Source organism: Sparus aurata, chromosome 3, assembly GCF_900880675.1.
Source record: "Sparus aurata chromosome 3, fSpaAur1.1, whole genome shotgun sequence".
In the NCBI taxonomy this organism is placed as follows: Eukaryota; Metazoa; Chordata; class Actinopteri; order Spariformes; family Sparidae; genus Sparus; species Sparus aurata.
In genome coordinates this window covers 18,860,641-18,932,729 of record NC_044189.1, presented here as the reverse complement: position 1 = coordinate 18,932,729, position 72,089 = coordinate 18,860,641, and the positions used below count along the sequence as shown (strand labels likewise).

The 72,089-nt window shown below is 43.9% G+C and overlaps 1 long non-coding RNA gene and 1 pseudogene across 1 annotated transcript; one reads left to right on the top strand and one right to left on the bottom strand.

Moving 5' to 3' along the window:
- The first annotated feature begins 24,338 nt into the window (after nucleotides 1-24,338).
- LOC115579350 (G2/M phase-specific E3 ubiquitin-protein ligase-like) lies at nucleotides 24,339-34,207 on the top strand (annotated as a pseudogene).
- A 7,123-nt stretch (nucleotides 34,208-41,330) lies between these two features.
- On the bottom strand, nucleotides 41,331-42,819 carry LOC115579133 (uncharacterized). The gene is made up of 3 exons (XR_003983596.1): nucleotides 42,772-42,819; nucleotides 41,929-42,152; nucleotides 41,331-41,674 (listed from the first exon to the last, which is right to left on the bottom strand). It is a non-coding gene; the product is annotated as an uncharacterized LOC115579133 (long non-coding RNA).
- Nucleotides 42,820-72,089: the final 29,270 nt, after the last annotated feature.

Genomic DNA, 72,089 nt, shown 5'->3' with positions numbered 1-72,089 from the left:
ACAATACATTTCTAGCTGGGCTGGGTTCTATACTTTAGAATAAAAGAACACATGGTGCTCTTACAATTTAACAAGGTAGTAAGGTCATGTATTTGTCATTATACAATGCAGGGTTGCATAACAAAATGTCTGTAATTCCTTAATGCTACACAAACAGAGAACATAACATATGTATAGTTATAGGGGTAGCTGTGGCTCAGGGGTAGAGCCAGCGTCTTGTTAAAGGAAGGTTGCTGGTTCGATTCCCCTGTTCTCCAAATTAAAGTGTCCTTGGGCAAGATACTGAACCCCAAACTGCTCCTGATGTGCTGGTCGGCACCTTGCATGGCAGCATTGTATGAATGTATGAATTATTGTAAGTCACTTTGGATAAAAGTCTCTGATAAATGTAAAATGTATTTAAAGACATATATACATTAACAATTAACCACCCAGGAAATTATTCTGCAGTGTGCCCAGTTGTGTCTGTGAAAATAGCAGCAACAATATACTGATGATAATATGGTCAGCATCTTCACATTAAAAGTTTGACATTAGGCATGGTCCACCCACTGTGACTGCATGTAAGCGCCAAGCACCATTGATTTAAATACCAAAAGTCCAGAGTCAATGACCCCAAGATTCCACCAGATACATCTGCTGCGTTACAGCCCCGATCCAGGTTTGCTCCGCCGTCCACCATCCGGCAACCCCCACTGATTGCGTTTCGAGTCCACCAAGTTTTCCTGACCGAGGGATTAGCAGAAGAGCTTGTAATTATCTCTTTTTTGAGAATTGTGTGCTGGCATCAACACAGAGTGTTTTATTTTGAAAAGTAACCAGATGTTATATTGTTTCAGTGCGTGACTTCCTGTCTGCTGTCGTGCTCTTGTGTATCTGTTCCGGAGGACTGCTGGAGCTGGGACGGCGAACACATCCACTTTTCTTAACTCCTGCACCAGCCATATATTTAACAAAAAACACAGATTTCACAGTGCGCTCAGTAGACTCTCATAGTTTCTACCATATAATTAAAGTGACAGCAGTTACTGTTTTTGAAGGAGATTAATAATCAGCTAAAATCTCTATTAAATCAACTATCTCTGGCTGTTACCACAACTAACTTTGTCACCATCACCACTGCAATCTGTGTTTCATCTGGGGAGCTGAGACAGATTCATCATTGAGTGAGTTATTTCAGCAATATGACTACACTTTTGGCTGTGGCGGCTTTCAAGTTACAAGCACTCAAGCCAACTCCCTCATGAGCCCCGATTTAAATTTTGGGCCTACATTTCTGGAAGACAACAGACAGCACAAGGTTTCCAAATCACTGTGATTTGCTAATTTTTGACTCTACATCAATAAAATAGACATTTACATGTCAGGCTACTCGTCCTGTCACTCATGATGTGAAAATATATATGATAGCAGCAAAAATATGAGCCATTTGCCTACTTTCTTGAAGTGGACTTTTTTCAACTCTCTCCCCATTTCTTTCTCAATGACACAGCAATTTAATTACTGAGCTCTTAACAAATTCAGATCTTAATCTGAATCAGGTTTAAACTCGCTTGCCCTCTGTCTGTCTGTCTCTATATTTCTCTAACAAGCTCCTTCAACTTGTCTTCCTCCTCCTCCTTTAATTTATATTTTACTAAAACTACTACCACTTGTACTAATACTACTAGTACAAATTCACACACACACCTACCAACATTGTCAAATATGCACACACAAAACACTTTGAGTGATCATGTGAGAATGACCACAATTACAGCTAGATAATACAGCAAAGAAGAATGATCCACAGGCAGGTTTGAGGTGGGTCACAGAGGTTGTTCTTTATTCATCTATCCATCTCAGCAAAACAGAATGGAGACCTCAGCCCAACACATGGAGACATCAGCACAAAGACAGCATGGTTGTTAAATGGCGCCCATTTATAGGGTGTCACAGCTAATGACCCTGGAAGATTCCATTCGCTGGGATCCACTGCCTACCACATGTTTAACCCTCCATTTTTATTCCTATATTTACACAACATAATTGTTAACTTCTATACACATCCCCCATTTACATCCACCCCCCAAAGAAAATACACATATCCACTTAATTTACATTTGCTAAAATACAAGATGCACATATCTACCACCCCCACACCAATTTACACTTGGTTGGCCCCAGAACTATAAAAACAGTGTCCGTTGCCTGAGGAAGCCTTTTGTCTGCACACCCTGAAGACAGAGACTGCTGAGTATGCAACACCCTTATTGAGCAACACAATACACATTTTTAACTTAGCTCCTTGTTTGATCAATTAACAAACTTAATAGGCACATTTAACCCTATGTCCCTCTGCTCTAGGTAAAACTGTGTGGCCTACACAGCACCCATCAGCCTGATCAAGACCCGCCAAACATCAATCAACATGGCGACAAATACTCAATAAACACGCATCTATATATCCATACAAATGTGCCAAAACAGTGTTAAAATGTATTGTGCAAACCTCCAGTAAAGTTTGGTTGCTCCTCTTAAAGTGCATATGTAGTCACACTTAGTCCAAAGTCCGATGACACCATGTGTGTAAAGCCAGGTGACGATGTGCTCTTCGTCACAGATCAATAGACTGGAAAAGTGCAAGTCCATTTACCATTAAAATATGCATGCATAAGCAAACACACACACACACACACTATATATTGTATCTCTTACTTCTTTACCACTTTTCAAACATTTAATACTAAATTTAACTTTAATTATCTGCTCATTAACTCTTAAAGCCATAAACTGCATTTAAATATTAATGCTCCCCATCTGATACATTATAAAACGTATTCAACTTTTGTTGATAAAGGTTCTCAGTCATCCAAACATTTATTTGCAGACATTGCAAACATCCGTCAAACTAGTTGGTCTGGCAAGCGTGAAATATCTCCCAACAGCCGACTCTTTGGCTCGCTTCATGTTGCTTAACAGTTAACTCAACTCTTTCAGCATGTGACACACGTGCTGCTGACGAATGACGTAGGATGTGCTGCAACGGAGGAAAAAGGAAAAAAAAATGGAATTGCCCGTGGATCTGTTAATTTTTCTGATCCCCAATCCAGCTATTTTGTCAATATCGGGGCCGATATCCGATCTTAATATCGGAGCGATGCACCCCTACCAGAAACCCACTCCAACCCCTGAATGATTGGTGATCAAACCATTATCATGAAAAATACATTAATATCAAACACAAAAGAAAAAAAGAGCAAAAGGTTATGAGTACATTCATACATGCACATCAATGTATATTATAAAGAAAAGAGTTATGAGTACATTCATACATGCACATCAATGTATATTATAAAGAGCAAAACACAAATCTGATATTGTTAGTGTCAGCAGCACTGGCCATGAATTTTTTATGTGATAAATTCATTTACATGTCTTTAGTATTTTTGACTGAATCTAGATTCAAACTACAAAGACCAATTAATAATACACCATTGAATCTAATTATTATTATTTTTTTTTAACAAAAGACCATAACTAAACCAATTAGGTGCCAAAATTAACCCTACCTGTAGCATAGTGCAATCTCTGATTTAGCGTAAACTGTATTTCTGCAATGTGAATCCAATACACATTATTACAGACTTACTTGGAAGAGCTACAAGCCAAACATAGTGAGAGAGAGAGAGAGAGAGAGAGAGAGAGAGAGAGAGAGAGAGAGAGAGAGAGCACAAGAAAAAAGCAGGCAATTATCAATCAATGCAGCAGATTGGAGCATTTAAAAAGACTTCATACAATTCATTACAAAGATGTGTGGCAGCATTTCAGTGCCTCTGATTAGAATCCTAGAATTGTAAATTGTGCCTAATTAGGCTGTCATGGGTTCATTAAGGGCTTCAGCGACTCAGCTTTCCCTCACCTGCATGTATATTAAAACTCATTAGCCTCCTTGTCTGAGACACCACTTGCATTAATTGCCATTGATGCCCTGGCTCTCTGTGCCGGGTCCTTTTCATGCTCCCTTGCACAGTATAGTTAGCAACATTAAAGTTGTTTGAGAATAGGCGTTTTTCTCCCTCAGTTCCCTCAGTCCAACAAGAACATAAAAACAAGAAAACTAATAATTTACATTAAAATAAAGTAGTAATCTTAAGTCAGACCAGTAACTAAATGTGTAGCAGCCATCTTTTTTGTAGCGCTTATCCAGGAGAGGGTCACATTGGCAGCAGACAAGGTAGCACAAACATTTTTCTCCCAGGCCATAATCTCCAGCCACACCTGGATGTCCTAAAATGGTTCCTTGTGGAGGTATTCTTGATCTATCCAACTGGAAGGACAGCCATGTCAGACCCAAAATACAATGAAAGAGGAACATATTTACTACTTCTGGCCTAACGTCAATGTCAAGCAGAAGTCCTTAAAAGAAAAGGCAAACGCATCTATAAGGACGAAAGCGTCTTCGCCACATCCCATCCATTTCTTCTAAGACTTAAATCAAAGCTGTGTCTGTATTCTCAACAAGTAGTTTGACTCAATATCTGATGGGCTCTTCTACGGCTGAGCTTTGTCCCCTTTCCTGTTTGCGATTTTTATGGACAACTTCAGGGTAGTGCAGAGACATTGAGACTGTCTACGCTGGTGACCTTGGGATTGGATTTGGCCTAGTCAGATAATGAAGTTCTGCTAGATACATCTGATCCCATTTGCCTCAGCAAATAAAACTTTGCATTAATAATATAATTATTACATTAGCTGGCAAGGACTTTAAAATGATCACAAAACGGTTCCACCAAAACTATTTACTGTTTAAGGTTTACAGGTCAAAAGTTGGTGAGACCAAAGACAGGCTAAATTGTGTTATTTGGTTTTAAAATGCCAGATCAACCTGTCATGGGACAGTGCATAAATGAGATGTAAAGTGTATGTACCCCCTTTTAGCACTCATCAAGTACAATGTGCACAGCAGACTACACATGAGCTAAGATATAGTTTACATCTCGTTCTACAAACTATCCACTGCTCCTGTGCTGGAATGCTACCTGCTTTTAATATGTTTCAAGCAGTTTGTGTTAAAGGTATGGTCACTGATTCTGGGGAAAGACTGTTGATATTTGAATTTGCAGGAAATAAAAACACCCATCCCATCAGTGTTCATTCAGAAACCCCACCCCCCAGATACATGGAATATTCTGTGAAACACAGCAACACTAAACCTACCCACGGGCCCGGTTCTAGGCATGGGCACGGGGGGCAATGCCCCCCCCCCCCCAAATGCTTCGGCTGCCCCACCAAACTGACCCAGCTTCATTTCGAAAGAAAAAAAAAAGTATATTAAAATATATAATATTGTAACGTATTCCCATAAATGCTGCTCAGAGTAATCACAGTCCACGGCTCTTCTGCCAACAGAGCCGGTGTCTCTCTCTCTCTTGTAACATGCATATGTAAGGGGTTGGGAGTGTAAACAATAATGAAGGAAGATAGTTATGGAATAGGTGCAGGTTCTGAGTGATATCGGGGGAGAGCACGCTGTCGGTGACATTTATGAACAGAGGGCAAAGCGGCAGATGCCGGTGTACACAATCATTTATTCCAAGTTATTCTTCACAGGAATCAACAATACAATGATAAAACTCTCTAAATGCGGGTTAACAAGATAACTGCGTTAATGTCCATTAAAAGAGAAGTCTCTGTTTCTTAAAAGAGAAAGTCTTAACAGATCGTCAACCGGGACAGTTGCGTGACATGGGGTTCAGAGGAGGAGGTTCGCGGCGGCGTACGATTTCTCTGGTGCCTCGGCTATTCCAGCGTCCTGGAAGCCACCTGGAGAACACAAAATCACCGCCAGTATGGTCGTCCAGTAGCACAATGCCCTAACATAGGGATGCACACACACCAGAGTGTTACTAATGGCCCGAAGGGATACTCACACGCCAGGCAGATACTCTGCCGCTGCGATTGTGGCGCACCGTAACACTCTGGATTTTCCGTCGCCGTCTCGAACTAGGTGTCTTTCACCTTGCCTTCCTCTCTCTGCCATGTTTCCCGGTCTCCGCGTGTTCTGTGTGGACGCTGCCAGTGTTGCCAGATCGGATTGACAGTTTCCAGCCCAATCAGATCTTAGAACCCGCCCAATCCACTAAAAACCAGCCCAAATCACGAAGTTGCCAGACACCCGTGTGTGTGTGTGTGGGGGGGGGGGGGGGGGGGTCGCTTCTCGCTGTTAGCGGGGGCGGGGGGGGGAGAGAGAGAGAGAGAGAGAGTTATGCTTCTCGCCGTTAGCCGGGGGGTGGGGTTGGCGCTTTTCTGTTCTATTTAACTTGCTCCTCCTGCACTCCTGATGGGCTCCCGCAGTTCAGAGTGCTGTTTTCACAATATATTCCCGCCATGCGTCAACAAAAGTAGCCAGATTGGGTGGAAATCTGGCAACACTGGACGCTGCTCTCGCCACTCTTCTTCTACGCTCTTGTTTGTTCTCCTTCCGGTTCAAACCCCCCTGTTCCTCCGCCGTCGATTGGTTCCTGTTGAGGACAAGGGCAGAACCTCCAGGTGCAGTGCATTCATCATTCTGTGGTGCGTTCACAGGCAGTGGGACATTTCTAAAACCTGCAATAAAAACTTAAAACACTGATGAATAAAACCATGCAAAAACTCTTAAAATATACAATAATAATCAATAAACCCAGTCCCAACTGCCATGTGACACATACAGTCAGTAGCAGCTTCTCTCAGTCACATTAGATACTACGGGCACTCCAGGCTTGTCAGTTGTTAGCATGTCGGCTAGCAACTACTAGTAGTAGCCTAGTCCCGTTGGCGGCTGCTGCCGAGTTTGTCTCTGTCCTGCTCCGCGGCATGGGAAGCGTCACACGGGCAGGCTACGTACCGGTTGTGAAGCGGGTTTCAACTTTCAACTCTTGCCAGCCCCACTGTTAGTCCTGTTGGCCCACGAGCCTCACCCACCCCCGCCGACAGGATTAAACAACACACGTTAGTGAGAGGGGACTCCATAACCTGTAAATTCAGGTTAGCGCCGCCGGCCACTGCTTACTTCCTGGGGCCGGAGCCTCCGACAGCGGCTAATCTGAGGCTGATGGCATCTGGCAGGGAGAAACAGGGAACCCAGGTAGGCACACACGACTTTCCAAAGCTCGAGAAAGTGGTGCACAATAATATAGCATCAACCAATCAGACAAGATTTATTTATTTATTTTTATAGCGCTGTTTACAAAATTGCTGTGTCACAGATTATGAAGAAAGTTACATTTTGCCCCACCACCAAATTTCCCAACCTCCCTTCATATCTACCACGATGTATGTGACAGACTGACAATCATAAACATAGACAGATGTCAGAGGAACCACACGCCCTTATGGGCCGGCTGACTATTCACTCTGTTTCCTGTCTAGCGTTATTCAAAGGCTAAATGACAATTTAGTCTCTCCAATTCCTTCACATCTTCTACAATAACAATCTGATCACTATTTATATACCACATACAAGTCTCTATATCACAGTCATGGATACCGTCTACAGTCACAAACTTTTACATCAGTCTGCATTCTTTTGTAGCGAATTTCTTATTCAGATGTTCAAAAACGTGCATGGTTTGAAATAATACAAATGTACATCCATTTTTTTATTTGATTATTTGTTTGCAAAAGTTAAAAATGAAGCAGTGCCTTCTGGAAATTTCAAGACTTAATTGAGTGGACCGCGTCTGCGTGGTTGTTGGAAGTTGGCGATTGAAAATTTTAAACTGACTGAGATTAAGCTAGCAAAAAAATGAATCGAGGCATCAAGGGACACAAGGGGTGAGCAGAGAAAAGAGAGAGAGAGAAATCTGAGAGCACTGTAGGCTGACGGTGAAAAATGCTGCAAACCGACTGATTCGTTTTTAAAATCAAGTGCAGCTTCATCTAGAAGAGGTAAACATGGATAACGAATGATGGCAAGACATTTTTATTATGGAACGGCTGGCTCTGATGATTCAGTTTTTTTTTATGCATTGGGGTTGTGCATTGATATGTCCATGTTTTGGTGCAGTTGTTTATAGCATCACTGGGGCTCAAAAGTGTGTGCTCTTTCCGTGCATCAAAAGTTCTATCTGCCAGTTGCGCAATATTTAAGTTTAGATAACTAATTATAATTGGGCATTGATAAAGTTGTCCTACATCGGGGAGGTGGAGGTGGGCTTAAAATATAAAATGCCAATTACATTGTAGCTTCAAATTTAAATAGAAAATATGTTAGTAGACTGACATCAATAATTTCTTGGCCACAGAATTTGTTTTCTTCATCAATCCAGAAAAAGAATTCCCGTTTGAGCTTTGCCGATGGAACCACGGCGAATCTGCCATGCTTGCGTCTGGGTTGGCATCATAGACTGGTAGGCATACAAAAAAACGTCACCCTTATGGCACTCAAAACAGTAGCAGTTGGTGACCCATCAACATTTCTTACTGCCCCCCCAATCAAGGCAGTCTAGAACCGGGCTTGCCTACCCACCAGGAAAGGTGGAGGAGGTTCATCTGCCTTTGAAAAGCCCTGCCGATGTTGATATGGGTCTTTGCCCTTGCCTTATTAAAGTTCTTCTTTTTACAGCTTTTATCTTCAGACCTTGCCCTCATTGGCTGTTTTTCAGTCATCTCTCTGTCTTCATTACACACAGCAGAATTACCTTACATCAGTGCAATTGGTCACTTTATGACATTCTAAGGGTTAACTCTGACACTATCATATCAGCATTAATGACTATACCTTTAATTTGATCAAGCATGACTATCCACCATGTATGCACAGTGTGAATAAGAGGCATAATGTTTGGTAAACTACATGTTTAACATAGCACGCCTCTACAAAACAGGCCCCTAAATATAAGTAATAATTACCACCACCAAAGATGTTATGTTTTGACCCATGTCAGTTTGTTTTTTGGTTGGTTAGTTTACCAGCAGGACTACACAACAACTAAAGAACGTATTTCCAAAATATTTGGATGGAGGATATGTCTCTGCACAGAACTCACACCATTAAAGTGCCAAAAAGCAACCAAGGCTTTATTTGTGATTGAATATGAGTCAAACCTTCATGCAAATGCATAATTGCGACGAAAGAGGCACTTTTAAGATTTACCTTAGTTTCGCTTTCGGGCAAGCTAATTTTCAATGGAGTGCATGGGGCACTGGAGTTCGACCTAACAGGCAGGAGAGTAATGGTGGACCTCCTACCTGTTAGGTCGCACTCGGGGATCCACACTTTTTGTCTGCCATGACGGCGGCGCGCCAGAGATCCAGCTCCTATAGTGAGTAGTTCAAAAACCTTCTTTTTAGTAAACTCTGCGAACACAAACAATGTTCTCAATGCTCGTGTTCATGTGTAGAGATCCTGGTGATACTACGAGCAAAGTTTCATGTTGTGTCGAGCCTTCTTAGTGTTTTAAAAATAGCGATTTTGATGCTAGCGTGCCAGTGCCCCTGCACTAGGGCTGGGCGATTATGCTAAAAATAATAATCACGATTATTTTGATTGATATTGAAATCACGATTAATAAACACGATTATTCACTAATTTTAAAAAAAAGTATATATTGAGCCACCAAAACTCAACTTTAAATATAACGTTTAGAAAAACAACCAGATAGATTAGTAACAAGTAAAACAGTAAATGATAATAATATTTGTATGTTTGCGTGATGGCAACATGTACCACTTGTCCAAAGTGTTGACCAGTGTCTTGAAGCCTGAGTTGCTAACTGTACTGATAGGGCACATGTCCTTAGCTAGCATGAATGTCACAGCCTCCGTTATCTCTCGCTGTCGCCGGGAGCTGGTGGGATATGGAGCGGCATTGTAAAGAGTGTCGTCAATTGAGGTCTGTGTTGCGGTGGCTGTGGCTGAAGTTGACACTCTTGCATTTTTTGGGGTCTTTTGCCCCTTCAGTACTTTGTCACAGACCACTTCTGTCACACCGCGGTGAGGGATGTCCTGTTTTGGGGTTAGGGTTGCCCTTCCTCCTGTGTCACCGGTCTGATGTTTCCCCTGATTCCCTGATTGTGTCCACCTGTGTCACCCTCCCTCATGTGTATATAGTCCTCATCTTCCCCTGTCTTGTTGCCAGAGTATTTCGTCTCATCGTGTACCTCCAGCCGTTATCCACAGTCTTGTCAAGTCGTTAAGTATTGCCTTGCTGAATTTCTGTTTTCTTAGTTCTCCTCTGAAGAAGAGTGATTTTGTTTTGCTAAAGATTTTTGGTCAGCTTGTTCTTTTGAAAAGCTAGTTTAGTTTCATAGTGCCTTTTGTTTTTTCCTCCTCTTGGAGCGATTTGATTTGTAGATTTCTTAGCTCGTAGCGTATTTCTGTTTTATAGCCTTTTGTCTTCTCCTCCTTGTGAGCGATTTTCTTTTGTGTAACTTTTCATAGTTTTTCTGTGTTTTTTCAGATCAGTGTAGATTTAGCCTTTTGTTTTTTCCTCCCTCGGGAGCGATTTTCTGTTTATTATTTTGTGCTTTGTGCCATGTTTGTTTTCCCTGTTAGCTCCTCGTCTCTGTAGACTAGTTCAGAGTTTATAGTCCTTTGAGTTATCACTCTGTCTGAAGAGGGTTCAAAGAGTATCAGAATAAAAGCCTGCGTTAATCGTTCTCTGTCTGCACCTGAGTCCTCTTTTTGCCAAGCCCTGACAGTATACTCAGCAGAGGCAGAACGACTGACAGAGATCCTGCGCGCCCAGGAATCACGTCTTGCCCGACAGGAGGAGTTTCAGACGGCGATGGCGGCGAACATGGGCCACCTCTCCTCTCAGCTGCAAGACCTGCTCGGGCAGTTTGCTCGACCGGTCTCGGCGGCCCAGCCCCCCACGACAACCGCCGCTCCCGCTCTGTCTCCACCTCCCCCCGGAACTGGATGCAAGCTGGCTCCTCCGGCTCCATACGCTGGAGCTCCCGGTTTGTGCAAAACATTTTTAATAGACTGTTCTATTCACTATGAACTGATGCCCCATGCATTTCCCACTGACCGATCAAAGATTGCATTCATGATCTCACATCTTACTGATAGAGCCAAGGCGTGGGCTTCCGCTGAATGGGGGCGAGGCTCGCCACTCTGCAACTCATTCACAGACTTTCAAGCTGCCCTAACTAAGACTTTTGACCCGGTGTCCTCCAGCAGAGAAAAGGCACAAGAACTAAGCAGTTTGAAGCAGGGCAGCGGCTCTGTGTGCGACTACGCCATCCGCTTCCGCACTCTAGCAGCGGAAAGCGGGTGGGATGACACGGCGCTCTATGACGTTTTTCTGAAGGGGCTCGCAGCTCCCATACAGCACCTCCTCGCTCCCCTGTTCTTGGGATTTGCTAACTTTTACAGGCGGTTTGTCAGAGGCTTCAGCGCAATAGCTGCTCCTCTCCACGCTCTTACCTCCACCCAGGTGCGGTTCCACTGGTCCCCAGAGGCAGAGAAGGCCTTCCAGATGCTCAAGCACCGCTTCACCTCAGCTCCCATCCTCACCATTCCGGACCCACAGCGCCCGTTCGTGGTGGAGATGGACGCCTCTAATGAAGGAGTAGGAGCAGTCTTGTCTCAACGCTCTCAACAGGATGGGAAGATGCATCCCTGTGCCTTTCTGTTGCGGCGGCTGTCCAAAGCAGAAAGAAACTATGATGTCGGCAATCGGGAGTTGCTGGCGGTGAAGCTCGCCTTGGAGGAATGGAGGCATTGGCTCGAGGGGGCCGAACATCCATTCATTGTTTGGACTGACCATAAGAATTTAGAATATATTAAGAAGGCTAAGAGGCTCAACTCTCACCAGGCCAGGTGGGCGCTTTTCTTTAACCGCTTTTCCTTTTCTCTCTCCTACAGGCCGGGGTCCTGCAACGTCAAGCCAGACACCCTGTCACGACTATTCGACCCCGAGCCTGAGGCCAAGCAACCTGAGACCATCCTTCCACTGAACTGTGTGGTAGGAGCGGTAACTTGGCCAATAGAAACAGAGGTAAAGCAAGCAAACGGTGTGGCCCCGCCACCTAGGAGATGCCCCAATAATCGGTTGTTTGTCCCCATTGAGCTGCGTCCCCAGGTGATTCATTGGGCTCACACCTCGCTGCTTTCATGTCATCCGGGAGTTAAAAGAACGATGTTCGTGATCTCCCGGCGGTTCTGGTGGCCATCCATGGAGACGGAGGTCCGGGAGTACGTAGAGGCGTGTTCGGTCTGTGCCCGGAATAAGACATCTTCCAGGTCCCGCATGGGTCTTCTCCAGCCGCTTCCCATCCCCTCCAGACCATGGTCAGACATCTCTGTGGACTTCGTCACGGGGCTCCCGGTCTCACAAGGTAACACCACTGTCCTCACTGTTGTCGACAGATTCTCTAAGATGGTCAGGTTCATCGCTATGCCGAAACTACCATCCGCCAAGGAGACAGCGGAGATTATGATGACTAATGTGTTCCGAGTTCATGGGTTTCCCAAGGACATTGTTTCAGACCGGGGGCCTCAGTTTGTATCACGGTTCTGGAGGGAGTTCTGCCGACTCATTGGGGCCAAGGCCAGCCTGACATCAGGATATCACCCGGAAGCCAACAGCCAGACCGAACGCCTTAACCAGCAGCTGGAAACCGGCCTCCGGTGCGTGGTCTGCCAGAACCCCTCCACATGGAGCAAGCACCTGGTCTGGGTAGAGTATGCGCACAATTCACTGCCTACATCAGCCACCGGCCTCTCTCCCTTTCATTGTGCCTTAGGGTACCAGCCCCCACTCTTTCCGGAGAATGAGTTGGAAGTGTCGGTCCCCTCCGCCCATGCCACGGTCCAACGTTGTCGCCGTATTTGGGCAGCCGCCCGTCAGGTATTGAACAGACAGGGAGATCGTATGAAGAGAGCGGCAGACCGCAAGAGACGGCCCGCGCCCGCCTACCAGCCCAGCCAGAGAGTCTGGCTCTCAGCTAAGGACCTACATCTCAAGGTGCCCTCTAAGAAACTGGCACCACGGTTTGTAGGTCCGTTCCCAATCACCAGGCTCGTCGGACCTGCAGCGGTTCGACTTCGTCTGCCCCGGTCCCTCCGCGTTCACCCCACCTTCCATGTGAGTCAGGTAAAACCAGCCAAGGAAAGCACCATTTTCCTCCTCTTGGAGCGATTTGATTTGTAGTTTTCTTAGCTCGTAGCGTATTTCTGTTTTATAGCCTTTTGTCTTCTCCTCCTTGTGAGCGATTTTCTTTTGTGTAACTTTTCATAGTTTTTCTGTGTTTTTTCAGATCAGTGTAGATTTAGCCTTTTGTTTTTTCCTCCCTCGGGAGCGATTTTCTGTTTATTATTTTGTGCTTTGTGCCATGTTTGTTTTCCCCGTTAGATCCTCGTCTCTGTAGACTAGTTCAGAGTTTGTAGTCCTTTGAGTTATCACTCTGTCTGAAGAGGGTTCAAAGAGTATCAGAATAAAAGCCTGCGTTAATCGTTCTCTGTCTGCACCTGAGACCTCTTTTTGCCAAGCCCTAACAACTTCATGGTTAAATAAATTTGTCATGTTGCCCTGGGGTGCAGACACGACGGTGTGACAGACTTTGACTCCTTCTGCTCCACATCCGACGATTTGAAGCCAAAATGTCTCCAAATGACCAAAGTTGTCCTACCTTTCTTTTCAACTAAAGGCTCAGGCTGCTTTTCTGACATGTTGTTAATCGCTCGTTCCACAATTGATTCACACACTCACTGCTGCAGCTGCAGGCGACACAGGTGCGTTCACTGTGCTTTTACAGCGCAGTAATGTGCATACACGACGCGCGGCCGCACATTAATCGTTTTTCTTTGATTACAGTGTTTTCGTGATCGTGAGAAGCCAAAATCGAAATCAAAATTCGATTAATCACTCAGCCCTACCCTGCACTCCATTGAAAATTAGCTTGCCCTGAAAACGAAACTACGGTAAGTGCCTCTTTCATCATAATTATGCATTTACACGAACATTTGACTCATATTCAATCACAAATGAAGCCTTGGTTGCTTTTTGGTGAGAGTTTCACTTTATGTTTTTGTTCTAATCTAGCTAAAGACGTGGATCCACAAATTCTTTGTCACTTTATTCATTCTAAATTATGGTAAGGGATTTATGGGTGGTTTTAAGTTTATAATGATGCGGGGCTATGAAGCTTGACATTGGATTAGGCTAAGTTGAATTAAAGGGGAATGATGGCCTTTGGGGGAGGTATGCGCTCTACTGACTGCAATTCTAGTTTTAAAATATAACAAATCAAATCAACACAAACTATAAAGGCAGTTTTCTCATCGCTGGTGCCAAATGCTGGTTCATGGAAGGATGAGTCTCTATAAATTAATTAACTACACGTCATGAGTTAACTTTTGCTGTGTATTGGTGCTATAAAAATAAAATTGACTTGATAATTGACTTGACTACTAAAAAACCTGCAGCTTTTTGTGCCACTGGGGTGTGGGGGGTCAATTGTGCATTTTTGCTAAGTTGGTAAATCAACCTTTTTGAAAAGTTTAGCTTTGACTTTTAAATTAGGTAACTATTGTTTTTGAACGGCATTTCACTGACTATCTTGTGATGTTGAGCAAGTTATCCATGGTGAAACACAAACCCATTCAATGTTAGGACAGGAGCCATTGGCACCCTGGAATAGATGTAGCTGTCACAGTCAGGTGGTCCATTTATGCTTTTGTGAGGGGCTGCTGGATGCCCAATTTAGACTCGGTGATACAGTGAACGATATCCTCTGTCCTTAGATCCTTGATTCAAGTGAGGAAAAATTTGCCATGTTGAAATCTCTCTCTCAGGATGCTGAGAGAGGTGCTGCCTGAGAATTGGACTGCCCCCTCTCGTAGCCCAATTGTTAAAAAGTGCACGCTAAAGTGCCCTCTTGGAAGCCAAAACACGCACTAAAGTGCCCTCTTGGGAGCCAAAACGCATGCTAAAGTGCCCTATTGGGAGCCAAAACACGTACTAAAGTGCCCTCTTGGGAGCCAAAACGCGTGCTAAAGTGCCCTCTTGGTTTGAAAAACATACTAAACTGCTGCCATTGGATGGAGAATATTGATTCCAATGAAGGCATGCAAGCTTTCCCAGAGTCGTTTAAGGATGTCGACAAGTTAAACCCTGTTTATGTTCAAGACACTTTGTATGGCCATTAGCCCATATTTTCTCTTTTTTATTTTTTTTTGCAAACGGCCAATAAACTTTCTAGATTTTATTTACAATTTATACTTTAGGCTAGGTCAGTTAGATTCATTGTATTTAGTAAATTATGGAATACATTGATAGCAGCTAGATAGATGGTAACTTAAGTTTTAAGAACACATTCCCGTTGTTAAAATAAGTCCATTCCATCCATATAAGTTTTCAGTTTTAGACACATTCTCTCTCAATTGGTCACATGTCAGTCGGGCTTAATACTGACTGAGGTGCAACCCTGCATCCTACTGTTGTGTGAGGTAGGCAGCTAATATAGCAAGCTGTCTCTGAAGTTACCAATTATGCATTACTTAATACTAATGTATGTAGCCCGGAAGTGCTATTATTAGGTAGAGATGCCTACCACATGTTTAAGCCTAAGCTGAGGAGCTAACTCTTGCTGGAATGGCTTTTTAAAGCTAGCAAATAAAGTTAAACGTGGGGTTAGCATTGCATAGCAGGGTTTCCGCCAGGTTTAAGTTGACCACCCGCTCGGCTAAGCATCTGGGATTTTTTATTCCATTTTAATTTTTAAAAATCCTTTCTTTAAAATGCCTTTTAAACTACATTTAATGTGCACAGCTCAGTTGGAAACACAGATATGGCTCGAAAGCTACTCACTGATGCTTGCACATTCTGTTACAGTCCAGAGCAGTCTTGACAATTTGAGGCACCACTCCTTTTAGCGGCAGACAGTGTACAGGCTAACGGCTAATGCTAGCAGCTAGTTGAGAGGGAGAGAGAGAGAGAGAGCAGCATGGCAATCAGCTAATTGGAACAGAGCTGGGTGAGCATTATAAACTGTGAATGTAGTTGTAGTGTATATTATGATACACTTTGTGATAAAAAAAAAAAAAAAAAAGATTATGCAGTTCTCTGTGCAAAGCAGATTTCCTGATTTTCGTGAAGGCTTGATAAATTTAGCTAATTTTAGAGACATGAATGAGCAGCAATTTATTCCACGGAGCAGTAAATGTGTCTCAGAACTTTTCAACAGGTATGGCTTAAGCTTTGATAATATTTGTTCTATTTTCAGTCTGTCCACAGTCCAGTCCACAGGCCACCGTTAAAACGTACTTGCCTCTGAGCCTAACAATTTTTGGGGGGGAAACCCTGCATATTCTATGATTACAGAATGCCCAGGAAAGAAAGAAAACAGAAAGTTGTTAAAAAGCAGCTGGAAAGTGCTGCAAGAGGCAGCTTGCCTTTTAAAGATTGGGTGCAAGGAAACAAAGGAGGAGATCATGATAGAGGTATGTGTAGGCTTATAGGCTACCCCTCACTGCCCGCCATGTAGCTTACTATTAGTATCGTATCACACAGAACCAGTTTGGATTATCACAAAGAATCTGTTGCGAACATGATCAAGAATGCTTATTTTATGCAGAAAAATAGTTCTCAAGGTTTAAATTCACCAGCTTTTAAATTGACCAACCATAGACCTTTCTCTTCCAATCAAGCCAAGAATGCTAAGTAGTGCTATACGACATTTGCCTACAATCTAACCACCTGCGCCCAATGAACTTAACCTCCTCCACGCCTGATCTCATCATCCGTGAAGCCTACATTAGGTAAGCCAAACCATCTCTCTCCTGTTTGTCGCAAGTTCTGACACCGTCAAACTAGACAAACAAACCAAAAATTCTCAAAAAAAAAACGAAAACTACTCTAACTTAAAACATACTTCTTACCACCATCACGATGGAGCAAGAGCTATTCCTCAGCCCGTCGGACGACAACCTCTTCACTGGCAGATCCGTCATCACTCCCCCGTCCGTGGCCACCTCCACTCCGGTAAGACCAGCCGGGCAACCAGCACGACCAGCCAGGCAGCCGGCACGCCCGCGCTCTGCCATCCATCTCCCCTAGCAGCGAACGTCCACTATCCCGCGTCTAGCGGCTCCAGCCGGACGTCGCCAACGCCAACACATCCTCACAGGGGCCGCAACCATCCACGTCGCCATACAGGTAACAGCCGGTCTCCCAGGCATCATGCCTCCGATCATCCATCTTCACGGCGATCGACCCGCGGCCACAGAGCCGCCAGCCTGAGGCTCCCGGCCCCGTCTCACAACACCACCACTTCTATCAGCGACCAGACGGTCGCCCACCTCCAGCACGCCCTCAGAGAGATGCGCATCCCTTTCCACCGCACCGACAACAAAGCCCGCCTGTTTCTGCTGCTGACTACCGCAACTTCCGCTCCCACCGTCGCACACTCGTAGCGCACCGATGACGTCATGACGCAGCCCGCCGCAGCAGACCAGTCACCTCTTCCAGCCCCAGCAGAGGGCCAGGTTGTATCATCCCAGTGCCTCTTCCTTCAACATCTCATCTAACCCAACTCTTTTCCTTGTTTTTGTCTTCCATGCACCCACAGACCGCACAATTGGATCTGGCCCTGCGGTTTGGCAGCACAGGTTTCTACACTTACCATGTTCTGTTTGCCTCCCAAGCCGCAGGCCGCCTCCATCAGTTTAACCAGGGCACTAGGCCATCACCTAAAAACACCCATCAACATCACCGCCCTGAAGACCGCCTTGACTCACCACCCCGACCGTTCCTTTGTCCACTATCTCATCCACGGTTTCAATTTCGGCTTTCATCCAGGCTTCATCACTACCCCTGACTCCTCATTCACCTGCCACAACCTACAATCCGCACTCACCGAACCCGACACAGTGGACACACTACTCCGAAAAGACCTCAAGGACGGCTTCATGATTGGACCATTCTCCAGCCCCCCCTTCCCCATCTATCGAAGCAGCCCCATCGGCATCGCCACAAGAAAATATTCCAGCAAGAAGAGGCTAATCATTGACCTCTCTTCACCCCACGGCACCACCACCCCAAGCATCAACAGCCTCATCCCCAGCCCAGATTTCTCCATGAACTACACCACCATCACAGCGCCTTCAAAGTCCTTCCAATCTGTCCAGAATTCTGGAAATTCTTCGGTGTTTCTTTGAAAGGTCAGTTTTACTTTTCAGTTCGCCTAACCTTCGGATGCAGGAGCAGCCCTAAAATATTTTATCCACTCTCCAAAGCCCTCTGCTGGATACGTCTTAACAACCACAACCTGCCTTATGTCGTCCACCTCCTGGACGATTTCTTGACAGTCCCCCCCTCCATCCTCCCCCCCAGCACAGGGCCTCTCTACCCTCAAGTCAACCTTCCGCCAACTCGGCTTCCCCCTTTCCACTGAAAAGACCTCAGGACCCAGCACGTCCCTGGAGTTTTTTGGCATCACTCTCGACTCACTCACCTTTCAAGCCTCCCTGCCAACCGGCAATCTGCTACGCACATCATTATTCATCTCAAACTATCTCCTCGCCCAGTGACAGCTTCTTTCCCTGCTCGGACATCTCAACTTCGCCATCCGCATTATTCCCCAGGGCCGCTCCTTCATCTCCCACCTGTTATCTCTGTCATCCGCCATCCCATCCCTCCACGACCACATCACCCTGGATCACCAATGCAAAATGGAGTTGAGGATGTGGTGAGTTTCTTTCGTCCTGAAATGGCATTTCTTTCTTCTACGACAACCACATCACTCAACCGGAAGACATCAAGCTCGACGCCGCACCATCAGTTGGCCTTGGAGGCTATTACGGTGGCTTATGGTTCGCCTCCGCTTGGCCCCCAGAACTTTCTTCACTCTCCCCTTCCTCCGCCCTCTCCGAACTCTACCTGGTCATAATCGCTGCACTTCTTTGGGGGCACGAATGGTCAAGAAAAGTAATCCTCACACACTCATATCCATACGGTCCTCAAAATCAGAACATCCACCATACAAGTATACCTCAGCAGCATCAAGTTCTTCACCAAACTGCTCTCCGGGGCTCCAGCCCCCTCCATTTCTCACCCCCAGGTCACTATGCTGATCAAAGGCCTACGCAAAGCAGAACCCCAGCTCGCACCTAAACGCTTGGGCCTAACCGCAGACCTCCTCGCTCGCTGCATCTTTACCCTCCGCTTAGGATATTCATCTTCATTTGTCAACTCAACCCTTGAGTCTATGTTCCTCCTGGCATTCTTCGGCTTCCTAAGATGCTCAGAATTCACCTCTGCCACTTCCACCCACAACCCCTCTCAACACGCAACCCTCTCGGACATCTCCTTCCATTCCCACGACACCCTCCGGTTTAACCTCAAACAAAGCATGACCGACCAGTTCAGCATCTCCCATTCCATCTTCCTCTTCCGACTTAACTCTTACCTAAGCCTGTACAAACCCATCCTGGCATACCTACACCAGAGACGAGCGTGCCACTCTTCCCCGCAAGACCCACTCTTCACCACCGAAGCTGGCAGAGTCGCCACGCGCTTCTGGTTTCACCACCATCTTCGTCAGATACTCGCCAAATCAGGAATCTCTCCCGAACTCTACTCCGGTCACTCCTTCTGCATAGGAGCCACCACCACCACCTCGCAACAAGGAATTACCGAACACATCATCAAAGTCCTTGGCCGCTGGTCCTCCCAGGCCTACAACAACTACATTCACAGCCACCTCAACGATATCCATCAAACCCGCGTTCACATATCTCAGTAGCACCTTTTGGGGAAAGATGAAGCCACGCCCGTCAGGACGTGCGCTCATCGAGACGTACCCCCATACTGAGTCTCGACCGTCTCCCCCCACTGGTTACTAGATGGCTCTGCAAACCCGCACCACCCCCTTAAAGCCCCCCCTTTTCATCCACCGACCCCGACCCCATTTCCTCATCCAACCACCCCCGACCCCCCCTTATTCTGTCCTCTCCAAATCTTTCCAACACTTAAATAAACTATTTCAACAGTTAAACTTGGCGTGGTCTTTTTAGTGAAAATACATTTGGGCCACTTACCATACAATACGTATTGTACACAGTACAATTATGTTCAACTAGTATAATACTATTGTTATTTGCGCTATCTTAGATAAAGACAATACAGACAGTGATGATGGAGATACCAGAGAGCTGAGGGATACAAGGCAGATAAAGGATACAGAAGATGAAGAGTTTCAAGAGGAAAATGATGATGAAATCAGGGAAGAAGTTAAAGATGTAGAGAAGACAGATGATAATATGGGGGGAAATGGTGATGATAAAGAAAGAGATAAGGGAAATGAGGATGATATGGTTACACCCCGCCTTTCCGAAACCCCACTGTTCCGAACATAGACTTCAATTCATCGTATTGGCAGGGTTTCCCTTTTTCTCAAAGACCCCGCTATTCTGAAAAGGCTATTGGGGAAACCCCTCCATTCCAAAACCCCCCCACTCCGAACGGACACAATCAGAAAGGAAACGGAGGCTGCACATTTATCCTTTTTTCCTTTGTGGGTTCAAACGGATCATGTGGCTGATTAACCGCAAAACAAACCTACTTCATATTAATGACATAACGCTCATTATGCTTCAGCTGGACAAATGGCTATGTTGAATTGAAATTACTTTATCATGCTAAATATCCAAAATTGTATGAAAATTGCTCCAATGCGTTATACCGATCTTCGTGCATGTGGGGGGGTGGAGGGGGGGTCGGAATGTCGGGCTGTCCCCGGGTGATATGAAGAGAAATAGTGATGATGGAGACAAAGAGAAGACTGACAACAATGATATGGAGAGAAGTGATGATAAAGTGATGATTCTCTTGGGAAAAGAAAACAGATGATGATGATGATGAAACAACAAATAACAATTTTGCTCTCCTATCTTTATGAAAATATCCCATTGATCCAGCACATGTTCAAAAGCACAGCATAGATCACTCTGACAGATTTGTTAAGTTTTGTTGCTCCATTGGACCTTGTCAGCCAGTTGAAGGTTTCCCAAAAAATGAGGAGTGTTCATTCCACAGGGAGTGATATCAAGACAATCCCTGGCTAGAATATTCTGTGGAAAGTGATTCTATGTTTTGTTTTAGTTGCCGACTTTTCATGAAAGAGGAAAAGTATGAGAGTAAAGTAGCTTGGAGAATGGTGGGAGCTGACAATTGGAAAAAAGGCACAGAAAAAATTAAGGAGCATAAAAAAAACAGAAGCACATTTGGTGAACATGGTAAGATGACGCAACTTCAACCAGAGACCACTGGAAGAAGCTTTCAGGAGGGCAGACATGGAAGGCCAAGCCAGAAGAGAGGAAGGACGACAACAAAACAGGGAGATAACGTATCTTGCATGACAAAATGGAGCATTCAAGGGTCACAATGAAAGTAATACTTCTTTGAACAAAGGAAAGTTCCTTCAGCTTGTACAGCTTCTTTCAAAATATGACTCCGCCATCGAAATGCAGCTTGATCAAATAAAAAAACTAAAAAACATTCAAAACAGAAAACAGCACATGTATCACTGTTGTCCAACAGGACACAGAGTGACATAATCAGTGCCCTTGCTACCTATGTCAGAGGAGAAATTCTCAAAGAGATGGATGAGTCAAAAACATTCTCCATTCTCTTGGATGAGACAACATGTGTTTCTCATGTTCAGCAAATGTCCTTTGTTGTTCATTTGTCCATAAAATGGAAATCAAAGAGAGATTTTTACAACTGTGTGATGTCAATGGAACAACAGCAAAAGAATTGGAGGATGTTGTGATGACAGTCCTTTAGGAGAATGGATTAAAAGTGGAAGACATCAGGGGCCAAGGCTACGAGGGAGCCGCACACATGAGTGGAGGCTACAGTGGTCTGCAGTCACGAATTCAAAGCCACAATGACAAAGCTTTATGCGTTCACTGCCATGCCCACTGTCTCAACCTCGTCTTGGTGGAGAGTGCCAAATCAAGTCAGCCCTTTGTTTGTTTTTTCAATCTAGTTGAGAGTCTGTACACTTTCCAAGCCAGAACCCCAAAATGCTATGCTGCATTTGTGACACTCCAACAAAACATGTACCCTGGTCCAGGAGTCTGTGAATTGAAAAGGCTGTCTGACACGAGGTGGGCATGCAGAGAAGATGCTCTGAGATCCCTGAAGAACCCACTGCACAGAGAGACGTCCAAACGACGTCTTTTCTAAGTCATTTTTGCATGTCTAATTTTGGTCACCTCAAGGTGCAGACTGTTACTCCAGACGACGTCTTTTTTTCGACGTATATTTAATGTCCATTTATGACATCCACAGTACCTCCGTACAGGAGCTATTTCTAGTCCAAATATGGTCTTTGTGGACGTCATTTCAACATCAAATTAGAACTCATTTTGGACATTGTTTTTATACTGTTCTGCTTCTAGTTTCTATGCATAACTGTAGTCCCATTTCAGAAGGTGGCATGCTGTTAAAAATAATAAATCACAATCCAATCCCGAGGGTTTTTTTCCCCTTCTTTATTGCAGACATGTCATTTCAGTTGAGAAATACTAGTTACTAGGCTACTACTTCTTAACAGCAGGCAGCATAACCCTCAATTAAGTTTGAAAAAAACAAAGTGGTAAAATACAATAAATAAAATTACACCTCTTAGGTCTGTATTACAAAAATAGGGTTAGTCCTGAGTGACTATGTACAAACATAAGAACAATTAAACACATATACATATATGCACATATGTATGTATATATATATATATATATATATATATATATTTTTTTTTTTATTTTTTTTTTATTTTTTTTTTTTATTTTATTTTATTATTTTTTTTATTTATTTATTTATTTATTAAGTGTGAACACTGGGGTAAAAATCAAACTGAACACAGAACAATTAAAAGGGCTTACCAGATTCACCTTATGAAAATAAACAAAAATCTGGCTTTTTTTCACACATAAATGGTTAATTTTCAAACACACATTCCCTTTGTCTGTAGCCCCCACTGTCTCAGGTCATCTTCGAGGCTGCTGATCACTTCGGCTTCATCATCATTTGGTTCATATTCAGAGTCAGTGGACAAACAGTCCACATCAGTGTCAAAATCAAAACCATGTGATGTCTCAGGAACGCTGTCACTTGTTAAACTGCGTGGGGTCCCAGGCACACTGCTTCAACTACTCTGACTCCCAGCCACAACATCGATATTAATGTCAATGCTCTGATGTCCATCTTCGCTGTCATAACGTAGAAGTTCATCCATGTCTCTTTGGTGTTTTCGCCATTCTCTCATTTTCATAGCCATCTGTAGACACAGATGCAGTATAAGTCAGTTTAGTCTTACAATTTATTTGACTGGGTGTGTGCAAAGGAGCATGAGGTCACAATCTGTACCTTGTTTACGTGGCTTCCAAAGGGCAGGACACCCCACTCCACTTTCAAAAGAGGACCAAACACCACCTGACAAAAGGATAAGACTGATGAGCTCACCACAATGGCCCTCCTGCTTATTAACACTGGAGGCTCCTGTTGCCGACGATGGTCGGGTAACAGCCCACAGCTCAAGCGCTTCACTCTATGTATTGATTTTTGGCCGGCTTCGTTGTAAACAAAGTTGATTTTGTTCAAAAGCTAACGTTAGCAGATGTAATGCGACAACAGGTTTGAAGTAGATTAACACAACAAAGCTAAAACGGCAAACGCTATAAATGCATAAATGAACATAAAATTAACTTATGGGTCTATGGGCTGACCGAACTTACCTGCAATGTAGTGGACGCTGATTTTCAGACTGCTGTAAGTTGTTGTATAGGTCAACAGTGCACAGAGCCGAGCGGCCATTTGCTTTCACCTGGGCCAATGGGAGTGGCTCTTAGGATGTACGTTGTAATGATGCAATACCTCAGCCAATCACAATGGCGTTGACTGTATTTTTTTGTTTGTATTAAACAAAATTACACTGTTTTAGAAAAGAAAAACAGGAAAATGTAAACAAACAAAAACATTACTTTTATTCAAAAATAATGTTTAATCACAAAATAATCATGTCCATACTACTACTTATACTACTCCTATGATAATAATAATAATAATAATAATAATAACAACAATAATAATGAATAAATTACTTACATCATGTCAATTCCAAGCACCTGTCTTAGACATCCAAAAAAGTGACCTAGCCTGACGTTCAAATGTTCAACTGCATATTGACATCCAAGTGGGGTCATGATTAGGCGTCCAAATTGCGGACCTAGTTTGCACATCGTGAAAAGGTCCAGAATTGGTCTTGGTTTGACGGACGCAATATAGACATGATCTGCACGTCCATCAGACGTCTACTGTTTAGTGGGAAGGTCCTTTCTGTGTGGTGAAGCTTCTTTAGAACATGGCTGACAGTGATCCACCAGACTCTGCAGCAGGGGGTGCCCAGATGCTCCTGCGCAGCATAGATTTTTTTGAATTTATCCTATGCATGGAGATTACCACACCCATCTTCAATGAGACTGCCATTGCATCTGTTAAGCTTCAGAGAAAGAACTTTGACTTAACAGCATCATACACCATCGCTGTAGGGGTCATACAAAGAGTGAAGGCATTGAGGATGGAGGCAGCAGGCATTGAGGTGCCAAAAGAAATACCTGGACAAGCCAGACACAGGAACGTACCTCAAAAGTACAAGTATAGCTCTAAATCAGTTACAAAGGAATACCAAATCCAAGACTCTTTACCTTCCTTGACAAGCTGTCCCATGCTACATCGAAGATTCAAGGAGAAAAATGACACGCCTACTGGGTCAATCCTATCAGGTCTTCACTGCCTTACTGTCTCACGTCACTGGAAGGGTAAACTAGATGACAAAGCTGCTGCATCTATCAACAATATGTGCCAGTTCTATGATGTAGAAGAAGAAAACATTATCACTGAGCTCAAGGTATTCCACTCATCATATGCACTCCTCTCCAACAATATCACAGCTGCACTCAAGTGCCTTGGAGAAAATGATGTGGAATCAGTTTTTCCGAGTGTGACCATGCTCCTCAAAATGTATGCGACTATACCAATGACAACTGCTTCACTAGAGCAGTCCTTCTCAAAACTGAATCTCATTAAAACCGTACTGAGAAACCGGTGTGGAGAAAAGAGGCTCTCTGACCTAATGCTACTCTCCATTGAAAGAGACATCCCAATTGACCAGAACAAGGTCATTGACATATACAAACAGATGGCCAAACGAAGAATTTCACTATAGTGCAACCAGCCACATATGGGCACAAATACTTGAGACCCGTCACACTTCAGTCACTCAAACAGAGACTTGACTTGAAACTTGAGGTCAAAGACTTGAGACTTGACTTGGTTTATACCTCAAAGACTTGAGACTTGACATGATTTATCATAAATCAAGTCAAGTCTTTGCTGCGTGTCACTCCCCTTCTCTAATCCTGTTTCCTGTCTGAGTCTTCAGCTGTCCTATCAATAAAGCCAAAAAAATATATATATATAAAAAAAAAAACTGCCTAGACCTGCCCACCCCACTGCTACAGTGCCCACAAAGCCTCAGCCACACCTTCACTCTCTTACCACTTCCTGTGGCTTGCCACTTCCTTACAGTCTGTATGTGAATTCCGACCATAGCTACCTTGAAATCAGAAAAGTCCAAGTAAATCATGGCCTTCATGGCCTGTGTCACTGTGAACTTCGCTGTTAGGCCGCTAATGGGCTTGCAGCGTAATGGAATGCCCATACAGTGTGATGCTGCTTAAGGTCCGGGCATGCCCCGCCACCTAGCTACCGGAACACACGGATGTCAACAAACAGGTAAGTAGCTCCTTGCACAAACACACTATTTTAACTACTTTTTTATTCATTTTGAGTCATACACGCTACAGTGCTGTGTTGTAAGGTGTCTGCTGATGTTGCATAACTTTTGGTGTGAGATGTGGAGCATGTTAAGACGCTTAAAACACAGTGCAAAGTTCTGACCCCATGCTGTTAGCGTTCAATGCTAATTCTCCGTTCATAGAGCTCTGTAATGGTTGGACCAAATTTGTTCGCGTCTTCGGTACTGGCAAGTCAAGGGTAGCTTGAGCCAAGGAGCTGCATGTTTAAATCGACCAAAGTTCTCCTTTAAACTATCCTGGCAGTCCCGACTTGTCGATCACTGTTAGCCACTCTGTCAGGTCACTCCTAGTATTCTGGATTGTGGATTGTTTTCCCTCATTTTTTTTTTGCGGGATTAAGCCCAAATTTAATCATCAAGTCTAGATATTTTTTGACCTGCAAATTAACAAATTCATGTTAAACTGGGTAGAGTGGCATGTATTAAGTACTCTGAAAGAAAATGTATTTTAACATTGATGGAAGGCACAATAGGGTTCTCAGCAAGCAAGGGGAGTATGTTTCCTGAATAATAGTGAACAAAAACTTAGAAAGAGTGTCATGACTGTAGATCTGTCTGTTGTGTTCTTGTCTGGTTTTGTCTTGTGTTTTCTTGTATTTGATTTCCATGTCTCTGTATCTTGTCTTGTGTCTTGTTTTTCCCATGCCCTCATGTGTCCTTTAAGTTCTCCTGTGTTTTTCCTATGTTCCCTCTGGCTCCCTCTGTCCATTGCCCTGGTCCCTTCATGTTCTCATGTGCTCCTCCCCTTCGTTATCTCACCTGTTGGTCCACCTCACCTGTTCCTCGTCTTGTCATCAGTGTTTGTGTACTTAGTCTGTGTGTTTCCCTTCACTCCCTGTCTGGTCATTGTTCTTGTCAGCGTCTGTCTTGTCCATGCTCCCGTCCATGTTCCTGCTCCTGCTCCTGTCTGTCCCTTGTTCCCCCGTCTCTGGTATGTGTTTTCGGATTTTGGATTTTGCCATTTGCATTCTTGATTTGAACTTTGCCTTTGATTTGTACTTTGTCTTGCTGTTTTTGTTGCTACTTTGCCTTGCTTTCTTTTGTTACTTTGACTTTTGACTCCCTTGGTTTTTTTGAAATTCAGCTTTTGTTAATAAAGCTCGCCTTTTGTTCCCCATATCCTTGCCTCTCGTTTGTAACTGCATTTGGGTCCACCTTCCCCTTTCCATAGTCCCCCCTTTAACCCCCCAAGCCTGACAGAATGACCAGACCAAAAATAGACCCAGCAGTTGATGGCTTAGCCATAATTCGATGGTACCAAGACTTTATGACTAATCCAGCTAGCAGGGCTCGTCAGATTGCTGCTAGCAACCTTTTTTTTCAAGCCACAGCCAAGCTACCAGCTGAAACCCATGCCACAGTCACAGCCAAGCTACCAGCCCCAGCCCCAGCCCATGCCGTAGCCGCAGCTCGGCTACCAGCCCAGGCCTCAGTCTCAACCACAGTGTCTGCCAATCCTGAAATGTCCCCTTTCTGGGGAACCCGGCTGGCTTACAAGGCCCCACCGAGAAAGCGACGAGCCCGTCCACGTCCTGGCTCCCTGAAGTCAGGCCCTCAGTCGGCGGCCCGGTCGACACCTGCCAGTGGCCTTCAGTCGGCGGCCCGGTCGACACCTGCCAGTGGCCTTCAGTCGGCGGCCCGGTCGACACCTGCCAGTGGCCTTCAGTCGGCGGCCCGGTCGACACCTGCCAGTGGCCTTCAGTCGGCGGCCCGGTCGACACCTGCCAGTGGCCTTCAGTCGGCGGCCCGGTCGACACCTGCCAGTGGCCTTCAGTCGGCGGCCCGGTCGACACCTGCCAGTGGCCTTCAGTCGGCGGCCCGGTCGACACCTGCCAGTGGCCTTCAGTCGGCGGCCCGGTCGACACCTGCCAGTGGCCTTCAGTCGGCGGCCCGGTCGACACCTGCCAGTGGCCTTCAGTCGGCGGCCCGGTCGACGCCTGCCAGTGGCCTTCAGTCGGCGGCCCGGTCGACGCCTGCCAGTGGCCTTCAGTCGGCGGCCCGGTCGACGCCTGCCAGTGGTCTTCAGTCGGCGGCCCGGTCGACGCCTGCCAGTGGCCTTCAGTCGGCGGCCCGGTCGACACCTGCCAGTGGCCTCCAGTCGGCGGACCTGATGGCGCCTGTTCCTGCCTGTGGCCTTCAGTCGGCGGACCTGATGGCGCCTGTTCCTGCCTGTGGCCTTCAGTCGGCGGACCTGATGGCGCCTGTTCCTGCCTGTGGCCTTCAGTCGGCGGACCTGATGGCGCCTGTCCCTGCTCCTCAGTCGGAGGCCCGGCCGAGGCCCGTCCCGGCACCTCGGTCGGAGGCCCGGCCGAGGCCCGTCCCGGCACCTCGGTCGGAGGCCCGGCCGAGGCCCGTCCCTGCACCTCGGTTGGTGGACCGGCCGAGGCCCATGCCAAGTCCCGTCCCTGCTCCTCGGTCGGAGGACCGGCCGAGGCCCATGCCAAGTCCTGTCCCTGCACCTCGGTTGGTGGACCGGCCGAGGCCCATGCCAAGTCCCGTCCCTGCTCCTCGGTCGGAGGACCGGCCGAGGCCCATGTCAAGTCCTGTCCCAGCACCTCGGTCGGAGGACCGGCCGAGGCCCGTCCCAGCACCTCGGTCGGAGGTTCGGCCGAGGCCCGTCCCTGCACCTCGGTCGGAGGTCCGGCCGAGGCCCGTTCCTGCACCTCGGTCGGAGGTCCGGCCGAGGCCCGTTCCTGCACCTCGGTCGGAGGACCGGCCGAGGCCCATGCCAAGTTCAGACCCTGCACCTCGGTCGGAGGACCGGCCGAGGCCCGTTCCTGCACCTCGGTCGGAGGCCCGGCCGAGGCCCATGCCAAGTTCAGACCCTGCACCTCGGTCGGAGGCCCGGCCGAGGCCCGTTCCTGCACCTCGGTCGGAGGACCGGCCGAGGCCTGTCCCTGCTCCTCGGTCAGAGGCCCGGACGAGTCCCACGCCAAGTCCAGCGCCTGCACCTCGGTCGGAGGCCCGGCCGAGTCCCACGCCAAGTCCAGCGCCTGCTCCTCGGTCGGAGGCCCGGCCGAGTCCCACGCCAAGTCCAGCGCCTGCTCCTCGGTCGGAGGCCCGGCCGAGTCCCACGCCAAGTCCAGCGCCTGCTCCTCGGTCGGAGGCCCGGCCGAGTCCCACGCCAAGTCCAGCGCCTGCTCCTCGGTCGGAGGCCCGGCCAAGTCCCACGCCAAGTCCAGCGCCTGCTCCTCGGTCGGAGGCCCGGCCGAGTCCCACGCCAAGTCCAGCGCCTGCTCCTCGGTCGGAGGCCCGGCCGAGGCCAGTACCAAGTCCCGTGCCAAGTCCAGTGCCAGCTCCTTGGTCGGAGGCCAGGCCGAGGTCGTCTGCCGCCAGCGACCCTTTATTGGCTCACAGGCCACCAGCTCCCTGCGAACCTCTGTTGGTGGTCCGGCCAAAGCCCAGGAGGGTTTCCCAGTCAGCGATCCGGCCTCAAGAGGGCTTCAGCCTTCGCCTCCGCCGCCGGCCTCCAGTGGGTCCCAGCCCACGTCTTCGCCGCCGGCCTCCAGTGGGTCCCAGCCCACGTCTTCGCCACCGGCCTCCAGTGGGTCCCAGCCCACGTCTTCGCCGCCGGCCTCCAGTGGGTCCCAGCCCACGCCTTCGCCTTCGCCGCCGGCCTCCAGTGGGTGCCAGCCCACGCCTTCGCCTTCGCCGCTGGCCTCCAGTGGGTGCCAGCCCACGCCTTCGCCTTCGCCGCCGGCCTCCAGTGGGTGCCAGCCCACGCCTTCGCCTTCGCCGCCGGCCTCCAGAACGCCTTCGTCTTCATCGCCGGCTTCCAGAGCACCTTCGCCTTCGTCGCCGGCCTCCAGAACGCCTACGCCTTCGTCTTCATCGCCGGCCTCTAGAGCGCCTTCGACTTCGTCGCCGGCCTCCAGAGCGCCTTCGCCTTCGACTTCGTCGCCGGCCTCCAGAACGCCTACGCCTTCGTCGCCGGCCTCTAGGGGGTCCCAGTCCACGTCCCCGGCCTCTAGGGGGTCCCAGTCCACGTCCCCGGCCTCTAGGGGGTCCCAGTCCACGTCCCCGGCCTCTAGAGGGTCCCAGTCCATGTCCCCGGCCTCCAGTGGGTTCCAGTCCTTGCCTCCATCCTCCTGTTTGTTTGGACCTTGGCCCTCCTCCAGACCCCCTCCACCCTCCCAGGCTCACTTGGACTTATGTTTTGAGGGACATCTTGAAGCTGTCCCTTGAGGGGGGGGTACTGTCATGACTGTAGATCTGTCTGTTGTGTTCTTGTCTGGTTTTGTCTTGTGTTTTCTTGTATTTGATTTCCATGTCTCTGTATCTTGTCTTGTGTCTTGTTTTTCCCATGCCCTCATGTGTCCTTTAAGTTCTCCTGTGTTTTTCCTATGTTCCCTCTGGCTCCCTCTGTCCATTGCCCTGGTCCCTTCATGTTCTCATGTGCTCCTCCCCTTCGTTATCTCACCTGTTGGTCCACCTCACCTGTTCCTCGTCTTGTCATCAGTGTTTGTGTACTTAGTCTGTGTGTTTCCCTTCACTCCCTGTCTGGTCATTGTTCTTGTCAGCGTCTGTCTTGTCCATGCTCCCGTCCATGTTCCTGCTCCTGCTCCTGTCTGTCCCTTGTTCCCCCGTCTCTGGTATGTGTTTTCGGATTTTGGATTTTGCCATTTGCATTCTTGATTTGAACTTTGCCTTTGATTTGTACTTTGTCTTGCTGTTTTTGTTGCTACTTTGCCTTGCTTTCTTTTGTTACTTTGACTTTTGATTCCCTTGGTTTTTTTGAAATTCAGCTTTTGTTAATAAAGCTCGCCTTTTGTTCCCCATATCCTTGCCTCTCGTTTGTAACTGCATTTGGGTCCACCTTCCCCTTTCCATAGTCCCCCCTTTAACCCCCCAAGCCTGACAAAGAGATGCTTTTGCAATGACATTTCCGTGTGCAGTGCTGTGTGTGCACCAGTCTGATTTGCATTAAAATGCACACAGTCTTAGCACAGTTACTGATTGATCTGTCATTTTTACTTTTAGGCAGCCAAAAGAACAAATCGCCATAGTCAAATATTGAGTGAACTCAGTGACAAAATTGATAACCTGCAAGTGTGCAAGTTCAACATCAATCGTTCTGCAGTCCTCAATGGAGCAGTAAGGGGGTTTAGACGGCTCTCCTATGACCCAAATAAGAAGATGTCCGTAAAGTTTTCCGATGACAGGGGAACCACGGAAGAGGCTGTGGACCTCGGTGGCCCTCGCCAAGAGTTTCTACGTCTGCTGATGGAAACACTGGCAGAGTCAGACATGTTTGAAGGACCAGAGGGACACCTCAACTTGGCTCTCAGTTCCTCTGGTGTGTATATCTGCATTTTCCGTAATACATGTATTAAGGGCGTATTTATTTGTTTGTTCATTTGATTTCTTTTAACAGTGCTTTTGATACAGCAGCATGTGCAGGGGCCACTCATGGTTTTGAGTTTTGGCTAGGGTTTTCTGAGGTGTAGTTTTTCAGGTTAAAACACCATGTCAGGCAGCATCACATCCCATCATAATCAAAGTGATTCACTGATGTCATTATGATCTTCTAGATCACTGATGTAACCAGCCATGGTGCCAACCATGTATTCTTAATATGAAAAACTCTGCTGCTGTGCCTCCCCAGATATTTACCCACATGCTGCTACTGAATTGTTTTTATCTTGTATATTGTTAACTTTTTTTAGCTGTGCGGGAGGACAGATATTTCATAGCTGGCAGAGCAATTGCTGTCAGCCTGGTGCATGGAGGCCCCCACCATGTTTCCTCTCGAGAACGCTGTTTTACTGCATAGCAGGCCTGTACTGGAGGACATTACAGACATGGAACTCTATAGTAAACTAAAACAGGTTTGTAGAGAGTTTATTTTGTTGCTAATATCAGTAGTATTGTGCATGGTTCCTGGATTACAGGCATGTTATGTCTTTATTCAAACACCTCTCTCTCTCTCTCTCTCTCTCTCTCTCTCTCTCCCTCAGATTTCTGAAGCCAAAACACTGGAGGAGCTGCAACAGTTTACAGAGCCACTCACTGACTACCTAGCCACTGCTGGCTGCTTGAGACATCTTACAAGCGTGGTTGACAAGGACAAACTGTTGGAAGATGTCCTGATGTTTCAGGCGGTTCAGCATGTCCGTGGTCCCTTGGAAAGGTATATTTTGTCACAGTGCAAATCTGTACGTTTCCTGTGATATGGTTTAGACACAATGTGAATATAGTATAAATAGAGCAGACTGTTATACACTACCATTAACAGTATACCTATCTTATTATTGCAACACATACACTACGTTCATTGAATATTGGGCTGTATTTGTTCCTTACCTCGATATAACTCTGCTCATGACTGATATCACCAGTATCCTAATATTCCACAAACTTTTGTGGCACTTAAATTCATTCTGACTGCCTGTGTATGCCTTCTTGTGTATCTACGTTGTGTGTGTAGGTTCAGTGATGGATTGAGAACACTTGGAGTGCTCCAGAAAATAAAACATCATCCCGAAGCCTTTCGCCCTGTCCTGTGCTACAGCCCTGGGACCCTGACTGCTGAAATTATGGATGACCTGTTTGCCATAAGATGGTCCGAGATGGGAAGCAATAACAGGGCGGATGAGAACAGGGTGGTTGCCTACTGGAGGGATTATTTACAGGATGCTGGTGGGGTGATTTTATTATCTGTAATGGTATGGATTGTGGCCTTCACTTTGCAGTCAGTGTATGGATATGGAATAGTGTTTAAACTTGACTGGAACTATTGGTATGGTATGCTTTTAATTCAGAACTGAGTGTTGTTCCCTTTTGTAAATCATACCAGCGTTTCCCCCAGTATTTTTTGAGACTGTGGCGCGCGCGGGGGGGGGGGGGGGTGTCACTTTGGGTCATCATACTGTAATATTTATACTTATGTCATAGGCTACTTAGGGAATTTCTTTTTTTTTCTCTGGTTATAATGCTCTCACACAGCCATCATGAACTCTAATCTTGTAAAGAAATGCTATATTTAATATTTTTCAAGAGAGGAGTTATCTAAGTCAGAGTCCTGCACGGGTGAAAAATAATGTACTGTGTCAGACACAGATGCAGGACATGCGGATGCATGGAGAGGTGGGTCGGGTTTTACGATTTACATTCTCAAGGCGTCACTTATCATCAGTCATTATTAGCGACACAAATGATAAGCATTTATATTTCATATGAGCTCATTCATGCGTGCTTGCGCCCTCCCAGAACTCATTCCTTCTACGCTGTCTTACTTTCAATTTTAAAAATTGCGTCCGTCCAATTTTCCTTTGGGCGTCGGTATCAATTTATACCGGGTCGGCTCGGGTACGGAATGTAAGTTGTGTCGGAAAACTGGTCGGATGCGGTGACCCATGCAGGACTCCGCTCTAAGTGACCATTGTAATCCTCTAGCTAATTATCAAGCTAAATATCCAACATGCTAGTTAACGTCAAAGACTGCGGTGGAAGACGACGGTAAAATATTTCCTTTCTCTAACACTGGATTTATTTATGCCTGAATTTTGAAGGTGTGGCGGCTTTTATTTTGCCTTGGCGGTGCGCCACAGTCAATTACATGTAGGGGAAACCCTGCATACTAAAGAGTAACTTTGCCATCTTGAAACCCAGACCCTATTACACTGGCAGTGAAAAAGAATTGCTTACATTACTAACAAGGTGTCCAAGGTGAGCTATCAGTACAGTGTACATATTTTGTATGATTCTTTCCTTCAAATTACTAACATACCACACTGTGACATTAAGCCATTTTTAGTGAAAATACTTGGCTGCAGTCAGGAGTAACTGGAGCTTCTTTCCTACGAAATCTTTTAAATTCTTTTGCAGTCACCCTATTGCTAAGTGCACATATCAAAAATGTAATTGTCTTTTATTGCTTTGTTCATTGAAATCAGTAGACACAATAGTTTGCTTCTAACACATCAAAAACACCAGTTAATTATGTATATGCATGCGAGCAATTTGTTTTTGACAACCATTGCATAATATTGCTTCACATCTATGTAATGGTCATTATACTAAGAGGAGAAAAATCTTATATTAGTAAAGACTTTACTTTTAGTTTTAATCAGAACCATTAATTGTTGTTTCAGCCTTTAATCTTGTTATAGTATTTTTCAGAGGACGAAGGACCGGCAAAGCTGGGAGACATTCTGTCATTTGCAACAGGGTGTGATGTGATGCCATCCATCGGGTTTTCTCCTAAACCCTTTCTGGAATTCCAGAGAGGGAGATACCCGATAGCAAACACATGTGTAAACTGTCTCAGAATACCTCTTCACCAGTCCTACGAGGACTTCAAAAGTAACATGGACTTTGCAATCCGAAACACTCAGGGATTTGGAATGGAGTAAAAAAAAGTTCAGGTAGCCTAGTGCTCACAATTCTGACATCTGTTTTGCAAATGTTTGTATTTCTTATTTGTATTTGTAGTTTTTTACAAGCCCTTGAGTATCACAGACCTTACAGCAATTTTTTTGGTTACATAAAATTTGGTTTGGGTTTAAATTTGGTCTTTGTAGGTACAGTGTCAAGGAAGTGTTCATTGTTACTTGATATGTTACATCTTACTTTGTAGTGCACTCAGGTAAAAGATGAGCTGTAATATAAAATGAAAGAGTGAAAGCCACCAGTTCAGGTGTAGGCTACTACTGTTGATTCAATGCTGCTGTGTTTTCAGATCAATGTGACAGAGGACTGTTACCATTCTTCACAGTGCTGTCTTTATTTCTGTGGCACTGCTAGTAAGAACAGTTTACTCAAACTGTTTTGTTTCAAGAAAATTTACAAGTGTCACAAATAAATTCATTCCATGGTTACCATCCTCAGTGAATGGATCGATAGCCTGGTTGATTTCCTCGATGGTGGTGTCATTTATATTAAAGTTGTTTTCAGGAACCTCAACATTGTTGTTGAGATGAAGCTCAGACAAGGGTCCACTCTCATCAGTCACTGAAGGTTCATTAGCATCAAATACACTGCTCACAGCCGTACTGTTCTGTCCAACATGAGTAATCACACCTCTATGCCACAACTGTAAAGGTGTCATGTGTCTCTTAGTAGATAGCGCATGGTTAATCCATTGGTCTCTAAATTCCCCGACAGCCCTTTGGATCCGTTGAAAGTAAATGTAATGCAAACTAAACATGTGTAGCTCAGAAAGTGAATCAAGTATACCTTCATTCTGCATGAAAGTAAACAGATCAGAGTAATGGTATGAAACTACACGATTAAGCTCAGCCCAAAGTCTTTCTATGCACTGGTTATGAACACTACGACCTGTTATTATGCTGCTCCTGTTAAGTCCTCTTTGCCTGAGCATGTATCGAGCTACCTCAGTGTTCTCCATACCACGATCACATCTAACTCGTGAAGGCATTCCAAAGTTTTGAACTCGTTCCTGGAATAGGGATAGTACACTGGAAGCCCTGTTGTTGTTGAGGCACTCAAGGTATATGATTGTGCGACTGAATCCGTCCACGCAGCCATGGAACACCATCCTCCAGCTGACAAGTTTATGGTTTCCGTCTTTATGCCTGTCAAAACAAAGCAAAGGTAAGATAAGGTCTGACTAAGCCTGGTGTTACATTGTATTTGGTGAGCCATCAGATTCTGTGACCTGCAGTGTTGGAAGAGGTAGACTCTGAAAAACTATCAATACCACAATGTGAAAATACTTAATTAAAAGTACAAATCCTGCATTTGAAATCCTACTTAGTACCCTATTACCAGCTAAATTTACTTAAAGTACTATAGTAGTACTTAGTAAGTACTAATTTTGCAGAAATTGTGTTATTGACACTTTTACTGAGAGTATCTGAGTACTTCTTGTAACTGCAGGTCACAGAATCTGATGGGTCACCAAATACGGTACAACACCGGCCAATTGCATTTTTTTCTCCGTTTCTCCGTAGACACACCCTATTCATATGATCAGGTACTCCACTAATGACCTGATGACTTGAATTGTGTGTGTTATTGCAACTCTAGTGTCTCCTAAAAATTATGTTCCCATACAGCTAAACTGCATTCTCAATTTACAGTTTGTTTGTGACATATCACAAATACGTTTATGATCAACATATCTTTGCCGTTTATTGTCTTGCTTTTCTACAATGCGCTCGACCACGCGTTTGTTTATGCAAAAGTATTTAAGTTCACTTAGGCTACTGTACTGATGATTTATTTGAATGTTAGACTAATTTGTTTCAAAATCTGATATTGGAGCTTAAATGTTATCTATTCCTCGAGTGAACGATGATATTCATTTTAATCACAGTGCACTTCAGAAGGTTTCTTCGGCTTTGTTCCGAAGTAACCGTGGGGGAATCCCTACGTCCCTCATGAGGTACGCATGACGTCACTTGGAAATTCAGTGAACAGTAGACTAGAGTTTAAACAACTGTGACCACAAAATTTGACATCTAAACATTTTTTTCTCTTTTTATGAACTAATAGTTCCTCACAGCAGATGTCTATTCAAAAAATGGGCATCATGCTCAAAACATCAGAAAGCTAGAAACATATTTGTAATAGCCTACGTCACAAACAAACGTAATGCGAGAGAAAAATGAGAATGCAGTTTAGTTGCATGGAAACGTAATTTTAGGAGACATGGTTGGTTATTGGGATATAGCCATCTGATGATGTTTTGGAACTTCATTACAGAAAAGAAAAAAGTGGCAAATATTTATCAACTCTATATAAAGGACAGGTGTATATCCTAAATACCAGATGGCACAAAGTTAAAACAGTCCACCAAATTAGGATTGCAGGCTTTATTGGAAACTTCTCGGCAAAAGTTGTCTACTGTCCCGCACACTAAGCTACATGATTTTCCGCTACATGGTAGATTCTACGATGGATGGCTCGGGAACGACGAAAGCATCGTCCAATTGGGTCTATTTCTTGCAGAATTTGGCGGACCCTCCAACGCTGAATACGTATTCCTCTGGAGCGAAGACTGCCACGGACATAAGTTTCGCCGGCATTAGGTGTGTTGGCTAAAATTTGCCCAACGATTGACATCAAATGTTCATCTGAAAATGATGTGTAATCCTGTGATGGGATACCAAGACGTTGTCTGTGACGAAATAAGGTTCGCCGGTCGATCCCAAACAGTGAAGCGATTCCTTGCCAATTCAATCCTAAATCCAAACAATGGTTAATCTGATCCGCTGTCAAGTCATACCTAGGACGACCAGGAGCGCCACTTTCAGTTGTTGGCGGAATGACAACGCCTCCTTGTTGTGTCTGACTTTGAGGTTGCTGTAGAATAAGAATTAGTTGCCCGTGTAATGACTCTAAAAGAGTGGTACAGTCTCTTGACTCGGGGCTTTCACCACGACGAACCACATAAACCATAGAATGAATAGTCCTTGTATGGTGCCACAGCTCAGTGAAGTGTCTGGCTACTGGGTTATCTTGTATAGATTGGATGCAGTGCATGACGTGGACGAAAAAATCATAAATTTCTTAAGTATTTGCAGAAACATGTCTTATCACAGGCTAAAAGGCCAACTACAATTAATAGTAATAACTGCATCTTCTCTTTGAAAGGACAACACTGCACAGCTACGTAGCCTAGGTCCAGGTCGCGAACTTGATGGTTCCGGGTCGTCCGCGGTCAAAACCCACTACTTCCTGTCTTAATTTTCAAAATAAAAAATAATAATTAATAAGATTTATGAGCAGGTGATGTGCCTTGTTGTGACAGATTGTGGATCTAGGCAACCATATTATGCACAATTAATCACGTGCTCACAGATTTAGGAATAATAATAATAATAATAATATTTAGTTCGACATCCCTAAACCTATGGAGAAAGAAGTAGCTGTCCAAGATAGCGGTGCCTTCCGGTTACATTGAAACAACTTCCGGGCGCACTGACATTTTACACGCACACTCAGATACCCACCCACCCACACACACACGCACGCACGCACACACACTATGGCGGTAAATCGATGTCAATACAATTAGAGAGACACGCTATGGCGGTATAATCGTTTCAAAAAGCGTGCGCACCTATCAACTGATCGTGTCACTTGCGCCTGCTTTGACGCCTGTGCAGCAAGCTGCGCCTGACGTGTAATGTAGTTTCCTCATTGACTTATAATGGGCCCCCGTTCACGCGCACGTTCACGCGTGATGACTGCTTCACGCCGGTAATCACACGACGCGTAGTGACTACGCGTAACATTCATGCGTCTTTATGCAAACACACGTGTTAACGCTCGCATGAAGATGATTGAACATTTTCTTCACGCGCTTACGCATACGCGGAAATGACGTGCGCAAACTCTGTCACGCGTAACAAGAAGCTGCGTAAGTATGAAGCAGCGTGCGCACGTCTGTCTTTCACTGTTTGACAAATGCTGTTAGGCGTTCACACACGTGTGCTCGCAGACTCTGAAGCTTCGCAGCCGGAAGTTGATCTGCACCGTGCGCACCAGTCCGCGTACATGAACGCCTCGCGTAGTTGTTCTGTGTTCCATTTTCATCCAGTAGATGGTGCAATCGATCCAATGCGAGATACAGACATATAGGCTTTTGCATGACATGATTCATTTTAACCCCAGAGTGAGGGGACAGCCTTCCATTCTGACACACCCTTCCATTGTGAAACAGCCCCACTCAGAAACACCGCTGTTCCTAAATTGATTTTCAAGTTTACATTACTTCCTACATCAAACACTGCCGTCCGCTCACAACTCATTGCTTTTTATTGCTAATAGGCCTTTGTCACTATCTTCATTTATTATGTATTATATTTTCGCTTGCAGCAAACACATTTAAACGTTTGTCTAATCTTTTTACACGCACTATCCGTGGTGCTGGAATCCCCACTTCCAGCCGCACTCGCACAACTCTGAAATAAACTGTGGCCCATGGGTGCGATCTGCCGGGGAATGACCCCTCTGCTCGTCCGTTTTAACATAACTTGTCTTTGTGGAAGTTAACAAGGTATGAGTGGATCGAGCACTGCTGCTCAGTTTGTCTTTGAAAAAAAAGCAAAGGAGAAGACAATAGGCTACCTATGTATTTTTGATTCAATAAACATTACATGAAATTGATTGTGTATCCATCTCTTATAGCCATAGACTATCATCTATCGACCGTGCGTGCAAAATCCAGCTGCTGACCCTGCGCTCCGCTGTCACACAACGGATCCCCCGTCCGCGCTCCCTCTCTCTTGCCCGAAAAATAATTTCCATGAAGAAAACATCGCCTGACATTTAAATTTAAGTTCCCCTTGACAGTACAAATCTCAAGAAATCTGGATGTATTGCTCATTTGTAAACACAACACTTATCAGTCTATAGGCAAGAATCTAAAGGTTTATTCATTCAATTCATTTCAAATTTGCTTTATTGGCATGAATGCCACAACAACAATATTGCTCCAAGCACCAAGAACCACGAAAAGAATACCTAGCACAGTAAATAATAATAATAATAATAATAATAATAATAATAATAACTTTGAACATTATCACAATTAAGTTATCAATCTGCGATGTAAACAAAATGCAAACATTACAGACTTCTAGCCATTTTTCTAAAAGTGTCTGTATTTTAATTGAGAATAGTTTTTATATAAATTACACAAAAGGAAAAGAAAATGTGATTTGTTTGACCTATTTCAGCCATAAGCGGTCATATTGACCGCACATCATTTCGCGGGATTTCATACATTTTCTCTCTTGTGTCTAACTTTGTTAGCGGTCTCCAGCTGTGCGACTGTAACACAACTTTATATGAAGAAGGACTAACACTAATAGCCTAATTGATTGTTATTTCTTCCACTTACAAAACTGTTTACGACTCGAAACAATGTTATTATATATGACGTTTCTGACCAAATGTCGCGGCTTCAAATGCATCAAATTCCCACATCCAGTTACGCAGGCAGCTGTCCAGGGTGCTGAACCAGGTGACAGACAAAGGCTGCACTCTGCGTTCTGATGTTTGCTGGGCAGATCTGTCCCCCTTGCTTTCTCATCCACTCTGTTGTGGGAGATCTCCCACAGAGCAAAAGAAATACACATTTTTTCTCTCCCCGCTCGGCTCGAGCCCGGCTGAACACTGGCCTGAGCCCACTTCACCCAGGCGCGAGCCTGCAGCCCCCGCTCCTGCTGACAACAGACCGGGGGAGAAAACAGACATTCCTTTGCTCAGAACCCATATCAGGCTGTGTCTGAGTATGCACGAAGATCGGTATAACGCATTGGAGCAATTTTCATACAATTTCGGATATTTAGCATGATAAAGGAATTTCAATTCAACACAGCCATTTGTCCAGCTGAAGCATAATGAGCGTTATGTCATTATTAATATGAAGTAGGCTTGTTTTGCGGTTAATCCGCCACATGATCCGTTTGAACCCACAAAGGAAAAAAGGATAAATGCTTAACAATGTATGAGTGGATTGAGCACTGCTGCTCAGTTTTTTGTTTGTTTGTTTTTTAAAGCAGAGGAGAAGACGACATGCTGACCCACAACCCAGTCGCCCTGCAGCCTTTTTGGTTATTTTTTTTTAACAGTGGGACTATTTTATTAGATAATAGGTTACCTATGTATTTTTGATTCAATAAAAACTACATGAAATTGATCCATCTCTTATAGCCATAGAGGGGATTATCATGACCACGGGCCCCTGCCTACACACGCAAACTGTGCGCACGCAAAGGCTATTACATTATTACACTGAATATAATAATGTCTGCAAACGTAATAAACCTCAAACACCTACTAATAATACTGACCGTGCGTGCAAAATCCAGCTGCTGACCCTCCGCTCCACTGTCACACAACGGATCCCTCTCTATTGTAAATGTTTGCCCGAAAAATAATTTCCATGGAGAAAACATCGCCTGATATTTAAATTCAAATTCCCATTGACAATACAAATCTCAGGAAATCTGGATGTATTGCTCATTTGTACACACAACACTTATCAGTCTACATGCAAGAATCAAGAATCTAAAGGTTTATTAATTCAATACATTTCAAATTCGCTTTATTGCCATGAATGCCACAACAATATTGCTAAAGCAATAAAGAACTAACGAAAAGAATACCTAGCACAGTACCGTTATACTTACTGTGTGTTTATGTGAAATAATAATAATAATAATAACTTTGAACATCATCAGTTATCAATCTGTGATGTTAATAACAAAATGCTAACATTACAGACTTCTAACCATTTTTCTAAAAGTCTCTGTATTTTAATTGAGAATATTTTTGATATAAATTACAGAAAAGGAAAAGAAAATATGTTATATTCAATTATTATGAAATATTATTTTATAATATTTGTTTTACCTATTTCGGCCATAAGCGGTCATATTGACCGCACATCATTTCGCGGGATTTCATTCATTGTCTCTCTTGTCTCTGACTTGGCTCTCATCTACGCTGACGTATATGACGTGTGTTTCGATAACCAAGAAAGTGCTTGGAGACCGTAAAGGGCATTTAAAACAATATTTATTCACAGAAATTACAGAATGGGGTCTGGGGAGAAGGGGTCCGTTATTGTGGTGACTTGGTAACACCGATTCTCCACGACCACCGCTGGTCTTCCACTTGCACACTGTCCTCTGCCGGGTGCAGACTCGGGAGCTGTGGGGGAAACGAGATGGCAGTCACTGCACTTTTAAACCCAATACATGCACACCACTTCATTTACGTCCTAAGATCGTTGCTCACATGATGGGGCAGAGTATCAGCTGTTCACCGTCACCTCGGGCCAACATCACTCTCGTCATTGGCACCACTGCTGTCACACCGTCCTTGGGCGCCGGCCTCTTACGCTGTCATGTGGGGAGGGGGGAGGGGGGGAGGACTTCAGTCACTGTACTTTTACACACATTCGCAATAACTTTCCACGAACAGGGATCACTACTCGCACAATGGAGGCAGAGTAGGGATGTAACGTATTGGTAATACCACGATATCGTGATAACAAAAGTGTCTCAATATTATTGTGAACATGCAGGGTATGAAATGACGGCAAATACTGTAGATTTTGATCTCATTACATCCCTAGGGCAGAGTATAAACTCACATTTCAATTAGTCCGACAGTCAGTGCCCGTCTGCTGGTGACAGCTGTCGTTCTCTTTCTCCTGCTCCTTTCCCCGCGGATCTCACACTCCTCTTCCTCTGTCTGCTCGCTGCAGGTGTAACTGGGTCGGTCTGCAGGCCCCGCCCACTCTGCTGTGTTCGGTTGTAGAATCAGACACTAGCAACTCTTGTCAAACCCTGGTTTAGCCCTGTATCAACAATACACCTGACATGAAAAAGGACAAGCTTAGTGTAGGTATATAAAATGGTGCTAACCAGACACAACGTTACAGGCAACACTATTTTTTTAAGCTCTCAAAACTCAGTTCTACAGGTGCTTTTCACCAGTGTGACGTGTCTGAGTGGATCTGTTGTTAAACTATCCTTTTAGTTTCTCAATTGCTGATTAGGAATGGTTGATGGTGTGAGAGTGACAGATGAGTATGTGTGTGTGGAAGGTATATGAAAGTTGTGTGGTTCTGTAACAGAGAATAAAAAGCAGTTATCAGAACAGCAGGTACATGGTTAACTATACAGTACCAGGAATGGTAAACAACCAATAGAAATAAGAATGAATCATTCAGCTTAATTAACAACAGCCAATATACAACAATAATACAAGCACATGTAGGAGAGTTCTTACTATTAGCAACTAATAAGCATTAACGAGCTAACTGATTAGCAGCACTAACAATATACATTTTCCACCTGCTGCATCAACCCACTCTGCGGAGGCTCTTTTCGACAGCAGGGGTTTGCTTACAAACTGTAACAAGCAATACTCCAGACTCTACTTTTAAACTTACACAACACAAATGACCGATGTATTTATACGTAAATATTACCCCAGTCACCTTTCTCATCCTCCGTCTTCTTCTTCTTCTTGTTTAAATAAAAAAAAAAACTTCTTCTTCTTCTTCTTCTTCTTTTGAATTTCCGGCAGGCAAAGTATGGCTCACTGCTGCCTCCCCTGGTTGATTAAAATGAAAAGGCCAACTACGTGAGGCGTTCATGTACGCGAACTGATGTACGTACGTGTGAACGCCTAACAACATTTGTCAAACAGTGAAAGACAGACGTGTGCACGCTGCTTCATACGTACGCAGCTTCTTGTTACGCGTGACAGAGTTTGCGCACGTCATTTCCGCGTGCGCGTAAGCGCGTGAAGAAAATGTTCAATCATCTTCATGCGAGCGTTAACACGTGCGTTTGCATAAAGACGCATGAATGTTACGCGTAGTCACTACGCGTCGTGTGATTACCGGCGTGAAGCTGTCATCACGCGTGAACGTGCGCGTGAACGGGGGCCCATTATAAGTCAATGAGGAAACTCAATTCTATTCAAAGCCCGCCCCCAGAGTGCCAAAACTCAGCAGAGTCGAGCGAGCAGGAGGCAAAGAGGGAGACAGCGAGCGCGCAGAGAGTGGTCTTTATGCGCGCGGATTATTGGCACTAAAATGACGCCATAGTATCACATCTAACTCTGTGCAGCATCTGCTGACAGTATATGTCACACAGACGCCCACACACACACACTCTAAACTATTAACAGTTCACTAAACATACACATTCCAATATAAGGTAATATAACATTGATATCATACACCCATTTCATATCTTTACATTTCAGCCCCGTACAAGGGTTCATGTAAAGTACCCAGAGTTCAAGCCTCAAGTGCCTTTATTTACACTGGTATCTTGTTATGGAACAGTTTGCCACCTGTCACCAAACTTTTAAATTGTCAACAGTCTTTTAGAAATCAGGTTAAGGCCTTTTTATGGAACAAGGTCACTGATGTTGGAAATGTTGGAAAATAAGATAAGTGTTATCACTTGAATTATGTTTTTTGTCTTTGACTGATTTATTTCTGGATTCAATCAAAACTTTGCACATTGTGGCGATCGCCCAAAATGACAGTGCTTATAAAGAAGAAATATTAATTTTCTTTTCACTCACCTCCACACACCCATTAGCCCTGTCAACCAGTGATCTGGCTCGGATTCACCTGCTTCCCAGAAGTACAGCCCTGTATGTTTTCTTTTGTTTGAGCCACGAAGGCAGTATGTCGTCTGTCGCTGGCGAGTAAAGAACTAAACCTACTCTACTCTGTACCCTACTCCGTCAGCCTGCCCCACTTGTGACTGACTTGTGGTGTGTGTGGTTGAATTTATTGAAATTGTGTGTTTTATTCACCTGCTCTGCTGTTATTTACCACTGTTTTTTCTGTGCAAAAAATGCATTCAGGGGTATGTGTGTTTTGAGCATGTGTCCTTTGTGGGGTTTGATGTGGATATTGATAAAAATTTGATAAAAACGCTACAACATTCACTGTTATCGTAATTATAGTAACTATTCCTGAATATGTCAGCTGTAAAATACGAATTGCATATCCTCAAGTTTTTTGCACGTGAAGGACTCTGCCGTCAAGTAAGCATCAAAATGTTCTATACATTGTCTGGTTAGACTTTCTAAATAAAGCTTGCCCACACCAGATACTTTCATCTGGCCCACATACCACATGGAATGATGCCAGTTTGGCCTGCCACAAGCTTTTGCTATCTGGGTGCTAAAAAACAGTTCACATATTACTGTGAAAGTTGCTGTTTAGTTAGCTTTAGTACAAAAAAAGTTTCAGGAGAAGATCATACTTTGGGTTAAAATGTTTACATTCACTCTCATAACTTAAACATCCTCCCTTTTAAAGGAATTTCCACCTATTTTGCATACTCGGATGGAAAAGCTTATAACAGAAGAACTGTAAGGTCAAAATGCAAGTGTCATACTTCATTTGAAAGGTCATAACTTCTAGTTTAGGCCTGGGCAAAAGGTGTCAGGCCTGGACTAAAAGGAGGACTCAGATGCAGGGCAGAATCAAAATTCAACAGGCTTTTATTCTGAAATTTCAGGCAACAAGACAGAGTGATAACCAAAATGGCTATAAAACCTGAACCTGACTAAACCTGCAAGACGAGACAGAAAACAAAAGGAAAAGGGAGAAAACAAAACCACACCAACGGTGGGATCTCAACGAGAACCGGAGAGAAAAAAAAAACTAAATCTGACTTATCTCAATCTAATAAATTACAACAGAAAACACTCACGATAAGGAAAGCTATGAAAAACTGAATAAGCTACTATACAAGAGAAATCAAAATCGCTCCAAAAGGGAGGAAAGCAAAAGGCTAAACTGAAAACTGTGAGCTGAGCTACACTATCAAAAGGTTACAACAAAAAAATCACTCTACTCGAGGCACAACAAATGACAGAAACAAAAACCAATGAATTTCCAAACTTAACAAGACTAGGCAAAATACTTAACAAGGCTGTGACGAAGGGCTTAGGTGAACGACAGACGAAACACCTTGACACAGGACAAGGGGAGACGCAGACTTAAATACACAGAAGGGTAATGGGGAACAGGTGGAAACAATCAGGGATCAGGGGAGACGTCAGACTGGGAACACATGAGGAAGGGCAAGTGACCTGAAACGAGAGGAGAGTCAGAATTTCAAAATAAAACAGGAAGTACACGAGACAAAACACCCAAGACAAGACAACCTCACCGCTGTGTGACAAAAGGAGGACTCAGATGCAGACAGAGAATGGTTTAGACAGGCTTTTATTCTGAAATTCCTTAGTATCTACTTCGGAATGAGTGATAAACAATTGGCTAGAGAATCTAACCTCGTCTGCTCAGACGGAGGACTAACAACAGGAAAACACAAGCACATAACACAACAACAAACACTGCATGAAAAGTGGGATTTTCGGCCCCGTAAACGCCCGGAAATCTCCCTAATTTTCGGCAGTTAACGTCAATTTACAGGCTGTGAACGTGGCGTTTGTCTGTGCCGAAAATTGTCGGAAAAAGAACCATGACGTCAGTGGAGCTCCCGGATGTGCGAACGGCTCTAATTTGCATATGAATAGCAGCGAAACCACGCCTGGCCAGAGAATGTGTGGGCTGGCTTGAATATCCTCACTCAGTATTGGATGAAACCACTACTCATAAACAAGCAAAATCACTCGTGATTGGTCACCCTGGGTCATTATAAATGTAAACCCCGGTGGGAATATATATAAATATTATGTTTATATATTTATGTGATTTATTCATTCATTTATATTTATGATATCATCAATTACATGAATGAATTTACTGAGGAAAGGAACATTTGCCAGGAAGAAGTTGTTTATTCAAAGAGTTTTATTAGCACAAATACAATCACACAGCATGTACAAAGCATAATCTGCCCACACAACAAACGGGAAGCTCACAAGAGGCCCAAATCCTACAGCACCGCGAAGTGTCTGTTTTTGCAGACGTCTGTGGTGCGCTGCTACTTCGGAATCGCCTCTCATGTGACAGCAGTGTGGCGCAGAGCTCGGTGAGCTCCCGGCTGCCAAAGGTCGCACAATTAATTCAGACACCCCGCCATCTTGTGCCGTCTTCCTCCTCAAACATCAGGTCCATGGCGGCGCACTTCCAAAGGTCCACCTCATCCTCAGCTAGCACTCTGTCTTGCTTCCAGCAGCTGTAAAAACAATCAATAAAGACAATCAGTACTGCGTGATGCACTGCGTATGGACACAACACATCTAGTCACATTGACCAAAGACGGATCTAATCTAATAAATCTTACCCTCTTTGTCCTCGATCGACTCCGAGCTGAACTCCTCACAGCCTCCGGCCTGCGATGCAAGATCTGGTTGTTTGTTGTCCTGCGTACTGTCTCGTAATGTCTTACAGGCAGCTGGAAAACAATTAAAAAGACTGGTATGAATAAAGAAACGTAAGTCACAGTAAAATTAAACGAGGGAGAAAACAGTAACAGTTACTTACACACAATGGCGTCATTATCGGCATCGTGTAAATCTGGACTTGCAGACGTGGCTCCGAACTAACAGGAGGTCGCGGCCTTGTTATGAGGCGAGTTTAGTCTGTGAAAACAAAATGCTCGCAGCGATAAACCTCTGTGTCCCTCTGCGGCAGCGAAGCTCCGTCCGTCGGCAACATTCTTGTCCGCGCAGACGTCTTCTCGACAATGGCCGGGCCGCTAGCCTAGCTCCTGCTAGCTAGCTTAACCGAACTTGCTTTGTGTCCAATAAAACACAAACACTTCGACTGCGATGGAGAGTCCAACTCACACACTCACAGCACGTCGTCCGACAACAGTTCACAGTCTGTTAGTGATAAAACACGACACTGACGACACACACAGTCCACTGTTAGCTGCTCGACGCCATTAACTCTCCGCTCCTTCTTCCTCGTCACTCACGCTCCGGTCTACCCGGAAGTGCAAAAACTCCTACAGGTCAGGAACTCTCACAAGCAATAAGAATTACTTTTCAACTGCTTTTAAAACATTCAGAACCCATGAAATTATAGAAATACTTTTTTTTTTTTTTTTTTACATTTTAATATCTTGGTTATCTCAAAATATTTCATGCAAATTTTAACTTCTTAACAACTGGCGTTTTATCTTTAACTTGTTACCAGAAGAGAGAGAAAAGAATAAATAACCTTTTTTACATAACATTGGCCATTGCTAATGACATACACAGTAATTAATCTAGCATACTTTCATCAAATAAATCCATTCAAGCTAAAATATAAGGGTCTATAATTAGGCAATACTGAGCCTCATCTATTTATACCAGAGATTTTCTTAAAATGAAGTTAACACCTTTTAGAAAAAGATCACCTGGGGTAAAACTCCCCCTGCTACCCTGATTTGCATTTGTATAGCTCACAGCATTTTCATTTACATGTTAAAGCCTCCCCTAGAATCAGGGGGAGGGGGGTCATGGGGGGACAACTGCCAAGCAAGGCCCACGTCAATTTCCGATAATTCACGGCAGTTTTCAGTGTTGCCTGCAAATTGCCGCAAACCTGAAATTCCACGTCAATCTACAGTGCCACATACTGACGAAAATCCCACTTTTCATGCAGTGAAAGAACAGAAAATCGCTCCTGAGGGAGGAAAAACAGAGGTACTATCTACACTGATCTGAAAAACGAATAAACTATGAAATGTAACACAAAAAGGAAAATTGCTCACAGGGAGGAAAAAGCAAAAGGCTATAAACTTAACCACGCTGCACAAAGCTACAAAAAACTACATATCAAAAAGCTCCAAAAGACACTATGAAATTAAACTGGCTTTCAAAAGAACTAGCTGACCAAAACACTTTATCAAATCAAAATCACTCTTCTTCAGAGGAATACATGCCAATATTTACATGAGTGTAAAAACGTATATCCTCATGTTAACAAACTGCTTTGAACGGGCCAGTGGTAACTTAAATAATTTATGTAAATCAACTTAGTCACATAAATTGAAAACAAATCACTCTTGAATGGTGGTCACCAATGGGATGATGGACGATGGATGCATTTTGAACTGAGCTCCATTACTGGCAGCACATTAAGATGAGATAAAGGCTTGTGTGAAGTCATAAATGATTTATGCCCAGTAGGTCCACATCAGGCATGCTGCAAAGATGAAATGACAGCTGATGAATGCCAACTCATCCTCAATTAGTTTCCATCATTTATGGGAGTAACAGCACTAACAAGGGCAGGACAGTAGCTGTGTTCATCCTTTTTACAAAATTTAATGCAGTTCATGGTGTTGTTGTCTGCACTTTAAATATTAACAGTAGCATTCAGATGTGTTTCTATAATGAAAAAAAGCATGAAGAGGTCAATCACTGCAGTCTCTTTAATGGTTACTAGTGTTTTCTCTGTGTTTTATATTCCGCTACATACCAACATTAATTATCCTCACATTCTACTCTTGGATGACAGCTATGGAAAGTGGACAGCATGCAGAGACATCTTGTTAAATGATGGCCATCAGTCAACACTGTCTATCAGAACAGACAGGGGGCCATTTTCTACCAGCCTCCAAGTGTTAGAAGTTCTGTGTGTGTGTGTGTGTGTGTATGTGTGAGAGAGAAATTACATAGTCTTCCTGTAAGTGATCAAATGTGCTGTAAGGACAGGAGGAGGAAGGGAGAATGTCATGTTGCTTGAGGTGTCACAAGAGCCACAGGTGGGGGCACATACCCCACATGGGAAGATACACAAGTTTAGATAAGATGACATTTGCTGTCCCATCTGTTACATCAAAGTGTCACTGTCCTGGGAAGACAGGATACACCCAAATATCAAAGAGTCATTATTATGTAAAGAAAATGTTTTATGACTGTTGTAAATGAAGGTAACCTCCTCTCTGATGCTGTACTTAAGGGATAACAATTCAGAGTTTGAGAGAGAATGCTCTTGCCTTCTTCTGTAGTGTCAAACTACTTGTCTAAAATGTACAATTATCTGACTTAAAACACTCACAGATGGAGTCCTAAATCAAGGATGAAACAGCTGGTCTTCAGGTCAAAGGTATTTATTTCACACAGCAGGATACATGCAGTGAGCTCTCCCGGGATGAACTGAACTCTCTGTCTGATGCTCCAACTTATATACTATTCTTGATCTGGGGGTTTCCACGCCCCTGGATCCTCCTTCTTTTAGGCCTGATCAATATCCTCATCCTCGATTATCTTCCATTTTTAGATTATACCGGTGTATTTCCCTCCAAATAAGGCCTTAAAAATATAGCCAGATGCCCCACTCTCGGCCCCCTCCCTCCTCTAGGCCTTGGGTGTGACGTGGCAGTGGTCATCTTTTGTTTATTTCATACATAGCATTTATAATTTCCATGTACAGCAATTGTGACTCTAGTGGCCTTCTTGGGGATTCCTTCTCCAGTGTTTTGCACAGTGCAGGTCTCCTAGGTACTTTCTGACTCTTACACAACACAGTTGAGCATTTCTAAATAGGGTGATGGTATTGCAGCTCAGATTTTATACACTACACTTCTCCACGCTGTGTGTTATTAAAGAGATTTGATTCATACGCTGAAGTTTGAAGTTCCTCGGAGACTTAGCAACTCTCTACCTCACAAAGGAGAATTTCCACTACGTGTGTGTGTGTGTGTGTGTTTGGGTCCCCCCAAAGTCTGGCTCACCATTTTTTTATTCTCATTCTCTATTTGGTTTATCTTTTAATTTTCTTTTTCTACTTAGACTTAGAGGCAGGGTTCGTACAGGTGCTTGAAATCCGTGAAAGTGCTTGAATTTCAATGTTGTGTTTTCAAGGTCTGAAAAGTGCTTGGATTTTAGTTTAAGTGCTTCAAAGTGCTTGACATTATGTCTATGCTAATGTCATATACTCTATGTCTTTCACAATGGGATCAGACTGGATAGTTTGCTTATAACAGGGAGAAATAAAATCAGTAAGAGAACCGTATGTGGAGATGTTTCCTCCTGGGCTCCGCTGAGCCTCTCTGCTCCTCTCCGCGACCTGCCAGTCTGTGTGTGACCCCGCCCCTTTCGAAGAGAGACAGCAGGAGATGACAAAATGCCGGGAGGCTGTTGTTTTAACAAGCGTTGGCTTGAAAATGATAACATCAAACTATGGTTAAGATAAGGACCAAATCAAAGAGTGGCGTCATGAAAGGTCTGCAAAAAAGATTTGCAGATTTGTGCAATGGGAGAGTCTGCGCTCTCCAGTCACAAGAAATGTAAGTTAAGACTTTTTGAGTAACTTGGGCCAACACCGCACGTTAACACTTTATGTTAACCGCTAACGTTAGCTAAACCATAACACGCTAAATAATAATTAACACACCATTAATCACGTTAAGTGACCTCGTTAAGTTAGCGCCTGATTGTCCGTGTGTCGTTACACATGCAGACTGGTAGCAATAGAGAAGGATGGCTGAAGAGAAGGTCGAATTTGATGCACCAGAGCTGAAAGTGCCAGTCAGAAACTGATTGTTCAGTTTGTCTCTGTAACGTCACACCAGGCACTAACATACGTAAGAGCTTTAAATGTGAAAAGGAAATGTTCACTTTTCTCCCATTTTCATGACTTACTTCTAATAAAGTAAGATTAGCCTACATTGTAAGGCCCTTTAGCTAATGTTTATGAAGTTTTTGTATGTTTTATCTGGATACAGACTGATGTGAAACAGACTGACGTTATGTCGCTGTTCTATTGGCTGATATATTATAGTCAGTAACCCAGCAGCACTAACCTGTTGAGGCAATGATAGCTTACCTTGTTATTGCTAGCCTGGACGGGGATCTTGCTCACAATTTTTCTAAAAGACGGAGAATCCACTGTTGAAAGTGGCAGCATATCTTCGACAACATACTCTGCCACAGTCTCCTCACTTCTTGAGGTTCAAGCATCGCAGAACGGGAGAATGTTTTTGCTGCTTAGTTTTTTCTCCGCTCTCATCCTCAGTTTGCTTTCTTTTGGTTACTAGCTTAATGTTAGTGTGGCACCGCTCTAGATGTTTCGTTAAATTACTTGTGTTGTTTCATGAGGTAGAGAGATCTTTTGGTTTTGCACACAAAGTGCACGTAGCTATAATGTTCTTCACATCCTTGTCTCTGAGGAACTGAAAATAATGAGCGTATGTCCATCTTGCGAGTGTAGAGTCCAACTTGTCTGCTGCTGCAGTCGTCTTCTCCTCAATCAATAGTTCTCCAGCACTAACAGGAAGTTGTTGGCGAATTTGTATAAAAACAACACACCACTTAATTTCGGGTTTAAAATGCATTGTAACACGCGTTACTGGGATTTGTACCAAGTAAAATATTTTTTTGTAATGCCTTACATTATTGCATTACAGCGAAAAGTAATGCATTACATTACTTTTGTAATGCGTTACTCCCAACACTGCATTTTGAAACATACAAATATATGTCAAAAAAGAAAATTACAGGGTGCTCTCAGGTCTCTCTGTCTCGGTGCGAGTGTGTCTGAAGAACGCCAAGTGGCTTCCATTTTTTGGGATAAAACTTTGTGTTCTCCTTTAATTTCTAAACTTTTTGCTATTATGAAACATAATTTTAGAAGTTTACAGCATAACACAATGTACATAATTGTGATGAAAAGTGAAAAAAAATAAAAATGAGTGTATATATTCCTGTAGATCATGTATTTTACCCCAGCGATATGGTGCTGGAAAAATTTGAAAATGACCCTTAAAAGTGCTTGAAAAGTGCTTGAATTTGACCTTGAAAAATGTGTACGAACCCTTTAGAGGAAAAAAAAGCCTCCACCTAACAGGTGTTGTAAATTAGCATCTTGCTATACACAATAATTGCTTGGTGCCTGTGCATGGTTGTGCATTCATCCCCTCCTAATCAGGAAAGCAACCATAAAAGTGAACTGTGAAAGTATCTTATTACAAATCATATTTATGTTTCTAGTTATGCGGCCCACTCTGTAGGCCATAGTAGTTATTACAACAGCAAAGGAGAAAGTCAGGTAAAGTTGTCAGAAGAGCCACAAAGTCTGCACAGGGAGGACTGATGGTTGGGTAGAACTCGAACAAGCAAATTACTTTAACCCAGTAGACCGCTGTTTGTGTCCAAATGGTGAGACATTACATCTTTCCAGTGCAGTGAAGCTACACCAAATAGCCTACTTAACATACCTGAAGATATGCACATAACCAAATACCAAATGCAACAGCTCCGTCAGTAGCATTAAGCTTCACTCTGTGACACGCTACCTATCCCTCTAGTGTCAGTGTTGCATGTGAAGGGTTCCACGATCTAGTTAGACTTTCTAAACAAAGGTTGCTTAGAAACGTATTATGACTTTTAGACTGTTAACTTTGTCAGACAGTGGCAGTTTAGCCACAAAACTAATTGGTTAGGTTAAGTAAAAAATCATGCTTTGACCTAAAAAAATTAGGTTTAGTCCCATAAACAACGATACGTAAGTTACATAAGTGAGGCAACTCAGGTTAAGTAGCATAAGTAAGTCACTCATGTAACCTAAAATAAGTCATTTCCATACCTTAACTTACTTGCATAACATAACTTAAAATACAAATGTCTCAAATCAAGTGTCTAAGGACAGAGGATGTCGTTCACTGCACAGATTGTAAAGCCTATTGGGACAATGCGATTGTGATTTTGGCCTGTACAAATGAAAATTGATTTGATTGGATTTGATCTTATGCTACTGCACTAGAGGGGTAACTACAGCGTCAAACTTAGAAGCATACGGCCACTGACCAGGCTTCTGTGTTTGCCACTTTTGGGAGCAACAACACACTGCCACGAGTTTGTAACTGAAGTTACATAAGTAATGTAGTGATTCTAACCAAAACCACAATGTTTTCCCAAACCTAATATAGTTTTTTAGCCTAAACCTTACCAAACTGCGACAGTATGATGAAGGTTTGGTATGCCTGTCACTGTCAGTGATCTATTCAGTCATGAAGATATTGTGTGAATGTTGCAGCACCAATGTTGCTGTTATGCCCATGCCAAAATATAAAAAAAAAAAATAAATAATCCATTCCCCCTTGGTTCAGGACAATCCTGTTGGAGACTGCTATATATTTTTTTCTTAACTTACTGGCAGCCTCTGTTTTCATTAATTTCATTTAAGTATGAAACTGAGTTTAGTTTCATCAAAGTAAATATTTATGATGTTTAGTTTTTTTTTGTCAAAGTTACCTTAGAAAAAGCACCTGCTCCGATAGAAAGTCAAACTCTAGGTTATGGTCTGTGTGTGTATGTGTTGCCCCCCTGGTCTGGTGGGTACCAGGGAGAGGTGTGTTCAGAACCCTGCAGTTCTGTATGTTGGAACAAAGAGGCAGAAGACTTAGCTTGCGTTCAGCTCAACTGCAGGATTTATTCTCTCCTTAACAAAAAGACATATTAGACAATTGACTTCATGAGGTATTAACCAAAATACTCAGTATTGCATCAGGTGAATTGCAGTACTTTCAAGTACAGCAGATATTGCAATATCTTACGAAAGCATACATTTATCCATAGCATGTTAAAGCATTCAAAACAACAGCACCATGAAATAAACAAAATGAATGTCCATATATACTGAACAATACAATATCAATTATCTCTCACTTGGTTACTGTCACGTTTTTCACAGCTTAACTCTTACCAAATTACACATAAAACTACAATATATTCTGACATTGAGTAACTTTCAACCTTTAGCTTTCAGCATTACTCCGGTTACATCATAACAAATCACTGTGCTTATGTCTCTCTCTTAAATCACATATTCATGCAACCACTCACATATCTGTTAACTCAGTAACAAACAAAACAGACCCCTTTTACATGTCTCATGGCACTTCAATTGTACTGCGTATTGTTAACGAGCTCATTAGCAACAGGTCCACTAGCCAAGCATGGCAGTATAGCGAACATCTCTATTTCCACACTTTACTGCAAAATGACTCAACTCTCAACATTACACGCTCTCACTAAGGATTCACAACGTTATCCCTTATACTGGGGTCCATGCATAGACGGCGCTAGGGCAGGACATATGGGGAAGCTACAAAAAAACCAAAAAAAAAAAACCTTTAAACTCAGTCAGGCAGATACATAGGCCATCAAACTGAGATGTTGCGGCTGAATAATTCCATTAACTCTCTATTCATTTTGCTGTTGTAGCCCAGAAGTAAGTATTAATTATTATTACTTATTTTTTTAAAATAGGTAATAATTATTATTTTTTTTAAATCAAGGAAGAGGATGTGACTGCTGACACTGCACGTTTTTCTTCTTCGCCTTTTTCATGTATTGTGCTGCTTTCTGTCAGTATCACATTGATGATCACCATGGCTCCCGTGCAGCAAAAAAATAAAAAGTACAACTTGAAATTTAAACTTTCTGTCGTAAAATATGCAGAGGAAAACTCGGGAGAAGCAGCCTCAAGAGATTTCTCTATCGACCCCAAGAGAGTGAGAGATTGGCGAAAAAATAAAACGGAGCTTCAGCAGCAGGGCCAGGCTGCCTGGTGCAGGGAGGAAGAGGGCTAGCGAGGAGCCTGAGATAAACATGCGGGGATGAGTTATCAGCAAACGGGCACGCCACGAGAGAGTGTCCCGCAAAATGATCAGGATGATGGAGAAACAAATGTCCGCCACCGTGAGTGACAACAGAGATGAGGAGTTATCTGTGAGTGCTGGTTGGCTGAATCGTTTCCTCCGCCGCACCAACTTCACTTGCAGAAGGATGCCAGAGAATTCAGAGAGAAGCTGCCCAGCCAACACGTACAAGTGGGGCCCACATGAGATTTACTTGGGTTACATGGGCTTTAACTGGGCATGGGCTCAGAGTGGGCTTTGAAGTGGGTTGGTGTTGGGCCCCACATGGGCATCCCAGAAGAATATACATGGGCGAGAGATTGGCATCCCAGTTGGCCAGCACATATGGGAACTAGATGGGTCCCAACTGGGCCAAAAATGTAATTGTTATAATATTGTTATATTATTGACACTTAAGGTGTCATCAAAATGTTTTGGTATTTTAGCCACTATAATGTGAGGTAAAAAGAAAAAAAAAAGAAAAACAGGAATAAACTCAACCACAGCCACAGATATCCTATCTGCTCTTTTAGCCAGTGTATTTTTTTATAAACTGTGCGCATGTGTGGCGGGGGTTGTCATGGAGATGAGAAGTAATCTTGCTACACTCATCATTCTGGAGTTGCCTCAGGATCACCAGTTTGAAGAGGACAAGTTTTGATTTGGGTCAAACCGTGTCGAAGGTAAGTCCTGACTAACAAACAACACCATAGAACTGAAAAAAGCACTGTGTAAACCTAAAAGTTTGTTCAACTATTTTTTCCCTTTATCAACGTTCTTGCTAGCTAACAGACGTTTAGCTAAGTGGTTAAACGTCTGTTAGCTAGCAAGAACGTTAGCTAGCAAGAACGTAAATGAGTTTAACATGTAATGTCCTAATTTGCCAAGTGTAGACTCACTATTTATGTTAGAACTATGCAACTGTCTGACGCTCAACGCTCGTATCGTTTTTTTGGGGGGTTTTTTATCCAAATATAGGTTTGACCGTTACATTCATTTTCACGTAGTCACGAAGAAGTACTACATTACCCATAATCCCAATGTCTAGCAGCGGGGTCTGTGATTGGCTAAACCCCGTGTTACCCGCGAACGGTGTTTACGTTTCCGCTAGGACGCTCGCAAGTTGGCAATCCGTGATCATAGAAATATGTGTATGTCTGTGATAATCAGGAAAACAAGCAAATGGGTCCGTTTCTCCGTCTTGAAACCATTTTTCAAAATGAATTACCATTTGAATGAAGGTGCAGACACACATATTTACGTGGTTACTGTCTCTCATTTTTTCATTTTCGTTTTTTCCGTTATGGTTTCAAAACGGAGAAATGACCCATTTGCTTGTTTTACTGATTTTGTTTTTTAAACAGAATGAACCATACCCGGATTATGCAGTTTTATTGTATTTATTTATGTATTTTGTGTATATTGTTTATTATTTATTCATTTAGTTTATCTTATCACAATTTTAAATTTTTGAACATAACTTTTTAATGCCATCCAATATTCTAGTTAATTATACAAAATATTAAGCTGATCCTTATATTAAAAATAGAATCAGGTGTTGAATAAATAGAAAATAAAGAAATATATAAAATCAGATGGCAGTCCACTCCACTCCCACGCCTCTGTGTTGTGCAGAGTGCATGGGAGAGAGAGGGCCAGTCGGATATTCATCTGGCTTATTAGTAGGTGCTAATAACACCTACTAATCATGGACAAGAGGGATGTTAGTGGGTGTGGCTGTACCATGACAGAGAAATGACAAACATTATTTTTAGATATTTATTTCACCATATGTAACATCTAAATAATACCCTTTATGATTAATGCTACACCTCTCCCTCTCTGTTTTTTCTGGATGTCACTTACAGGGAGTTTGAAAAGAAATTCCCTCACCAAAGACATAACAAGAAAGGATGCGGAAAAGGCAGTGTCAAAATGGCTGATTGGTGCCAGGGACAGGGGAGGAAACCGTGCCATGAGAGCAAAACCTGTAAGTCACAAAATATGCAAGATATAAATGACAGAGACCGTGCTCAGTGTTTTTTCTACACTCTACTTTTAATTTTTTATAGTATTTGCTGTATTCATAATCACCGTGTGAATTTTGGCATCAAAACAAATACAGCACTTAAAGGTTTAAAAATATAAAAATTAAAATATATTTCATATTTATATTTGGAATGATGTTTGCTACAAGAATGATCTGTTGTTTTGCCATTTTGGGTTTAAATTTCATGACAATTTAACTGTGATAGATTCATATCGCTACAGTATATAGGCTGTATAGGGTCTATGAAAGTCTTAAATTCAATTTGGAGCACCCTTGAGATACTTCATAGATCAAAGTAATCAGCTATCTCAAAGCACTATTAAATGAGGTAAGGTCCATCTTCATCAAAGGGCCGTTGGAACAGGGACACAGGAGTAGAAGACCATCATCATTACATAGCACACATACACACATTACACTGTTTTTTCTATATTTGTTGTTGAATAAACTGTTTTCCTTAGATATTTGTTTGGCCTCTCTTTAGTCTTCTAATCATTGTTTTACTCTTCAGTTAGACTTCCTAATGTATCATCACCCCTATTCAATACCAATCTCATTACCAACGCTACTGTATTGAAAAGAAGCATCAACTGTCTATATTCATTGAATATATAGAAACATTTTAGTTTAACTTTTACACACCTTTCTTTACTAAACTAAATGTTATGTTATTATATGTGTATGTGTACCTATCACCAACCCATGAAAAATACAGGCATGGGATGAACTGTTTTTGCCCACATGGGACCTATATGAAGCCCAATAAGGGCCCATCATCAGCTCAATAAGGGCCCATCATCAGCCCATGTAAGGGAAAAACTGTGGGACCCACATGGGGTAAACCCAGTTATGCCCATGTGGGACCCGTATGAAGCCCAGCAAGGGCCCATCATCAGCCCATCAGGGCTGACACATGTGGGGCCTCCATGAAAACTGAGGACAAATTTAGCTGGGCCCCAGTTGGGCAGCCAGGCTGGGCCCCACATATCAGCCCTGGTGGAGCCCATCTGGGCCCCACATGAGTGTGCTGGCTGGGTGGAAAAGTTTGTAACATTTTCATCCCGGATTTTTGAGAGGAAGGAATTAAACGCCTGACCCGAATTGCTGGAAATCCTGGTCCCAAATGAACACCTGGGGCCTCATGTATCAATGTTGCGTACGCACAAAAACGTGGCGTACGCCATTTTCCATGCCAAGGTTCAGATGTATCAAAAGTGAAATGACCGTGGAAATGTGCAGTGCGCCACGCAAGCTTCATGGCTGGCGTACGCACGTTTCTACAGCTATTGTTTCTTTGGCGACACTTAGAGGTGATGCTGGGAAACTGTTAATTATGTGAAAACAATTCATCCTCAGTGTAATGTGCACATCAGAGACACATTAATGGACAATTAACACACACGTGTTTGCAATCATATGGATGGATATAAAAGCATGCGCAAAGTGATGAAAAGATGGCATTAACAATGGCAGCCTTGGCCTTGTTAGAAGACATCGCAAATGGTTATATCAGACGTAATAGGGTGTTTAGAGAACGGGAAGATCTGTTGGCAAATGACGACAACTGGCTCATGAGTCGTTTCAGGTTGCCGAGGCCAGTGTTACTGGAGCTGAGCGCAGAGCTGCGGCCGGCCCTAGAACGACACACAGCCAGGAGCCAGGGGTTGTCCGTTCCCACACAGGTGCTGACCACTCTGGGGTTTCTGGCAACAGGAGCCTTCCAGAGGGAACTGGCCGACCGGTCAGGAGTGTGCCAGTCCACTCTGAGCCGAGCCATGCCAGCTGTGTGGGACGGGATCATAAGAGTGTCATCCAGGTACATCAAATTCCCATACAATGCTGTTGAACAGGCCAACATTAAAGCGCAATTTGCAGCAAGAGCAGGTTTCCCTAATGTAATCGGAGCTATTGACTGCACACATGTTGCTATAAAAGCGCCATCACAGGATGAATTTGTTTTTGTGAACAGGAAACATTTTCATTCAATAAATGTTCAAATAATATGTGATGCGCAAATACAGCTCACCAACATCGTGGCAAGGTGGCCTGGTTCAACGCATGACTCGTTCATTCTAACCAATAGCATGGTTGGTAACAGGTTGGAGGCTGGCACGGTGCGCGATGGGTGGCTTCTCGGTGAGTAAATAATTTATCCGTTTAATTGCGCCCCGAATTTAAACCAGCACAATGCCCGTTTGGGCACGTGCATTCAAATATGTGTATTTGTTTTTTCCCTGGTGAAAATAGAGTGGCAGAGCTATCTAGTAAGCCTTTTTTTGTCTCCTTGTGTTCAGTATTTGTGTCAATAAACGCGTGCGTTGGAAATGTCACACTGCAGTAGCCACGGCGCACCTCTGCAGTCATTAATATAAGTGTGATCAGTCTTGTCAATCCTTGTAATGAAGTTGTTTTGTCCTGTGTGTTTTCCCACGAACGGTAGTGTGATAGATATATATATATATATAAATATATATATATATCTCTTTAGAAAAGTAAGTGATTTAATCAAGTGGTGCATGAACAAAGGAAATTAAATCTATTTCACATGTTGTATTCTTCCTTTATTTGACTCCAGGGGACAGTGGTTACCCCCTGAGAACGTGGCTGTTGACCCCTCTCACTAACCCCAGCACCGACCAAGAGAGGAGGTACAACGAACGCCATTCCCGAACTCGGGCAGTGGTGGAGAGGGCAATTGGCCTATTGAAGGGGCGCTGGTGCTGTCTAGACAGGTCGGGCGGGGTGCTGCTGTACACACCTGAGAAGGTGTGCCGCATCGTGCTGGCCTGTGGTGTCCTGCACAACTTGGCACACCGCCATGGCATACCACTGCCAGAGCACATCCCCCCACCAACCTCGACCCACCTCGCGAAGCGATACGGGCCCGGCAGCATCTGATTTCAACGATGTAAAGAGGCAAGGACACAATTTACTTTTTAAGTGCATTTATTGCGTGACAAATATCTCCCAGTGCATTGACAATTTGATCTAGACGATTACTGACGCCACGGATTGCTCTCACTATTTCCTCCTGTGATTCCAGCACAGCTTGTGAGAGGACACGGCCAGTCGGGCCGTCAGCAGCTGGCGTGGAGTCTCTGGGGCGCGTGGTGCTGGAGGAGCCAGTGGAGACGCCAGGGTGCGAGGTGCCGGTGGAGGTGCTGGTGGAGGAGCCAGGGTGCGAGGTGCTGGTGGAGACGCCAGGGCGCACAGTGCAGAGGGAGGAGCCCTCTCCTGGTTCATCGTCTATTGAGAAATAACAATAAAAAAAATGAAGTAATTAAACATGAGTCAATGCGTTTATATCCTGGCAACTTAACGCACGAGCATGTGTAATGTGAGCAGCCTATTGTACGACCAGTATAATGACATTTCTGAGTTTAACACATTTACCTTGAGGATGATCTGTGTCGCCTTCATGGGCCCCCACAACTCCGCTTAGAGCTGTGTCCCCCACAATAGCCGCCACTCTCTGATCAAAGGGGGTCAGTTCCTCCCCTCCTGTCCCCCCGCCCGTTGCGTTGATGCTTCGGCGGTGGGCCGAAATCCTCCGCTTCACCTCCACCTTCACGTCGGACCATTTTTTTTTAATTTCAGTGGGTGTGCGCTGCTCCGACCCCACAGCGTTCACTGCCTCACACACACACTCCCACTCAAATTTCTTTTTCTTTGTGTTTATCCCTGAAGAGAGGCTACCAAATAACACAGCTCTTCGGGTCTCCACTTCATTTAATAAAATTTCAAGCTCAGACTCGTTGAAGTTGCGCTTCTTACCTTTACTCATCGTTTAAATCTGATGGTGCAGAGAGGGAATCCCTGGTGCAGGCCCTATTTAAATTGATTTGCATATTTAAATGGGGGCGTGGACAGGGAAGAGTTTAGCACTTCTACATGTGCGCTCAATTCCACGTTGATTGGGATGTACAAAGGAAAAGTGCTTGGATCCATGCGTACGCACACTTTGATACATCTGATTTTTTTTGTGCGTACGACAGTTTCTGGATTCTAGCGTACGCCATGTTTCAGTAAGAAATCCACGCAAGTCTTAGTACATGAGGCCCCTGGTCTTTTAAGTGATTGAAACAAATAAACGCCCCAGCTATTATTTGGTATTTTATGGTAGTAGCCTAATCGATTAATTTTCTTACCTCAATGAAGCAACAGTCACCGTTTGTGTCGTATTTGTCAACAATATCCTCAGGTTTAACCGTCTTTGTAATGTCACTCTTGATGTAACGGTAGAGAAGCGAAAGAGAGGACAGTTTCTGCTGGGCCATCGTTTTCCTCATCCAGTTGCAGACCCGGCGCAACAGGTGTCTGGAGGGCGGCCGGAGTCTACAGAGAGGCGGCAGGGGTCTGCACCTAGGCCGGTGTCGCGGGGGAGGTAGCTCTGGAGGGGTCTCGTTTGAAGGGTGCAGTTGGTCATTTTATCTAATGTGGCTTTTCCCGGGTTGCTTTCTCTTTATGCCGTCCGCTAGCGAGGCGAAACCGTTAACTTCTACGCTACTTACCTACGGAATGACGCAGGTAGACTGAGCCTATCAAATAAATCTTTCATATAATAATTTGAAAATAATAATAAGAAATAATACCTTGAAAGTGTGCGTTTTTATGTCTCTTTAACGGCGTCTTAAAATAAAATTTGAAATATAAAATAAAAATCATGATTTTATTTGGGGATTTTTTTTTCTGTGACAATTTTGGGGAAGCTAAGCTTCCCCTAGCCTCTTAATAGCGCCACCTATGGGTGCATGCTTATAGGTTTGAGGAATATAGACCAGTATTGGTCACGGTACTTTTGAATAGTAATTAGTTATAGTTACTAGTTAATTCTCCCAAAAAGCAACTGAGTTAGTAACGGAATTACTCCAATATAAAAGTAATTAGCTACCAGGAAAAGTAACTCTTGCGTTACTTTCTTTTCTTCCCCTTTTAAGCTCGGCATTGATTTTAATGTACTCTGCATGTATGTATTTAGAAAATGTTTTTCTGGGCGTGCAGGCACTTCTCAGCATTACACCGGCACCTGCTCTCCCTGGTATTTAGCCAATGAAGGAGTCTGGGTCAGCTGTTGATAATGGGAGCATGTTCTCAACAACATACCTGCCTATCATTGCATTCAGTTCAGTCTGTGTCACAAGTTTTAGTGAGGCTGGAGCAGAAACATCCAGCTTTAGCTGCTCGGACGGCTCCGTGTCCTTCTGTGTTAGCGGAGCTCACGTTAGCTACACCTGCTATCATCATCAACAGTGTCAACAACGGAGTTTTTGGCCACTAGTGTTGTAGAAGCGTGTGCAGTTGAGAGATGCTTCATTAGATCAGAGTTACTTAAAACGGACGTGGACAAAGAAGGTTAAAGTAGTGTCTGTACTTCCACTTTGAAAACGTAAACTTTCCCTCTGGACTCGCAATTTCTGCAGCTCACCTCCGCTAGTTTGTGTGTGCGAGGCTGTGTGGTTTGTGTGTAAACCAAACACAGCCTCTGATTGGCTTACAAACTCTCACTCTACCTTAGAGAGCCAATCATCACCTCTGCCGCCCCTCCCTCCTGCCTCACCGGAGAAAAATAAAGCAGCCCTGCTGCTCCGGTGGCTGAGAGCGGTGTCGGATGACAACAGCTTCAATGAGAAACTTCAATTTGTAACGCGCCACATTTTATAGTCGGTAACGGTAACGGCGTTGTAACGATGAGAAAAGTAATTCATTAGATTACTCCGTTACTGAAAAAATAACGCTGTTATTAACACCGTTATACTTAAACGCCGTTACTCCCAACACTGATATTAACCCACCTGTATGTTGGAACAAAGAGGCAGAAAACTTAGCTTGCTCGGCTCAACTGCAGGATTTATTCTGCAGAACATGCCTCTAAAGGGTTTCAAGTTCCTCCCCAGCGCTATGCGCCACCTAGTGACCTGTCTTGAGTATTGGGCCAACAAAAAGAGCACAATGAAATCTGCTTAATTACTATTTGAGACATAATAAAATAAAAAAAATAGAGGGGTCCATTTTTAAACCACATAACTATTTTTAACACTTTTAACTTGTTTTTTAAACCATGAATTAGACCTTGATCAGATACTGAACTGCAGTCTTTATGACTTTTTAATATCTGTATTGACATTTTTTCTTTTTTAATTCTTCTTTTAACCCTTTACATATGATCTGTGAATGCTGGGATACAGCAGCTAAAGAGTGTTGTATTGAGGATCTGTGGGCCAAGCAAAGGTTTAAAGCCTTCAGAAGATTTTTTTTCAGCCTTTAAAGACTTTGTTACTGGTAGTTTGGAGTGTCATGTGGCATGTAAATTGGAGTTAATTGGTGAGAACATGATAATTATTGCATTAATGACATGCTTGTCATATTTTTTGTAAATACAGCCTTTGACAGGCTTTGAAAGACATTTCCCTGACGCCTGTAACCTTTCCTTAGCAGCGATCAAAGTGTGAAAGGGAATTTGTCACAACAAAGGAACAATGAAATGTGAACATTGATTAGCTGCGGAGATATATCACAACCCATGAGGAGAAAAAAACATCTCACTGTCAGGCGCAGAAGGAAGTAAAACACAAAATTGAGAATGTGAAGGAATGACACCTGAAATAAAACTATCCAAGGCAAATACAAAATGAGGAAATTCTCCCCTCATCCTGTTGGCAGAAGAGAGCAGCAGCTGTGTGAAAGGAGTCTTTGCTATTATCACGGTGTGAGGGCTTTCATATCGGCCTTCAAGTGGAGCTTCCTTTGAAAATGCAAATACATTATATCCTAGACCAACCACTGCAGCCACAGACACACTTCTGACTTCTTCAGGTTGTGGGACCATAGCATTATACTGTGTGATTTGCACTCATAGCCTCAATAGTAGATGGTTGAGAAATAAAATGGTGAAGGAACACGTTGTTATGGTTCAGTGTCTTTTGGTTATGTTTTCTGCTTTATTTTGACTATATGCCCTTTTGTGTCTCTTCTGTCTTTTCAGTGTCTCCTCTGTGCTTTTCCCTCTGTGTTTCCCTTAATCACCTCACCTGTTCCTCATCTTGTAATTAGTGTGCCTGTACATATAGTCTTTTTCCTCCCTCTTATCTTTGTCACTTTGTTTTGTGATGTCCTCCATGTTGTATCCTCCATCATCTGGTCAGTCTCTGTTCGTGGCTCCATGTCCAGTTTCTCCTCGTGTCTCCCGTGTGGTATGTTTATTATTTGGGCTTCTGGTTTTTCTCTGTTGATTTGTACTTTGCTTTTGATGCTACTTTGCTTTTTGTCTTTTTTGACTAGTTTTTGTGTCTTGCTCCCTTTGTTTTTGTACTCGTTAATTTTTTGTTTTCGCCTTTTGTTCCCTCTATCCTGCACCGTGTATGCTCTGCATTTGGGTCCTCAATTATAACCTCACTGTAACAGAACGAACTGACCATAATGGACCCAGCAGACCACAGTGCACAGTTTTTGGACATTGGGGGTAAATTGTGGGATGTTTTTAGATGGCAAGGTCGACATGGGGGAGATGCATAACTGAATTTGACAAAACGGTTTTATAGGCCTTAGTTGAAGGCAGTTCCATGCGCCACACATTTCATTTTAGAAATGGCTAGTGCCTGTTCCTGCTTCTCTGTCGGTTGTACTGCTGATCCCGGCCAGTGTTTCTACATCGGTGGTCCAGCCGACACCTGGCAGTGGCTCCCAGTCGGCAGCCTGACCGACACCGGTTCCTGTTCCTCGGTCAGACGCCTAGTTCTTGCCAGCGATCCTCCGTCCGTTCCTAGGCCAACAGCTTCCAGTGGGTCCCAGCCTACACCGCCTCCGCTGGCTTCAGTGGGTACCAGCCTACGCCGCCTTTGCCCCGTCGTCAGCCTCCTGAGGGTCTCAGCCTTTGCCCCAGAAGGTCTCCTCTGTGTTCTTTCCCTCTGTTTCTCTTAATTACCTCACCTTTCCCCTTCCCTCACCTCACCTGTTCCTTGTCTTGTCATTTGTTGTACCTGGAGATGATGGGCAAGCTCTCACAGAGACCTGTGTTTGTGCATTTGGCTGAACAGCAGCCCATGGCTCTAGTGGTCTCATTGTTAAACTGTATTAGGCTACATTATAACTGCTTGTTTATTAGCGAGGATATTTTTAGATGTTGCTTACTGTTTATAGCCTATACCAATTTCAACATCAAGGTCTAGTTTGTAGGCTTGGAGCTGATGCATGATTACACATTATGTGCAAAAAATTTAACTTAACTTGGATAGTTAGTCTTGAGTAACAAACTAATATCCAACCAGGATTTTAATTCTGACAAACAGTAAACCGCCAATTAATGTGCTTCAACATACGCTTTTATACAGACAGAGTCAAAGAGGAACTGAAACAGCGTGTCTGGTTCCATGGGCAAGATGCCCTTCTTCAGCGTGTATTGTGGCAAAATCACAGTAAAACTACACATGTGTGGTAATTATGTTATTGAAAACTGCACAACAGATATACCCTAGTAGGGAGAGCTGTATCCTTTTAAAGGAGAGCAAAGGACCACACAGGATCTCATACATATAAAACAAAATGGCTCAACAGAATAGCAGCTGTATAACAGAAACAACACAGCACATGTTTGCATCACAGGAAACAAAAAAAGTATCACAAGGTTTTATTTTCTTTTTTTTTTAATTTGTTTTCTCTTTTGTTTTTAATTGGTGGGATTGAAGCTGTCCTGAGAGCAGGTCCAGTGGTGAAGTAGTACCACACGAGTACCAAGCAACAGAAACCCTGATGTTAACATACTGGTGGCTCACATGATTGATAATCATGGGTATGTGTGTGTGTGTCATGTCCTTTTATATTTGTGCCAAATAACTGTATGGTCATTGCATACATTCAGATTACCAATATGATATCTCCTATCCAGCACCTCCCCACCAAAGCAATCAGACATCAAAAGTATGCTCTTGGGACGGTGATGCTGTTCCCTTCCCCCAAGGATCCATATGCAAGGATATGCAAGTCCATGTAATGGTTGTTATTATTGTTTGCTTTATAGTTACTTGTATATTGTAATGCTAATTGAAACTCTTATGAGCAAGGTATGACAACACGCTGTTTACATTTTTATTTCAGGAACACTTCTATGATGCTGCAAGCAGCACAAGATACATTTCTTGGCATCTGAAAACTGTCCAAAGGAAGACTTGTTGTGGGTCTCCAAAATAGCTCTCCAGGGGACCTAAATCCCCATAGGACTGTGAATGTTGAAAGGGCAACTCAATGGGGATGCTTGCAAGGAGGCCATGTCTTTGTTCAAGCATACCACGGACAACTCTGGGATTTTCCAGAAGATGAAGGAGACATTTCAGCCCCATGAGAAGCTTGTTAATGACCCAGGCAGATGTGTTGTCCTCTTCACCTTTCCAAGATTCCTGGATATGAAATAATTGGTTAACTAGGAATTATTTGTTTTGAATGGTTTGAAATTTGTAGAGGCTTTAATATATTCTTTCTTAAAGGTGGACCAAGACTTTTCTCTCCTGTTTGATGACACACATCCTCCAGGCTGCTTCAGAAATGGGACATGTTTTTCAGACCAAATGTCATAAACCAGCTCACTTCAGCACCAGAGTTATGTTGCTTTGTGCAGTCAGCAGAAAGCAGTTTGCAGTTACAGTAGTTTTATTTTATCTTCATACATATGATTAAAATTAGAAAACAAGAGCACATGTGACTGTCTTAACTAGAAAGTTGAGCTGCTTTTTGAATGAATAATCATCATCATCATCATCATAACAACAACAACAACAATAATAATAATAATAATAATAATAATAATAATGATCATAATCACCATAATTATAATAATAAACACAAGATAGAGGACACTTGTAAATCTCCTAATCCTTCCATTTTCACTGAAATTCAAATAATTGAACTAGAGAACTTCTGAGTTTATTCTTCTGACCTTTCGGACCAAAGAAATGACAACTTCTATCTATCAACTTCATCATAAATAAGCATCTTATTCCATACCAGGCAAACCTTTCACTCGTGGCATCAGGCAGATGTTTGGGAGGACCAGGTTATTCCCCAAAATGAATGTAGGATGAATGACATCATTGTCTCCGGACAGGAGATAAAACCTCGGAGTTATGCCCGAGTTGTGACGGGGATGATTAACAGTGAGGAAATCACGGAACAAGAATCAGTCTCCGTGGAGCAACACGTGACAACTTTCCTTCAGTCTAAGGGGATTGAAGTGGACAATAACAGCATAGAAACATGTCATCCTCTCCCCCGGAAAAACCAGATGGATAAACCGGCCGTAATAATGCGCTTTATGAACAGAAAACACAAAAATGCGCTACTAAGACAAGGAAGAAAGTTGAAGGGGTCAGATGTTTATCTCAATGAGAACCTGACGAAAAGAAACGCGGATATTGCCAAAACAGCACGTTTCTTAAGGAAGCAGAAGAAAATCCAATCTACATGGACTGCAAACTGCAAAATCTACATTAAGCTGAACAGATCACCAGAAGAGGCTAAAGTGCTTATTATCGGAGACATTCAGGAGCTGGACAAATACAATTGAGTTGACAAGAACAACACAAAAAGAAAGCACAACGTATGGGAATAACATAAAAGAGTGACAATACATCACCGATAACAATGACTAGCTCTGACAGATATCAGTTATCTCCAATTGGAGATAACAGACAGGAACAGCAACAAATATGGAATAAGAAAAGTGAAAAAATGGAATTCAAAACTTTCGAATACACAGAACACAAACTACAAGACATGGAAAATGAAATTGATCCTGACATTTTTTTTTCACAACAGTTCACATAATCAGTGTGAATATTACACTGAAGAACAATTTAAGATAAATGTAAAAATGGATGGAGTAATTTTAATAATTCATTTCAATAGTAGGAGTCTCAATACAAACTTTTCAAATATACATTATTGTTTAAAAGAATTAGAAAAGAAATTTACTGTAATAGCAATCTCTGAGACTTGGCTCAGTGAGGAGCAAGCAGCAATGGTTGAGCTTGAGGGATATGAGAAGTTTTATATCAACAGGAATACGAAAAAGGGCGGCGGAGTAGCTCTATACATTGATAGAAATTATAAGAGTAAATTAGTGAGTAAAATGTCGATTGCTATAGATAATCTTATGGAGTGTATCACTGTGGAAATTGAGATTGAGAAATTGAAAAAAATGACTATAAGCTGTACAGAACACCAGGATAATGCACTGAAAAATATTGGAACTGTATAGATAGATAGATAGCTAGATAGATAGATAGAATTACTTTAATGATCCCAGACTGGGAAATTATTTTGTTACAGCTGTAGTGGGTCAGCAAATAAAACACTTTGTACATAACATAAATAGAATCCAATATAAACATAGTGTATATATACAGTGCACAGTGTGCTATAAACAATAAACAATAATAATATATACAACAAAACAAAATATGCAAAATATACTATAACAATAATAATATATACAACAAAACAGTAGAGAGACCAGAGTTCTCTGTTAGGTAGAGGTGAGAGAGTTATTGTATAAAGTGATGGATTGTGGCAAGAAAGATTTCCTGTATCTATTGCTACGACAGCGAAGCTGAAGCAGCCTTCCGGAGAAGGTGCTCCGCTGTCTGACCAGTGTGAGTTGGAGAGGGTGGAGAGGATTATCCATGATGGATAACAGTTTCTTCAGTGTCCTCCTCTCCACCACAGCCTCCAGAGTGTCCTGTTTGCAGCCAATCACAGAGCCAGCCCTCCTGATCAGTTTGTTGAGTCTGTTGGTGTCGCTGGCTCCGATGCTGCTTCCCCAACAAACCACAGCAAAGAAAAGTACACTGGCCACCACAGACTGATAAAAGATCTCCAACATCTTGCTGCACACGTTGAAGGATCTCAGCTTCCTCAGGAAGTAAAGTCTGCTCATCCCCTTCTTGTAAACAGCTTCAGTGTTAGATCTCTAGTCCAGTCTGTGGTTTATGGTAACACCCAGGTACTTGTAATCCTCCACCGCCTCCACAACCCTTCCCAGAATGCACAGAGGTTGGAAAGCCGTCTTCCTCTTCTTCCTGAAATCTATCACCATCTCTCTGGTCTTGCTGATGTTCAGCCACAGGTGATTCTGTCCAGTCCACTCCACAAAGTTGTCTACCAGTGCCCTGTACTCCTCCTCCTGTCCCTCACTTATACACCCAACAACAGCCGAGTCGTCAGAAAACTTTTGCAGGTGACACGACCCGGTGTTGTACTGAAAGTCAGTGGTGTATAAGGTGAACAGGAAAGGAGACAGCACAGGCCCCTGTGGAGCTCCTGTATCACTAACCACCGCATCAGACAGAACACTGCCCATACGGACAAACTGTGGCCTGCCTGTCAGGTAGTCAGTAATCCAGGAGATCATTGTGTCGTCTACACCCATCACCCACAGCTTCTCCCCCAGTAGCAGTGGCTGAATGGTGTTAAAAGCACTAGAGAAATCAAAGAATGTGATTCTCACAGTGCCTCCTCCACCATCCAGGTGCGAATAGGCTTGTTGCAGCAGGTAGATGACAGCGTCATCAACTCCCAAGTGGGGCTGGTAAGCAAATTGCAGAGGGTCTAGCAGGGCTCTCACCTGCGGCCTCAGGTTGGCCAAAACCAGTCTCTTCAGCACCTTCATGACGTAAGATGTGAGGGCCACTGGTCGATAGTCATTGAGGTCTGATGGTGTTGACTTTTTTTGGAACAGGAACCAGGCAGGAAGTCTTCCAAAGCACCGGTATTCTCTCCTGACCCAGGCTCAGGTTGTAGAGGTGTTGTAGGACAGGAGACAGCTGGCTGGCACATGTCTTCAGGATCCTGGGGCTGATACCGTCAGGGCCTGCAGCCTTCTGCTGGTGGAGTCTCTCCAGCTGTCTCCTAACCTGGCCTGCAGTCACAGTCATGCGGGGGAGGCTGCTGGTGGAGGAGGAGGAGGAGGAGGTGGAGGAGGAAGAGGTGGAGGAGGAGGATGAGAGGTGCTGCACAGGAGAGCTTACATCAGAGGAGTGAGGGAGAAGGGGAGGAAGCATTTGGGGCAGTGAGGGTGTGTGGAGGTCTGGAGGTGTCATGGAGACAACAGAAGGCTGTGAGCTGAACCTATTGAAGAATCTGTTCAGCTCGTTTGCCCTCTCCAGGCTGCCCGATGACTGTCTGCCGCTCACCTTACACCCAGTGATCTGCTTCATACCAGTCCACACATCCCTCACATTGTTCTGCTGGAGTTTGGCCTCCAGCTTCCTCCTGTAGGCGTCTTTACAGGCCCTCAGCATATCCCTGAGTTCATGCTGCACTCTCCTCAGTTCTTCCCTGTCTCCAGACCTGAACGCCCTCTTCTTCTTGTTAAGAAGAGCTTTCAGGTCATTGGTGATCCACGGCTTATTATTAGGGAAGCAGCGTACAGTCCGGGTTGGCATGGTGGTGTGTTCACAGAACCTGATGTATTCTGTGATGCAGTTGGTCATGCTGTCAAGATCCTCTCCATGTGGCTCAACAAGTGCATCCCAGTCTGTCGACTCAAAGCAGTCCTGTAGTGTGTCAGCAGCCTCCTGAGTCCACCTCCTCACGCTCCTAGTGTGGACAGGCTGCCGCTGAACAAGGGGGATATACTTAGGGGTCAGCAGGACCAGGTTGTGGTCAGATCTTCCAAGAGGGGGAAGGGCTGTGGGACTGTACGCATCCTTAGCATTTGCATACAACAGATCTAGTGTGTTACAGTCTCTGGTGGGGCAGTCAACATACTGGTGAAATGTTGGGAGGGTTTTGTCCAGTGAGACACGATTAAAATCCCCAGTGATGACAATAAATGCGTTAGGAAGCTGCGTCTGTATCTGGGCAACAGCGGAGTGGATGACGTCACAGTCCAGCGCTGCATCAGCTGAAGGAGGAACGTACACACCGATAATGATGGCGGACGTGAATTCCCGGGGCAAATAATAAGGCCTCATCCCCGCAGTCATCAGTTCAATGTCCGGGGTACAGAGACGTTTCTTCATGTGAACATGTCAGGGATTACACCACCTCTCACTCACGTACAGTGCAATCCCTCCTCTTTTCTTCTCTCCGCTGCTTGACACGTCCCTGTCCGCCCGAACAGTGCTGAAGCCGGGAATCGCCATGCTGTGGTCCGGGATGTGCGAGTGAAGCCATGTCTCCGTGAAACACAACACACTGCACTCACGATATTCTCTCTGAGCCTTTATCAGCACGGCAAGCTCGTCCGTCTTGTTCCCCAGAGACCTCACGTTTCCCATGACGATCGCTGGTACAGCCGGTCTGTGTCTCCTCCTCTTCACCCTCCACCTCACTCCGGCTCTGCAGCCACGGCGTCTCCTCCACAGCTCCTTCGGGACCTCAGGCCTGGCTCCGGGTAGCAGTGCAGGTTTTGTTAGGTTTAAATCTGTTAAGAAATGAGACACGGACACGGAGATTGTTTTTCTTTGCAAAGGGGAAGAGCAGAAGTCAGCACACAAAGTCTGGGCTTCCGAGTTCCAATGAGCTGCTCTCCCCAAGCATCTTTTATTCACCTACAATAGGGCGTAAGTGTATATGATTGGCTCTTTGACAGTACATATGAGTCATACAGTTGTTATGCATGATGGAGAAGTACACGTACACACTTTCGGACCTACGGCCTTCAGCATCTATCCTTCACACAAACATTCTTATTATGTCCACCAAATGTTATTCACACAAGATGCCATTCGAGGCCTTGTGGTCCCGCCGAAGGGTGAGTGTATTTCTTCACAGTACTTTTCCAGGAGCTTTTCATATAAAGGAAGACAAGCACGTTATATCAATGCAATGCAAGAAACTGATAATATAAGCATAATTTTTCCAACATTTTACACAGCGCAATCAGCTGGTTGCGTGTGTAAACAATGCGCTCAGTGATGCGCTCCTGACCTTCCGTTGCTAGGGTTAGCAAAAACATCACAAAAAAGTGCCGCAAAAATGCCACAAAAGTTCAAAAAAAGGAAAGTGTCCATCCTCTCACGCTCACCGGAGAAGAGTTGTCTTAACTCAGAACAAAAATCTAAACAGAAATACAAAAAACTACTAAAAAAAACTACGAAAAGCTTGGAAACCCACAGGAGCTGCTGCAACAGGCTGCCACCTAGTACGGCGCCATGGTAACATGCTGACACAAATAATAAGAAA